At 44.7% G+C, this 66,017-nt stretch overlaps 2 protein-coding genes and 1 pseudogene across 2 annotated transcripts; all 3 read right to left on the reverse strand.

Moving 5' to 3' along the window:
- Nucleotides 1-3,205: 3,205 nt before the first annotated feature.
- On the reverse strand, nt 3,206-4,729 carry LOC130840085 (voltage-dependent anion-selective channel protein 1-like; annotated as a pseudogene).
- A 21,415-nt stretch (nt 4,730-26,144) lies between these two features.
- FN3K (fructosamine 3 kinase) lies at nt 26,145-34,955 on the reverse strand. The gene is made up of 6 exons (XM_057715156.1): nt 34,728-34,955; nt 32,396-32,547; nt 31,491-31,582; nt 31,027-31,109; nt 27,486-27,608; nt 26,145-26,589 (listed from the first exon to the last, which is right to left on the reverse strand). Exons 1-6 carry the CDS (start codon nt 34,866-34,868, stop codon nt 26,251-26,253), a joined length of 930 nt encoding a protein of 309 aa, XP_057571139.1. The 5' UTR covers nt 34,869-34,955; the 3' UTR covers nt 26,145-26,250.
- Nucleotides 34,956-42,118: 7,163 nt separating this feature from the next.
- FN3KRP (fructosamine 3 kinase related protein) lies at nt 42,119-50,160 on the reverse strand. The gene is made up of 6 exons (XM_057716690.1): nt 50,004-50,160; nt 46,097-46,248; nt 45,643-45,734; nt 44,575-44,657; nt 43,815-43,937; nt 42,119-43,594 (listed from the first exon to the last, which is right to left on the reverse strand). The coding sequence occupies exons 1-6, from the start codon at nt 50,142-50,144 to the stop codon at nt 43,256-43,258; spliced, it is 930 nt and encodes a 309-aa protein (XP_057572673.1). The 5' UTR covers nt 50,145-50,160; the 3' UTR covers nt 42,119-43,255.
- Between the last annotated feature and the right edge of the window lie 15,857 nt (nt 50,161-66,017).

Below are 66,017 nucleotides of genomic sequence, written 5' to 3' on the forward strand. Positions count from 1 at the left end.
CCAAAGTCTAAAGCTAAAAATCAGTTCCTGTATAGAGAGGTGAGTTCTGAATCTCACACCTTTAGAATTTGTTTTCCTACATGACAGTGGATCAAAGCAAGTATTAAAACAGGCACATATATAACCAGTAGAATAATTTTTCTTCGTGTACTTTGTGTTCGTTAGGGGATGAGTAGGATAAAATTCAATGACCAATAATTGCTACTGTGCAAAGCGGCATAAATCCGTTAAGAAGAATCTCACAGTTATGAAACTTTGCATATGGTTAGGTACTAGTTGATATTGAGGAATTATTGTTAATTTTCATAGTTGTTATAACGGCATTGTTACACAAAAAGTTAGAGATGTGTACTGAAGCATTTTAGGTGAAATGACATGACTTCTGAGATTGGCTTTCTGATGATCACTTTCACAATTTTGTAACTGTTGAACTGTTAAATCAACATGGGAGCTGATTATAGTATTTTCTGTATTTTTGAATATATTTGAAAATTCTATAATAAAAATTTAAAATGGTCAGAAAAAAAGAAAAAGAAGAATCTCAAATGTGTGCTTGCCCTCCAACACTCCACTTGAGCAGTACATAACCAGAAGGGTCCAAATCATTAATATGTGTTCTAAACCAGTATGATAATTTCCTAGTCATCTCTCATGCAAGTTTTATTTTTATAAGAAAGGCTTTATTTTTTTTAGTTAATTAATTAATGTATTTTATTGGCTGTGTTGGGTCTTTTTTGCTGTGCATGGGCTTTCTTTAGTTGTGATGAGTGGGGGCCACTCTTCATTGTGGCGCGCGGGCTCCTCGTTGCCGTGGCTCCTCTTGTTGCGGAGCACAGGCTCTAGGTGCATGGGCTTCAGTAGTTACAGCACATGGGCTCAAGAGTTACGGCTCACGGGCTCTAAAGCGCAGGCTCAATAGTTGTGGTGCACAGGCTTAGTTGCTCCGCGGCATGTTGGATCTTCCTGGAGCAGGGATCGAACTCGTGTCCCCTGCATTGGCAGGCGGATTCTCAACCACTACGCCACCTAGTAAGCCCTCTCATGCGGTTTTCTATTTTCCAAAGGAGGCATGGCAGAAAGCATAGTCATTTTGAAATGATCAGCAGCATCCTGGCCAATTTCAATGGCACAAAGAGTAATACTAGTTCATACTCAATACAGAGGTACAAACTTGGCCGTCTCCCTACCTCTTACTCACTTAAAATCACTACCATTCCCCCCACCCCCCCACCCCCCACCGAACCATCCTAATTGTACCTTATGCCCAATAAGGCATAATACCCTTCTTCACTTTATTACTTTTTTATGATTCATTACCTTTTGTATATATAATAGTGTTATACTCAAAGACTTCATGAAGCCCTAGAGTACAGGGAAGCAAGTCTATACATTCAGCTCATTGCTCTAGAATTTTAAGGTTAAAGAGAAATACATATCTATTTTTATAAATGTGTAGTTTTAATAGAAGAAAAAAATCACCAATGTATGTGATCAGAAATTCCAAGATAGGTGTGATGGCCAAAGGAACTAGAGAAAGATACCTTAGAAAAAGGTAGAAAGATAAGAAAGGTGGTCCCCATAAACTCATATCTGACAAATGTGGTTGGACCAGAGCTGAGAAGTTGATACAGAGCTAAGTCAGCATCATTGGAACATTTCACCATGCTTTTAAGATAGAACGACAACCTACAAATTTAAGAGCTACATTCAAGACTCCATTTTTCCAAGGGACAAAGATCCCCCACCTTAACTAAAATGGAGTTGATATTTAATATCTGGGGTTTATATACGTATAGTTCAGTCCAATAAAGTGATGGTGCTAGTGCACTTTGGTTGATCTCTTATTTCCCAACTTATCCTCTTTTTTGTTTGCTTTTTATATGAATCTTTGGCATTGTTACCTTGTTTTGTCTTTTCTTGTAGCTAACGGGAAGGTTGAGCTTAACAAATTGATGGACGCAGTGACAGCTGTTACAGGTTAGTAAACAATTCCTGTGAATCTAAGGTCCCAATTCTTATAGTAAATTATATTTTAATGCTCTATTCCAACTGCCTTTTTAGTCTGCCACTTTACCATTTTACTAGAGAAAAATCTCTATTCAATTGCCTAGACTATGGATCGGCAAACCACGACCCTTGGGCCAAGTCTACTTCTGTTTTTGTAAACAGCTTTATTGGAACATGACTATGCCCATTAGTCTATGTATTGTTTATGGAAGCGTTTACACTACACTGAGAGGGCCACGTAGTTGTGACAGAGATCATATGCCCTGCAAAGCCTAAAATACTTACTACATTTTACTAGCTTTCACAGGAAAGTTTGCTGACTTCTAGCCTAGCGTTTAATTTAGATAGAGTGACCTCATATCCTGGTTTTCTTTACCGTTATGGTTTACCAGAGGTAGATTAATTTTAACTAATTATTTTTAATACCATCTTTTACTCTGAGTAGTCCTTATTTACATGATAAATTACATGGACATTCTAACTTTAGATTATCTACATTATATACTTCAGTGCAATGCCTTGATAGAAAATTCCTTATTCTCTGAGGTTTACTGCAAACAATACTTCAGTATGCCTAATCTGAGTATCATGAAGAGAAATTACCTTGCTACAGTTGTAGCCCCCAATTATAATACCAGGCAAGCTAGCCCAGAATTCATAGAACTGAAAGGCTCATGGACCCGGTTACAATGTTTGAATCACACCATTTATAAATTATTTTAAAACACACAGCAAGGGGACTTTGCCTGGCAGTCCAGTGGTTAAGACTCCACACTTCTACTGCATGGGGCATGCGTTTGATCCCTGGTCAGGGAACTAAGATCCCACATGCTGCACGGTATGGCCTAAATAAATAAACAAACATTAATCTAAAAGTAAATAAATAAAATACACAGCAGGAAGCACAGGGGAAAATATGGAATAAATTAACAAAGTGAGGGTAGGGTGTATAGATGGACCACACTACCTGAATTTGGGGTACATAATGTGCATAGTAAGTTTTTTTTTTTTTTTAAGGTTTCAGTATTTTATTCAAGTTTTCTTTTAAGTGATGTTAATTACAGCATTTGAAGGGGAGGATCCAATTCCACACAAAATGGAAGACTCTAAAATGTATCCATTAAACTGCTAAAAAATAAACCAAGTGGCGAGAATACACCAGAAGTTCAGTTTAGATTCTGAGTGTTGTCACCATGTGATTACAGTCACAGAGACTCTTCCCAGGTTGCAGCTGGAGCTCTTAGAAGCTATTTCATACTCTGGTGCAAGGGTAAAAAGCCACATGAGAGGGAATTAAGTTCTGAATTATTGGCTTCATCACATCCACCTTCTCCAGCCCAAAATGGCACAAAAGAAATAGCTACCACGCCCTGCAGACTACTTTTGGTGTAAAAGAGGTGATGGATTGGGATGAAAAAAGTCCCTGCCTAAAAAAAGTCCCTTTCAGATGAGTTTGTACACACCTTCAAACAAAGAGCCTCTCCTCAGTTAGGGTAGGAAACCAAGGTTCAATTCTCAAGAAGTCACAATTTCATTCATTTCCTCAATATGAATTTACAAATTACAAAGTGCCAGCAAATTATCAGCTTCCACTTGCAGCCATTTCTAGTAACAAAGAAACCTGACATCTCTAGAGGGGCCAGCAAACTCCCCCTCAAGTCTAGAGCTGAAAGAACCTCTTTTGAAATCGGGTTTCTTCTGTACCTCTGAAAAGCTGAATCATCTTTAAGCTATCTCTGAAAAGCTGAATCATCTTTAACCTGGAAGTCTAACATAATATTTAGCAATACTTGCATCCCAGACATACAACATTAAAAGGTACCCTAAGTTCTGAAGGTAGCTATGCTGCAAAATAGTTTAAAATTAAATGACTGTACAGTATTCATTTATGCTTGAAACTCCAGTCCTAGACCAAGCTTGTGACCACCAGCATTGATATTCTTGCCATCCAGCAGAGCTGACAGTGTCAGTTTAATACCTGGCTTTCGGGTCTGAGTATATCCTAACCCTATCAGGCTGGAGTTGTTCGCTTTAGCCGAGAAGCAGGCGTCAGGGTCGATCTGGTACTTGGCTGCTATTCTGAAGCGAGTGTTACTATTTCCTGCTGTCCAGGCCAGATTAACAGCAGTCTCCAACTTCTTGTTCACCTTCTCATAAATGGAGCCGCCAAACTCTGTCCCATCATTTACATTAGTGTGAAGCTGGAACTCATCGGTCTTGTAGCCAACAGCAAAGTTGCTCTGGGTCACTTGAGACTTTGCGGTCTCAAAGGTCATCTGGTAGCCAGCCAGCCAGCCCTCATAACCCAGCACCAGAGCACCCCGGATGGAAGGCCCGGCAATGTCGAAATCCACGTCACAGCCCAGGTTGATATGTTCCCACTTGTACCCTGTCTTGATTTTAGCATTTTTTTTCCCAGTGTTTGGTGAGAAGGATGAATCGAGGGTCAGCTCTGGGCCACGTGCAAGCCGATCTTCCACAGTAATCTCCGTGCCTAGTGTGTTGTCAGTGTTCCTTTTCTCTGTAAACGTCAGACCGTATTCGGTCCATCTGTACTTGGTTTCCAGACTGCCCGTCACTTTGGTGGTCTCGGTGTTGGCTGAACCTGAGCTTGTAAATTCCAGTCCATTCTCAGGTTTTGTTTTCAAATCAAGTTTTATTAAGGCAAATCCATAGCCCTGGCAGATTTGCCGAGATCCGCATACGTGGGAGGCACAGACATCTTCTGCTCAGAAGCGGCGGCAGTGGGCTCTGCAGCTGCTACGGCAGGGGCCAGAGTAAGTTTTGTGTCTCTCTCTGCTGCATGAGTTACCCCTGCTGCTGCTGTAATTACACAATCAGAGTTGAGGTTCAAGCATGGGCCCACAGACAGAAAGAGCTCTAACCAATGACGCAAACTTGTTCTTTCAGAGAGACACAGGGACACGCACATCTAACTAATGTTGTACCTTGCCAGTATGGCTGATGAAGAGCCATTGGTTTTGTGTTTTGGGGGCAGAGAACACATGAGGCCTAAATGGGTGTCACCAATGTGTGGCCAAATTAAAGTCATTTGAGTAATGAGTCTCATGCATATTTACTATATCCTAAATATGTAGCGCCTTTTTTAGTGGCTCAAGCAACTTGTGTGTGTGTGTGTGAGTTATGAGTTAAGTTTTATTTGGGACAAAATGAGGACTGTAGCCCGCGAGACAGAATCCCCGATAGCTCTGAGAAACTGTTCCAAAGAGGCAGGGGGGGAGATTAGTTTATATGTGATCTTGGTGAAGGAGGAGTACATTCAGTCAAACACATATTTTTGTAGGGGGTTTCTGCTAGTCACGAGGAGCAGACGTCACCATGTAGGAATTTAGTGCTTTTCTAGAAATGAGGCGATGCAAGGGTTGGGCTCATAAAATCAGCTCCTGAAAACACCTATCTGAAGACCTGTTCCATGCACCCATTTTCCAAAAGCACAGAGCGCTTCATTCCTGGTCTCCACCCTGAGTTCCCTTCAGGGGATGTTGAAAGTCAGCAGCTGCAGCAGCACAGTGTAATTTGATCCTTGTAGAGGCAGATGGCAAGAGCCCAGGGCAAGTGCCAGTTTATGGTTGACAGGGCGCCTTCATGGTCATAAATTTGACCCTGCTTTGGGAGGCGTTTCGTGACCATTTCATCCCACGGTTCTAGGAAGGCTCATTCCTAGGTCTGGCAAAGATTTTTCTGATAGGCCACTCAATGTGTTATTACTAGCCCAGTAATAACACATTTGTCTTTTCAACAGAAGTCAGAGTTCTCTGGACCACCTGTATTCCTAATCTGTTATGGTCCAGGGAAAAATTCCCTCTTGTTGTATCTCCCCATGTCTAGAAAAACACTATTAGAATCATTGATCACGTATAGAACTATATATCTGATCAACTGCTTCAAGTCACCTAGTCATCATTATTTTTGTCGGTGGTTCAGTCACACATTTGGTAATACAAGAAACAATAATCTTGTGAAACAGGCAAAATACAAATAATACAGCTTATAGCATTAATAGAGTTCTAAGCAAATATTTAAGCCAAGAGCTTCCCACGCCAAACCAGTTTTTGAAGAGGTTGTCAAGACTTGGGAGTGGGTGGCTCAAGCAATTTTCATGTGTCATAAGTATTTAGAACTTCTTACATATTTAGTATAACAGGTATAGTTAGTGAACAGGTTCTTCATGTATATTTAATGCCTCATGAATATTAGGTATTGCTCAGTCCTTTCATCCCTTTCTATCCAACATATACATCCTGTACTTAAAAAGTACGCATCTATACTGAAAACATCTTAAGAGATTTAACCTATGTTTTACAAACTACAAACTTGAAACTAATGTACTTAACTTCTATAATAGAATTCAGTGTTCTCAAAAGCAAATGCGCATTACACTGGATTAATATATTAAGTGATAAAGTAAAACTAAAATTACAATACTCATGATTAACGGACTAACAGAAATACTGAATTTGGGTCAGCTGTCTATAACTCGGGATCCCCCAAGCCATGTATATCTTGTTCAAATTCCTTTATGTTATGTTAATAATTACAGATACTGAACTTTTTTGGGTTAAGGGAACAATTTTGTTTTCGTAACGGCTGATAATACAAAATTTTCATGCTACTTTGTTCATAGCTGTTGAATCTGCTGCTGAATAGACAAATGATTTTGTTTGTTTTACATTATGGAGATGTTAGTTCATATTAAAAATTCTTATCTACTTACATATCTTTTTCATTTGAAGGAGGAGAAGTTAATGTCAGTGATATCAAATAATCTGGGAAAAATGGGGAGAGAGCTTACAGATAAAGAATGCTTGGAGCTAGAGAAATATCTGCCAGTTGATGGTGAGCATTTAAATAACAATGTAGCCTATAAGGACCTTAGAGTTGTATTTTTTAAAATGAGAATTTCCATAACTGTTTGCATTTGATATCAAAAAAAGAGGGGGGATTGGAAGGAATCATGCAATTTTACCTTACGAGGTAATCCCAACTGTATTTTATTTATAGAATCACGTATCCCTTCAGTCACTAACCCAATATTAGGAAAAGGAAGTGCCTGTTCTTGCTGTTGATTTTTATGAGAAGATATCCTAAGACTACGCAGGGATATTTGGGAAAGTAAAGTGGTTAGGAAAATCCTAGAAGGGAAAAATTGAGAAGTTAAGGAGAGGCAAAAAGAATTAAGATACATGTGTTTCAGCATAGGAGAGTACCAGCAGTAACTCCCTCAGGTGCCAGGGAGCCATATTCAGAATTTTCTCTACTCGTTATTGGGGGTTTTGTTTGTTTGTTTTTGGTTATTTGTAATTAAGTTAGGCTTTTTCTGGTGTAAATTATGATGTCTTTCTTTCCAAAATTAAGACTTTGGTGATGCCTTAATTTCACATTGGAGTGGTCTGATTTGTGTCTTTCTTACAACTGATGGAAAGGTGTACCTGAATAGGTTGATGGATGGTGTGAAAACCCTTAAAGGTGAGTGATAAGTATAATGAAAAAGCAGATGAGTTGAAATATATGTGTTTTGCATTCTCTAAATTTAGAATCTTGTCACCATATATTTCTGTGTATAAAACCATATTAATGTTTTCTTCAAAGATTGTCTCTGTATATACTATACCAAATAATCACTTGTTTTTTCCACCTTGAGATTTAAGTGGAAATTCACATGAAACCAGGACCATTGAATGGCTTTACCGTTAGCAAAATGGTAAGCTGAAAAAATATCTCATATCTTTTTTGTAAGGTGAAAAGGAAAATTACCTATATAGTTCCAGATTCTGAGTCCATGGAGGAAAAGTTTTCTTTGAAAATTCCTAATCGTGGGACCATATTCACATGAGTTCTAGTTCACATTTATACTTCTTACAAGACCCATGAACCCACAAGCCAAAAAAATTAACAAAAAGTACCAAGATTATAATAACCCTCGTGTTCGAGGAACTTACTCCCTTATAATAGTTAAGAAGAGTTTTAAAAATTAGCTTGAAATTAAAAAATTACAACAGATGTGAAAAAAATCCATCTTTAGTGAATGTCAGTACACGTCATAAATAATAAAATAAAACTTCAAATGATATAAAGACTTCATATGATACAAATATTATATATACTCTATAAAATAAGTATGCTTTAAATGATTAAATGCATAAAACAAGAATGGAAATAATTTTAAAATAGAAAGATTGATTTGAAAAGGGCCCCAAAAGAATTAGAAATGAAAAGTCTAGCCAGAGAACTTTTAAGTGAAATAGATTCATTAAATTGCATATTATACATGGTTGAAGAGAAAAGTGTGTAACTGGAATAAAACTCTGAAAAAATTACTGAGACTGCAGTATAGAGACAAAGATAAAAACTAAGAAAAAGGGGAATTAGAAGAAATGAGGATTACAGTGAGCGATCTGCACATTTTTTCCAATAGTAGTACAAAGAGCTAATAGAATGAAGGAAAATAACAATTTGAAGACATAATATTTCATGATTATTAGAAGACATGATCCTGAAATATAGGAAACTTAACGAATCCTAAAAAAGTTATATGGTCTAATATGTGGTATATACTGGAAAATGTTCCATATGTACTTGAAAAGAATGTGTATCTTTTCTTGTTGGGTAAAGTGTTCTATAAATGTCTGTTAGGTCAAATCAGTTAATAGTGTTGTTCAAGTCACATTCTTGCTGGTTTCCAGCTAGTTTTTTTCTATCAGCTACTGAGATTGAGGTATTGGAGTTCAACTATTACTATGAATTGTCTCCTTTCAATTCTTTCAGTTTTAGTTTTGTTTACTATGGAGCTCTGTTGTTAGATGGCAAGTGTTTATAATTCTCTCTTCCTGCTAAATTTACCCTTGTATTATCATAAAATGTCTCTTCTTATCTCTAGCAACAATTTTTGTCTTAAAATGGATTTTGCCTGATATTAGTATAGCCACTCCAGCTCTCTTCTGGTTACTGTTTGCATGCACATTTTTTTGTCATTTTACTTTTAAACTATTTGTGTTTTTAAATCTAAAGCATGTCTCTTAAAGACAGGGTGTGGTTGGATCATATTTTTAAATTAATTCTATCAATACAATATTTGTCTTTTTATTCAAACGTTAGGCCATTTGCATTTAATATAACATTTTTTACATTTGCTTTTGTTGTCCATTCTTTCAACCAGCCACATTTGCCTTCTTTACTTCCTAGAACATGTCAACCACATTTCTACTTCAGAGCATTTGCTCTCATTGCCTACTTTTCCAGGAACTCACTTCCCTCAGATATACGTATTGATTTCTCCTTTGTAAAATTCAGGTGTCTCTTTAAATATCACTTCCTCAATGGTGAACACGCATCTAAAACGCAGCCCCCACCCCCCACTCAGAACAGAGTCACACTTCTCTTTAACTTGAATATATTTTCTTTGCCCTCTCTTTTATACATGTTTACTTATGTGTATTTTCAATGTCTTTTGCCTGGAATGTAAGCTCCACAAGATAGGCACTTTATTCTGTTCTTTGTTGAATTCTCAATGCTTGTGACGTACTTGATTCTTACAAAATATTTATTGAAAAAATAAGGAAACCACAAAAAAAGACTTACAAATTGTACTACATTAAAAAATTAAAATTTCTGCATTACAAAATACACAGTATGCAAAGTAAAAAAAAATCAAGCCACAAAGTCACAGAAGATTTACAATGCGTAAAACCAACCAGCAAGTAATTTCTAGAATACATGAAACATTCCCACAGATCAGTATGAACAATCCAAACAAAAAGTATTGAAGTAGGGAAATAGAAAGGCAATTGACAAAAGAAGTTTATGGGAGGCCAATCACTTATGAAAGGCACTTCACCTCACTGGTAATCATGGAAATCTAAGTTGAAACAACTAAAATACCACTTCACACATCAGATTCAAAAAATTGTAAAAGTCAAACAATACCAAAGTTGAAAGGATATGACCCAGTGGGAACTTTCAGGCACTGCTGGAAGGAATATAAATTGATTTACTGCTTTCAGAAGTAATTAGGGAAAAGCATAAGAATTCAAAGCTGTGCATGTTACACTCTGGTAATTCTTCTCCTGAGGATATAACTGACTCTCATCCTTGTTGACAAGAAGACATACAAGAGTGTACATTACAACACTGTAATGGCAAAAAAATTGGAAACAACGTAATTGTTCATCTACAGGAGAACAGAACAGAAGAAGAAACAGTAGTTTGAATGAATGAAGCAGAACTGCATGTTTCAACATGAACAAATCTAAAAAGTAAAAAAACAAAAAGAATTGAAAGAAAAATGCAAGTAGTGAAAGGGAACTCACATTACATGATTTTTGTATAAACAAAGTTCTGTAAAACCATTTAACACATGCATGTAAAACATGCATGAGATTTATAAACATTTTATATGTCAGTAGGTCTCCCTCGGGAAGCTGGGAGAAGAATGGGACGATGAGGGATTCAGAGGACATTTTTGTTAGATCCAATGTGTTTAAGAAGCTGGGTGAGATACACAGGCATCAGTGATGTCATCATAAAAATTTATATCCCTGTAGTACATAATTTAACAAAAATGTGAGAGGAATTATTAGAAATCATTCAGTAAATTAGAGAAGAGAGAAAGGGGGAAAAAAAACTCTTTTGCTACTCAACTCTGACTCCACTCTCAATACTTCACTTTTGGTCACCAAAGGTATATGTGTTTTTCCCAACTAAGCAGTTCTCCAGTTCTCTGTAGACACCAACCAGGTGTCCTGCAATTGAGTTCAATTCTGACACAATGTAACCTTTGAGTCCAAAGATTAAGGGCTCAGACCCACAAGACTGCTCCCCCTATTCCAGATGCCAGTTGCAAATCTAGGGGGTCACTTGTGCTTCTTATCGGCTAGCTGTAAATCAGAGGGTCCAACAGCCCTCTCCTTGGGTTCTATAATTTGCTAGAATGCCTCATAGAACTCAGGATAGCAGTTTATGTGCTAAATTTCCAGAATATTATGAAAGGATACAACTGCGGAATAGCCAGATGAAAGCGATGCACAGGGCAAGGTATATGAAATGGGGCACAGAGCTTCTATGCCCTCTCTGCCCTCCAGGCACCTCCATGTGTTCTCCAACCTGGAAGCTCTCCAAACTCCTCCAGCTGGATTTTTTATGGAGGCTTCGTTGTGTGGCATTATTGATGAAGTCCTTGGCTGCTGGTGATTAACTCAACCTCCAATGCCTCTTCTCTCCTCAGAGATTTGAGAATAGGGCTGAAGTTCCAATCATATGGTTTGTTCCCCTGGCAACCAGCCCCCCTTTACCGTGGTTATCTGGGGGCTTTCCAGAAATGACCTAATTAACATAAACTCAGGTGTGGTTGGAAGGGGCTTTCTAAGAATAATAAAAGACATTCCTTTCACCTTTATTGATCTGAAACTATTTTAGGAACTGAGGACAAAAGACCAAATATTATAACAGAAGATGCTCCCATCACTTTTATCACTTAGGAAATTACAAGAGTTTTAGGAGTCGTGTGCCAGGAGCAGGGATGAAGACCAAACATATATTTCTTATCATAAATCATAATGTCACAAGAGACCATCTGGTTAGTTCAGGAAACAAGAATAGCATCTTCCTGTTGGCAGCAGTATGTGACTTTTGTTTTCTCCATTCCTGTAAATGGTCTAGAAGTTATGCCATAATATTTAAAAGCTAATTATATAAACTATTCCCTCCAAAAAAGCTCAAGGCAAGAAATTCTAATTCCACTTTTCATTACTGACACTCTGTACAACTAAACGTACTTCATTGTGAGCCAGTATCTATAACACACAGTAATTCATTGCTTTTGTCACATTCTGAGTTGATTCAGTTTTGCTTATATTCCTCTCTTTTTCCCAAGGAGGGATCGTTGATGTCCATAAACTGGACACGGTTTTGCAAAACATGGGAATGAAACTTACAAAATCGGAAAGTAAAGACTTGATAAAGAACCTGCCTGTTGATGGTGAGCATTTACATTTTTTGCACTGTTGAAGATAACCCGAGATGTGAGTGCCTGTAAAATCAGTTCTGAGAAAAAGTTTACTTGCCATTAAGAAGACATTTATAAAAGCTTAGAAACAAACTCAAAAAGAAAATAAGATATTCTCTTTCATCATTTTATTAACATATGTCAGCAACTCCTTTAATTTTGGATCTACAGGAATCATGAAAGTGTAGACAGGACTGTTATTAGGATTATAAAAAGTGAGGGAAAAGAAAAGCAATTGGGGGCAAAGTTGCATGAAAACAGTCTGGAAATAGGTTAATGCATAAAATAGAGAAAAGAGTAAATCAAAGGTGGGAGAGTATTGACGTGAGGGACGTATTTCTTAGCTGTATGATAATGCTCACTCCATTTCTCAGAGTCATGGGTCATCAAACATGCAGGTCATTATGTATGAAATGCTTCCCTATTTCCCTATTAGCATAAAATCTCACATTCCTAAACCAGACGCCATGATCCAAGAACTGTATTCTTAGGTTTACCCCTTTATGATCTAGAAATAAACTCTGAAATACAGTTAAAACTGAATTAGGGCTGAAGTGCTTTGGATCAATGAAAATATTATTCTAAGTGAAAGAAGCCAATCACAAAACACCACATATTGTATAATTCAGTCTACGTGAGATGTCCAGATTTGGCAAACCTATAGAGACAGAGAATAGACAATATTCCCTGGGACTGGGGATGGTGGAGGGGGATGGTGACTAGGTTAATGGTTTGGGGTGATAAAAATGTTTTAGTGTTAAATTGTTGGGATGGTAGCTCAGGTCTCTGTGTATATGCTAAGAAACATGCGACTGTACATTTTAAGCTTCACCATAGTATGTGAAAAATATTCACAACCGTTCAATAAATCTGCTAAAGAGTTAATAATGGCCTACTTGAGTTTTTAGATAGAGGAGAAAAAAAATTCGTCTCAGCCTAAATTGAGTAACACTGTGGACAGTTCATACTTCCTTCTGGCCACTTTCTGTTATTCACAAGTGATCAGTAAAAACCATTAAATTATTGGGAATGTTTTTAAACTATGATCTCTGATATTGTTCTTTAGTTTCTCAATAACATGAAATTTCTGTCTAAATGTTTTTCACCCACAATTATGCAAAAATAAATAATATTTATTCAAGAGAACTTTTTTTTTTACCTAAGAAAGAAATACATCGGAGCTTGTATAATATCCCCAATTTCTGAGTTAATTCTACCTCTGTAACATGCTTTCATTTTAATGTATATTTTAAATTGATTTTTACAAATACAGCTGTTGAGCTTCTCCTTTACAAAATATGCTAGTTTACTTTATGCAGAACAAAGGATTAAGAAACTGGGCAAAGTCCAGAACTTCTAAGTATCAACTCCTTTTATAGGATATAATTTCTAAAATTCAAGGTGAAACTTTAATATGTAGTACATGCAAGTTGTAAATCATGTTCCTTGTGCTTGATGAAAACAGGAGAGAGTTTTCTAAGAAATAGGTGCCATGAAACCAACCACCTGCTGGGAAAAGAGAATTCTGTATCTCAGGCTTGACTGTTGGAGATTTAATTTCCTATTGCACAATGAATCAAAGCTCTAGTCATAATATTCTAGAACTTCTGCCTCATGATAGCAATAAATATGTAGGATAAAACTGTAGCAAGAATAAATCATTTTATTTCTTTTTTATTTTGAATTTTATATCTATGTTTGACTTACATGTCTCCTTAAAAGTTGATCAGAAGGTTGAAATGAAAAAGTTAATGGATTTATTGAAAGCTATTATTGAGTAGCAACTTACTATAAAACTATATTAAATTATTAAATGTCTTTTCAATTTACCCAAATTGGCACATTTTGTCTCATGTTACTTTTTTGTCAAGTATTTCCTCTTATAGTGTTTTTTTTGTTTTTTGTTTTTGTTTTTTTTGTTTGTTTGTTTGTTTTTAAGGTAGGCTTTGCTGGCTTCTCAGAAAATTCTTTTAAAAAAATTTATTTATTTATTTATTTATTTTTAGTTGTGTTGGGTCTTCATTGCTGCATATGGGCTTTCTCTAGTTGTGGCGACTGGGGGCTACTCTTCATTGCAGTGCACAGGGTTCTCATTGCGGTGGCTTCTTGTTGCAGAACATGGGACCTAGAGCACGTGGGCTTCAGTAATTGAGGCATGTGGGCTCAGTAGTTGTGGCACACAGGCTCTAAAGCACAGTCTCAGTAGTTGTGGCACATGGGCTTAGTTGCTCTGTGACATCTTCCTGGACCAGGGCTCGAACCCGTGTCCCCTGCATTGGCAGGAGGATTTTTAACCACTGTGCCACCAGGGAAGACCCTCCTCTTATACTCTTATTTGATCTTACCTCTTATCTAGCTTTAACAATACAATTAAAATTCTGTATTTTGGTAAGCAATTTGGAGGAAATATTTTTAATAAATCAGTAATACGATTTGCTTGAAAAAATTCAAATACCCCATTACTTGATAGGCATAGCAAATAGCAAGCTAGAGCTTTAATAAGAAGGGAATCAGCATTAATCCTCAACATATACAAGCAGCTCATGCAGCTCAATATCAAAAAAAAACAAACAACCCAATCCAGAAATGGGCAGAAGATCTGAATAGACATTTCTCCAAAGAAGACATACAGATGGCCAAGAGGCACATGAAAAATGCTCAACATCACTAATTATTAGAGAAATGCAGGTCAAAGCCACAATGAGGTATCACCTCACACCGGTCAGAATGGCCATCATCAAGAAAAATCTAAAAACAACAAAAAATGCTGGAGAGGGTGTGGAGAAAAGGGAACCCTCCTGCACTGTTGGTGGGATTGTAAATTGATACAGCTGCTGTGGAGAACAGTATGGAGGTTCCTTGAAAAACTAAAAATGGAATTACCATATGACCCAGCAATCCCACTACTGGGCATATACTCTGAGAAAACCATAATTCAAAACGATACATGTACCACAATGTTCATTCCACAGAACATGGAAGCAACCTAAATGTCTATCAACAGATGAATGGATAAAGAAGATGTGACACATATATACAATGGAATATTATTCATCCTCAAAAGGGAACAGAATTGAGTTATTTGTAGTGAGGTGGATGGACCTAGAGTTTGTTATACAAAGTGAAGTAAGTCAGAAAGAGAAAAACAAATATTGTATGCTAACTCATATATATGGAGTTAAAAAAACAGTCCTGATGAACCTAGTATCAGGGCGAGAATAAAGACACAGACATAGAGAAAGGACTTGAGAATGCTGGGAGGGAAGGGGAAGCTGGGATGAAGTGAGAGAGTAGCACTGACATATATACACTACCAAATGTAAAATAGAAGGCTAGTGGGAAGCTGCTGTATAGCACAGGGAGATCTACTCAATGCTGGGTGATGAGCTAGAGCGGTGGGATAGGAAGAATGGGAGGGAGGCTCAAGAGGGAGAGGATATGAGGATATATGTATACATACAGCTGATTCACTTTGTTGTACAGCAGAAAGTGGCACAACATTGTAAAGCAATTATGCCCTAATAAAGATCTGAAGAAAAAAAACCCCGTAATTCAAGAAAAAGTGGGGGGGGGGGGGGAAGGAGGGGAAAAGGAAAAAGAAAAGAAAGGAATCAAAATATTAGTGCCATTGTGAAGAGAATAATCACACAATTTAGAATCTCCCTTGCAATACTAATTTCCCATGCCAGAATTATAAATTTGCATTTTTCCAATTTTCTGGATAATCTTACAAGAAAACTTACTGCTCTGCTGCACAGATGCACACAAATCCATCACTAAGAGAGTATTTCTTTTATGACATTAAGGGACTGTCTTCTGTTACTTGTTCCCCTGTAATTCTGTGTAGTTGTACGTGTTTCACTATCCCATTTACTACTTCAAGTTGAAGACGATACCGCACAGGTAACAGTTTTTTCAGTACTTGGAATAATTAGATGCTCCCCCAAACTTTCAAACACTAATGGTCCTGTCTTTTGAAAGGGAAAAAAATTGATGCCAATGATCTGCTAAAAGTTCTGGGATGCATGGGAATCAAGCTCACTGAAAGAGAACTTGTGAGGCTGCAGCAAGCAATACCAACAGATGGGGAGCTGTATAAATGCCATTAGAGCCTTTGCAGGGAGCTGGGTTTTGAGGGTTCATGTAAGCAATTCTAAAATGCTCTCTTTGTATTTCTTCTAAAAAGTGCTGAAAATGATTAGGAAAAGATAAATTCTTTGACTTAATGTGGGTGTCACCAAACTCTTCAACCATAAACTGCCTTCAGAGCTGATGCGATTGTAATGATGTTACCCATTCTGGCTACGGAGATGATATGAAGGAAAAAGGAAGGAAGCCAAGGGGAGTGAGAGACTAGTGAGAGGAAGAGGAATGAGAAGGAAAGGGAACACAAAGGAGTCGTGCCTATTTTCTGCATAGTGGAGTCTTCCTAGCAGTTTTTGCAGGTGCTAAACACTGTATACATTTTTGTCACCAAGACGCTTTTCTTTTTCCTAAAATAATTTTTATTTGATGGGAAGATAGGACAGATTTCTCAGGGAAAGAATAAAAAAATCTCTTACTGGAATTATCCAGTTGTTCAATACTGCCAGACACTGCCAGACAGTGTGGCTGTCTGTGTTCTTTTCTTCAGATATAAATTGTGCCTTTTTTTATATAGCTGCTCGAATGGTGTATCAGAACAGATTGTTGGATGGTGTGAAGTCTCTAAAAGGCATTTAAGAGCATGATTAGCAGAAAAGTCTGCTAAATATCCACACACACACACATCTGTACCACTAGGTTTTCAATCATGTCTACAGTACTGTATTTAGATTCCTTAATTCATTACACAGTACTTTGATATAATCACCCATGTTCATTCTATCTTGAATATTTCTAGTAGCACCCCCAAAGAATCATTTGAAATCTAATTTATACAGCCAATAATGTGGAGAACATTAGACAATTTTTCTGAGAATTTACCCAGCAACAATCTATAATACAAAGGATTTTGGAGTGATTTTTGATATAATCTTATTGCATGAATCAAGCTATTTTCTATAATATATTCTTTCCCAAAGGCCAGTTAACTTTTTTAATGTGGAAAAGAAGCATGGTATCATGGACGAGGTACCATGCTTTTTTACGTCTTCCTCCTCCTATCAGTCTTTAGAACAAGAGACGAAAAGGGAATAAGAAGGGAAAGAGGAAAGGTTACAGATTTTGCTGCTTAATATTTGATGAGATACATACATTACTAATAAGAAAAAATATCAAATTGTACGCTTTAAATATACGCAGTTTATTGTATGTCCAAAAATAGTGCTCTAAATTATTTACCACTTTCATTACATTTCCTTAAATATTTGAGTAAAATCAACCCTCTAGGAAGATGTACCACAAATCCCATGGCTTCCCAACTTACTGGCCTCTCAGCCTCAGTTTTAGGACTATCACTATAGGAGTTTAGGTAATGAGAGGAGGATACAACTTAATGTTTTCTGATCAAATGAATCTTCCAAGAGACAACATACTGCTGAGGATTATTGAGGAGGGTGGGTGAGGAGGCAACAGAGAGAGTGAACGGGCCCGCGTAAATGTACGCCATTGAAGAGCCAAGACGTTCTAAACTTAATAGTGAAGAAGGATTCATATTCTTTTCATTATGTCCCATGAAATTAAGTTAAATGCCACAAAATGAAAAATAAAATTTTGATGAGCAAAGTCTCTTGCAAGTGACCGTTGGCCTCTTGACATTCCAGACCCTTGGAAGAATGGCCGTCAGCAACATTCCTTGCAGGGCTTTGTGGTGAAGGTGCTGTCCATGACCCTCTTCCCTCTTAGAGAAATCGAACCCACTTTTATAACCTTTAGTACACTTTGTAGATGTTGCAGTAGCAGTACATTGGTGATCTAAAGCTCAAACTAGCACTCTCAGCTGATGCCGCCTTGACTTTGTTTTGGCAACAGATTTGTACACTATACTCCCATGGTTCCCATGAGGACAGTTCTACCATTTTGGTATTCCTTTGACCCCTCTTTTAACAGATGGTTATTACATAATACTACAAATAATAACTTTAAACACACAGTCATAACCCTTTCCCCCCAAGTAGTGCTGCAACCTCAGAACATTTTTATCTAAGTTGTTTTTGGCATCATTTTAGGTGATCTGCTGAGCTAACCTTATGTGCCCATTAACTAATACAAATAAGTTGAACATTTAGATAAGTGTTATTTTTATCATACTAAAATGCACATAAGATAAAAATTTATATATATATATATTAATCTTTTGAAATCGTTATTTTTTTTTCATGATTCTTTCGTGTTTGCTTCCTAAGGAGGAATGGTTAAAGTCAATAACCTAGACAATGTTCTGGAAAACCTGGGGATTGAACTCACAGAAAAGGAACAAGAAGATCTGATAGAAAATCTTCCACTTGATGGTAAGCATTGTAGATGACCATGGGTCTTAGGAAGGAATACACACTTATGGGCTTGTGTAAGAGAATATATATTAACTAGTGATATTTGGTATACCAAAAAAGAAAAAAATGCATTTTGCCAAAGATACCAATAAGCCAGTCCTAATTTAAGAACAGAGTGTGTATTATTTAGCATAAACTAAATTTTTATTTAAAACAAACCTCAAAATCTGTCATGTTTAATTATTTCTCCCATAAAAGTCTGAGGTGGGAGTCTTTTTGGTTGTTGGGCAGTGGCTTTTCTCCATTCAGTGATGTAGGGGGTCCACGTTCCTTCCATCTTGAATTCCCTTCCAGGGAGTTTTGTATCCAGTTAATGGAATGGGGAAGAGAGCATGAGGGAGAGAGATGTGATACACAATCATTTCTACAACCATTTCTTTGATGAGAACTAGTCACACAGCTACATCTAAATGCAAATGGGAGGTGGAGTGGTGGAAGTGTAGTATCTAGCTGGGCATGTGCTTCCATCTACAGTTCTGAATTATGGAAGGAAATAGGAGTATTGGTAGGTAGCTAGCTGAGGGGTGTTTTGCCCCAGAAGCTATCTCTTAATTTTCATAAATGAAATTTATGACATTATGAAATTTGTTTCTAAAATCCATAGTTATTAACTTCTTCCTATCTGTATTCTTAGTATTGCTCAAAAAATAGTCAAGACCACTCAAATTAGGAAATGCTTATAGAGCAGAATGAAAACTTTGGAGTAGGCAATGTCCTCCCTAAAAAGTCATTCCTCAACCACTGCTATTCTTAAATGACCTTCACTCATTTCATTTTTACACATTTTGCCGGAGGAATATTTTCATCCATTATGTCTGTGCTGAAGACTTCCAGATCTCTAGTTTAGGATTCTCCCCTGAAGATAGATCAATATATCTAAAACTGCTACTATATATTCTTACCTTCAACATTCTAAAACTTGTAATTTCCTTCCATGTATTGGTCTGTCTCTCTCAGTAGGTCAAATTCAAACAAGTGGCATGTGGAAAGCTAGAATGTTTTGTACTAATCCTTCACTCTTCACTCTCCTTCTCTGTTTATATTCCATTAATTTTCAAATCAGCTTATCTCTATCAACAGGATACCTTTCAAATCCTTCTCTTCGAAGATATTAGAATGCCATAAAGTATAAATATCACAATACTGTTCAGCCACTTAAATGTCTTTAGTGCCTAGCCATTGACCACCAAAAAAATCCAACTTCTATAGTCCAAGTACGGGATCTAAAGGGTCCTTCGGTATCAGGTCTTGGTTTCCAGCCTTTCTTATTACTCCCTGCCCCTCACTTGTGCTATGTAGTCACGCTGAAGGGGCTGAACTCCTGTATTGGATATGAACAGCTTTCTGTGGGTAACAGGAATGTCACCTAATTTACTGAGTAGAAAATTCTCTCTCTTTCTTTGGTAACAAATGTCAGTTGATGTATCTATCTCCCCGTGACAGACTGAGCTACTTGAATGCAGAGACTGTGCTCTCTTTTTAGCATCCATTATATTTCTTTCCAATGTCTAGTATAGTGCCTAATACTTAGCAGAGTCAGTGAAAGTTTCTTCCACAAATGAATAATGCACTTTGTCACCTAATACTTAAGCCATAGCATTCTATTGTGTATCCTCTTCCATCTCACTTCATACCTTTCAAACTTATTCACGTGTAACCTGAAAATTGTCAGCAGGAACCATACCTGGTTCTTTATTGTATTCCCATTAGCTAGCACAGTACCTTTCATTTATTAAAATAAGTGCTAAAATATTTGATGAGTGGATGGTAAGTAGACTGGCCAAATAGAGAGAAAAAGAAATTAAATAGTCTGTCCATTCATCTCACAAGCCCCAAATGTCGATTATATGATGTTATTAAAAATTAGTATCTAATGGCAAATTCTCCTATGTTACCTACTATTGTTCCTAAAGCCATGTATCCATATCCACTTTCTATATTCTCTCTTTACACAAAAACACTATGCTGAATGGGCAGCAATACAGGTGAGGTATACAGTTATTCCAGATGCATGAACATCTTAGATATTTTGAGTCACAAGTGGCTGTAAATAAATAAATCATCATGAAAAATAAATCACTTGAAAAATAAATCATCGTGAATACCAGCATTTGGTATATTGGCTGTTCCCTAAAGAAAAATGATATAAATGCCTTGAAAATATACTGCCATTCTTACTACCTTCCCTATACAACTGACTCTTTGCATGGCTGTATACAAATAGTTAACATTACAAGGAAAATGGAAAAACCTTATTTAAAGAAACAAAAACAGAATAAGACCAGGTAATAAATGGAAGAAAAGATAAGTAATTAAATATCATATAAATGGAAGAAAATCTCTGGAAAAAGTATACATAGTATAAATATATATACTTATATACATTTATTATAGATGTATTAATATAAAGGATGTGAAACAATTTACAAATAATATTAAAATGCGTGTGATTTCATTTGTGTTTTTAAAAGGTACAAATTTCTGGCTAGGGTCTATTTTTTTCTTTTCTTTCTTTTCTCTTTCTTTTCTTTTCTTTTTCTTTTCTTCTTCTTTTTTTTTTTTTTTTTTTTTTTTTTTTTGCTTTCCCTCTTCCCAGTCCTTAGTCTAAAAAAAAGAGAAGAGTTTAAGGAGAATGAAGAAAACACTTAGAAGCCCTGCCACTTGATACTTATCGAGAGGAGACTCTTGCTACTGGAAGAATGCTTCCTGGCCCTCCTAGACCCTTCGGAAGGGTGGCAGTAGGGTTATTTTTTAATTTAATGTAAGTTGTCAAGGTACTGCCCACTTTATAACAACTTGCTATGTGTTTATATCAACTAAATCAAGTGTCACTTTAAGACTGGGGTAATGACAGCCAGAAATTTGTATTGTCAGTCTCTCTGTAGTTATGTTTCCCCATCTATCTACTTTTTCCAGTTTCTAGGCCTGTTTTACAATTTGAATGATAAATTTTCTTCTCCATGCACGCCCAGTCCCAGATCTTGCTTCAACTTCAGAACATGTTTAGCTAAAGTCTTCTCTGATACCATCCCAGGTAGTTTATAGAGATAATAATATATTCTTTTTTACTGATACAGAGAGTTTTCCATTTTAAAATATTCACCAAAAAATTTATGTTCATAAACTATTTTCATGGCATAAGTGAATCCGGTGTAGGGTAATTTCAAAGTTCCAGTGGAAACCAGTGTAAGTTTTCAGGCAACTGAGAATTTTCTCAAAATCCTTCTCTACTATATGTTTGATTAGTTGTATTTAGCTTTAGATGCAGAATTCCTCCATAGGTTATTTCTTGACCATAGTTTCACCAAGGCAAAGTTTAAGGTTCTTTAATAGAATGTTAAAATAATGTTTGGTACTCATTTTAAAAAGCAGTATTCATGGTACTGAAACATTGATTATATCAGTATTTTCCCTTAATCCTATCTGTTTTCATTTTAGTAGTAAAACATTTTAATACAGTAGTAACACAGAGCATTTATATATTTCTACTATTTAATGTATTTCCTGTATTTTAATAATTTTTCTCACTCCATATCTTTTTCCTAAGGAGGGGAAGTTAAAAGAAGTAAGATAGTGGCATATATATACAATGGAATATTACTCAGCTATAAAAAGGGATGAGATGGAGCTATATGTAATGAGGTGGATAGAACTACAATCTGTCATACATAGTGAAGTAAGTCAGAAAGAGAAGGACAAATATTGTATGCTAACTCACATATACGGAATCTAAAAATGGTGACAAGAACAAGGATGCAGATACAGAGAATGGACTGGAGAACTCGAGGTATGGGAGGGGGTGGGGGGTGAAGGGGAAGCTGAGACAAAGCGACAGAGTAGCACAGACATATATATACTACCAACTGTAAAATAGCCAGTGGGAAGTTGTTGTATAACAAAGGGAGCCCAACTCGAGGATGGAAGATGCCTTAGAAGACTGGGGCGGGGAGGGTGGGTGGGACTCGAGGCGGGGGGAGTCAAGGAAGGGAGTGAATACGGGGATATGTGTATAAAAACAGATGATTGAACCTGGTATACCCCCAAAAAAATAAAAAAATAAATAATAAATAAAAGTATCAATAAAAAAAAAAAAAAAGAAGTAAGATAAATACTGTTCTAGAAAACATGGGAATCAAGCTCACCGAAAAGGAGCTTAAAAGTCTACCAGATAATGTACCAGTTACTGATGAGCACTGTAGTTACTACTGCACCTTTCTGCAGAGAACTTATTATGTAGGAGACTTAATATGGATTATTTGAGGCTAAAAGGAAATTTGAGTGTGTTAGAGTAGATCTGATTCCTAAAGTAAAGAAATTCTGCCTCACTTTAAAAAATTTAAAGTGGTCAGCATGTTTCCTTGTTGATATCAAGTGTTCCAGAGAAGCCAGGATATTTGTCTATGGAATGGTCAAAATATAGGATAAAAATTGTATAGATTAAGTTTAAAAGTGACCACATCCTCCCCAGTTCTTCATTCCTTAGCTAATCCCATTGTGAACCATTTTCTCTTTTTATTTTACATGCTATCTCTAAGTGATTTTATGAACTCCCACATTCAACTATCAATGCTTAAGACTTCCAAATTGTATATTCTGTCTAGTCTTTTTCCCTGATCTTCAAACTATTTTATCATAAATCTTGTGAGACCTTTATATTTAGTCACCCAAAACAGTTGTCCAAATATAATTTTCTTAGTCTTTCATGTTCTACATCTTCTTAAACTCATCCTTTTTCCCACTTCATCGCCCCCACCAAAGTCCCACATCCCATTAATTACCTTATGTTGCCTGTGTAAGCTCCTAAATATTTCTTAAATCCACTCCAAACATTTAGCCCTGTATCACTACCCTTATTTCTATTTCTTTTCGTCTCTGTTTGAACTGCTAGATAACTGTCTCTGCCTATAGTCTTACTTCTAAAGCCACTCTACACATAGTGGACAGAGTGATCCACTTATATGTAAATCGGATCGTAACTTCCTCGGAATTCTTTCTCCCTCACTAGCCTTCCCCTCTTCTACTTTTTTGGACCTTCTCTCAAAAAGTTGATCTACCTCAAGGCTCAGAAAGTTCCCTAAGTGATCTTTATCTACTTTCTTAGCTCTGAATTCTATTTGTATGAGAATAAATAACTAATATATGTTCCTATCCTAAAACTCTCCTAGTAGCTCTAGTTGGTTTATCTATTACCTATTTGCAGTCTCCACTTGAATAGCTCAAATCATCTATGACTTGATTTGCCTAACTCTGAGCTCTTGATTTTTCTGCTAAAACTTATTTCTTTCCAGTCTCATTACAATCTCATTACAACTATAGTTTTTGCCTTGTGATGTCTTTGTTTAGCTTTGCTATCGAGGTAGCCTCACTTCTGCCTCTTTTCTGAAAAAATTTGTGTAGGATTGATGTTATTTCTTTATTTAAATTTTTTTTATTTAAGTATAGTTGATTTACAGTATTATATTAATTTCAGGTGTACAGCATAGCAAATCAGCATTTTTACAGATTGTAATCCACTAAAAGTTATTATAGGATAATGGCTATAATTCCCTGTGCTATACGATATATGTTTGCTGCTTGATCCCGTATCCCTAATTTGTCCCGACCCCCTTCCCTCACCCTTTGGCAACCACTAGTTGGCTTTGTATAATTGTGAATCTGTTTCTGTTTTGCTATATACATTCGTTTTATTTTTTAGATTCTGCATATACGTGATACCATATTTTATTTGTCTTTATCTGTCTGACTTATTTCACTAAACTTAATACCTTCCAAGTCCATCCATGTTGCTGCCGATGGCAAAATTTCATTCTTTTTTATGGCTGAGTAGTATTCCGTTGTATATCTATATCTATCTATCTATATATATCTTCTTTATCCATTCATCTGTTGATGGACATTTAGGTTGCTTCCATGTCCTGGCTATTGTAAATAGTGCTGCAATGAACATTGTGGTACATGTTTCTTTTTGGGGTTTTTTTGTTTGTTTTTTAGCGCTTTATTGGAATATAATTGCTTTACACTCTTGTGCCAGTTTTTGAGGTACACCAAAGTGAATCAGCTGTATTTATACATATATCCCATATCCCCTCCCTCCCATGACTTCCTCCCACCCTCCCTGTCCTGGCCCTCTAAGGCATCCCCATCATCGAGTTGATCTTCCTCTGTTATGCAGCAACTTCCCACTAGCTATGTATTTTACAGTTGGTAGTGTATCTATGTCTATGCTACTCTCTCACTTTGTCCTAGCCTCCCCTTGGCCACCCCCCCCAACCCCGTGTCCTCCATTCCATTCTCTGCATCTGCATCTTTATTCTTGCCCTGTCACTGGGTTCATCAGTACCATTTTTTTTAAGATTCCATATATATGAGTTAGCATACAGTATTTGTTTTTCTCTTTCTGGCTTACTTCGCTCTGTATGACAGTCTCTAGGTCTATCCACCTCATATATATAGTTCAATTTCATTGCTTTTTATGGCTGAGTAATATTCCATTGTATATATATATACCACATCTTCTTTATCCATTCATCTGTTGATGGGCATTTAGGTTGCTTCCATGTCCTGGCTATAAATAGTGCTGCAATGAACATTATGGTACATGTTTCTTTTGGGATTATGGTTTTCTCTAAGGTATATGCCCAGGAGTGGGGTTTCTGGGTCATGTGGTAGTTCCATTTTTAGTTTTTCAAGCCTGTCTACAAAGCCGTCTGCAGGAGCGCAGAGCTGCAGAGGGAGCGGCTCCAGCCCGCTAGACAGGCGCTTTCCAGAGAAGAGATGGCTAGGCACTCGTAACGCCCCGACGTAATTGGTGATTTGGAAGGAGTGATAACGGCCCGACTCCGATCTTCAGAGATGCACATATGGGTGGCCTCGGTGCCCCACAGACCCTCCCCTCCACGGTGACAGCCCCACACGCCGACCCCCTGACACCCTGATCACCCCAGGCACCCGCCAGAGCACACCCACTTCCCAAGGCTCCCGCCCACCCCCCCACCCCCACACACACACCCCTCTTTCTTTCTTTCTTTTTAATATTTACTTATTTAGTCTGTGCTGGGTCTTAGTTGCCGCAGGCGGGATCTTCCTTGTGGCATGCGAACTCCTAGTTTCGGCATGCATGTGGGATCTAGTTCCCTGACCAGGGATGGATCCCGGGCCCCCTTCATTGGGAGCGCAGAGTCTTACCCACTGGACCACCAAGGAAGTCCCACACACATCCCTCTTGTCGAGCAAGAAACACCAGCTGCAAAATGGAGCGTGGGAGAGGGGCTGGGCAGTGACTGCAGCACATGGTGGGGGGTGGGCGGGCGGTCTTTCTTCCACCTGTCCACTTCAGTAAGGGTGGACTTGGAGCCCTGCTCCGCTCCAGAAATACTTCTCAAAAGGTGGGTCCATCTCATGGTCCCCAACTCTGCCTAAGCCAGAAACAGGAGCCTCAAATCCATAGGGGGCCGTGACACCAATTTCCACCTAAGCAAACCCCAGATCTGTACAACTGTCATGAAAGTATCCAAACTCCAAGTTCCCCCCCAGATCAGAATAGGTAATGAGCCTGCCAGGGACCTTTTGGGTGGTCTGGGCCCCTATAAATTAACCCAGCTGCACGGAGGACTGAGACGCAGGTGAAGCTAAGACACACACAGTTCCATCCCTGAAACCACCGTGGGCTTTATTCGTCCCTGAAGCTGCCTCTGGTGCTGCAACCCTGGTCCTTTGGCAAGCGGCTGGGCAGGGGACACAGGCAGGCTGCTACTTGAGAAGCTTCCTCATGGTACCCAGGGATGGGCTCCTGTACTGCTTCCCAAAGTGGTTCCAGTGGTTCAGGTAGTTAAAGAGCTGATAGAGCAGCAGCCGCCTGTCAAACCCTGGAGCCTTGGGGACCTTCCGATGGTAGGCGGTGAAGAAGGGCCTGGGAAACCCTCCGAACATCAAGGCAATTGCCAGTTCAAACTCAGAATGGCCATAGAAGGAGGCTGGGTCGTAAATAATGGGCCCGGTGTCATCCTCAGCCACATTTCCCGACCAGAGATCCCCATGAAGAAGGGCGGGGACAATCTCTAGGCCACAAAACAAATCCGGGATCTTCACCTAAGAAAATAATTATTGTACACAGAGTTATCGCAGGCCTGGGAGCCACAGTCTCCTCGTCCAGTACTTGGAAATAAGGCAAAGACAACTTTGTGTTTGCTCAAGGTCCAACCACCACGTGTACTAAGCCCAGAGATAAGGATCCTCTGACTCCAGGGGAACGTAATTTTGTCTTAGTATTTACTACTAATTTAAGTCCAGAAGCTCTACAACATTAATGATTTACATACAGTAGAGTAAAGAATCCCGGAGGTTAATGGTTTTGTTGTCATTCAGAATATGAACCGTATAACCTGAGTGGAGTTTTTTTGCATGTAACTTAGCAGAGTTTCTCCACTATTCTTTTATTTCACAGCACATATATATCTGCACCTCTTTTGTAGCCTGATTACTTCAATACTGAGTTAAATAAAATTTCTTCAATGCATGCTCATAATGGACTGATGTCCGAGTTCAGTTTTTAACATTTTGAGAGTTATGTTTTGAAACCAGTCACTCTGGGACACCTGCTGCCCATACCTGCTCTAAGAGGTAGGACATCTGTGCCTTGGTGAGAAGGAAGAACAGCATAAGAGTGGGCAAGAAAGTAACAGTAGAAAACAAACAAAAGAAAGTAACAGTAAATGCCACCACTTATAAGCCAAGCACCTGCATGTCACACAAGCAAAGTTTGAGGTTAAGTACCTGGTGACCCAGCAGGTAAGAGGTGCACTCAGGGGTCAAGTGTGCCTTCAGGTCCCACCCCCTTGTCAGTTTACCCATCAAACCAATAGTCAGGACACTCATGTGTTCACGACTCTACCAGCTCTGCTCTGGGCTCAGTGGTCCCCACTCTGGCTCTGTGGTGGGCTCATAAAGGGATAGCCCGTCTCCCAGAGGATACTTGCTGTGCCCACCTGTAGGTGTGACCAGAGTTCCCGTGCCTCTCTGTCAGCATAGTCCTTCTCAATGAGGTCCAGCTGCGCTTGGAGCCGATGCCGGGTGAAGAAGGTTGGCCAGTCATCCTGCCACTCGTTCACCTGAGCAACAAGGGAAAGGAAGCGCTAGTGCTGCAGCTGGTGGTCACAGGACAGAGTTATGTGTGGCATCTGCCTAAACCCTAAAGCAACCACTAAAAGAGCACAGCAGTTGTTATTGTTGTCCAACCAGGGAGATACGATGGAATCATTAAAAATGCTTAGTTAATTCAAAAGAACATAAAGCGTAAAAGGGGAACAAAGAACAGATAAAAAAAAAAATGACAACAGTTCCAACCTAAACATATCAATAAGTACATTAAATGTGAATGGTCTAAACACCCTAGTTAAATGACAGAAATCAGGTTGGAAAAATAAAGCAAGACCCAATTATAAGCTGTGTACAAGAAATGCACTTTATATATAAAAACAGAAACAGATTAAAAGGATAGAAAAGATAAATCATGCTAACACTAGTCAAAAGAAAGCTGGAGTGGCTAGATTAATAACAAAGTACATTTCAGAGCAAAGAATATCACCAAGTATAAAAAAAGTCATTTCACTATGGAAAGGAAGTCAGCCGATGAGGAAGATATAATAATCCTAAACATTTATGCCCGTAATATATGGCAAATAAGCACATGAATAGATGCTCCACATCCTTAGTCATCAAGGAAAATAGAACCTTACTGAGATACCACTTCACAATCACTAGAATGGCTACAATTTTAGAAAAAGGAAAAGAACAAGTGTGTGAGGATGCAGAGGACCTGGAACTCTCATACACTGACGGTGTGAAAGTAAAATGGGGTAACCACTTCAGGAAATATTTTGGCAGTTTCTTAAAAAGTTAAATATGAACCTACATATGACCTCATTGGCTCCTAGGTATTTACCCAAAATAAATGCAAGCATTTGTCCACACACACTCTTGTACACAAAGGTTCATAGCTTTATTTGTGAAAGCAAAACCCAGAAACAACTCAGATGTCCACCAACAGGTGCATGGATAAACAGACCGTGGTTTATCACACAATGGAATGCACTTGTGACACATGCAACAACGTGGATGAATATCAAAATGACTGTGCTGCGTGAAAGAAGCAAGACAAAAAGGAACCCACAGCATATGATTCCATTTATATCAAATCACACAAAATGCAAACCTATCTATGGTGATAGAAAACAAATCAGCGGTGGACAGGGAAGGGCAGGAGGAAGACATTACAAAAGGGCAGGAGGACACTTTTGGGGTGATGGATATACTCATTGACCTGACTGTGGTTAGCGGTTCACAGGCATGTACATATGTCAAAACTTACCAAATTGTACGTTTTAAATAGGTGCAGTTTATTTTATGTCAATTGTACCTTAATAGAGTTGTTTTAAAAAAAAAATATGCAAAGCTGATTTTATGCAAAGGGTTACTTTGTGAAATTCCTTAAGGGAGGAACTTTCCAGATAGCATGCATCTGTAGTCAGTGTCCTCAGCATGGAGACTCCCTGTGCTGAGGGTTGTGGTCACTGAATCCCTAGGTTGACCCCCTTGGTGCTAGGTGCACCTCAAGAGAAGGTGGGAGACCGCCTCCCCAAACAGCCTGAGGCATATAGGATGGCACCCCCTCGAGCCCCATCTGCCTGCCCAGACCCTTGGTATCCCAGCCTCGGTCTTCCTGCTAGGTGACCAGGTCATAAGAGACATAGACTGTGTGTTTGGAGCTGGTGACCAGCACTCGCTAGCCCTCCACTTGGACAGATGGACTGTGATCCCCTCACCCACAAAAAGACATGACCTTCCCCTGAGCTACCAAAAGCAGGGCCACCTGGGTGCACAGCTGGTGGGAGGACCCAGCTTTCACCTAGACAGAGGGCCAGCATACATGGCGGTCAGGGCCTACGCTCTGAAGCCAGACAGGGCCAAACCCTGGCCCCTCCACTTACCAGCTACATGACTCAGGCGCCACTTGGCTTCTCTGCACATCACTTCCCTCATCTATAAAATGAGTCAATGATAACCCGCCTCCTGGGGTTGCTATGGCAACTGGGGAGTTGAGTTGGATATGACTGCGAACAAACTGTGTCAGTCCTCTGTGGTCCCGATGGGGCTCAGCTCACTAGGTGCCACCATTCAGGGATGCCCCCATCAATGGCTGTAGCCCCTAAGGGCCCACTCAGTCCTCCCAAGGAGCAGAGAGTCTCCTGAAATTTGGGCTGGTCCATCCAGGCTATGTCCATCAGACGCTACATCCGGTACCGTCTTGTCACAGCACAAGGAGGTGGACCAGGTGTCCTCCCAGGTTTCCTGCCCCTTCCTCGCCAGGCTGCAGCTAAACTAACTTGGCTCATTGATCCTGGACTCTGAAGGAGCACTCGGGGGCTGCCTGTGTCCCTAACAGGCCAGCCCCATCCTCACCTGCTTCACACATCAGGGTTTTATGTACAAGTTCATTCCTCAGTTGGTGAAAAGCCACTGTGTGAGGTCAACCAAGTCTTTGTAGACTCGTAGCTCTTAAACTCAACATCTGAAGCAGGAAAACAAGCCACATTCAGCCACACTGGCCTGTGACCACACTATTGTGCTGGTCACTAGCTTCAGACAGGCGTGAAACCCCCAGGGGAGCTGGATTCAGCAGAGATTCATGGGGTTTTAACAAGCCTGATAAACCACCAGGTATAGTTCAAGGGACCCCAGGTGTGACGGCTGCCCCTTGACTGAGATCCCTAAACCTGCCTCCGGCTTAATAAGGATCCTGCCCCTAGTGACCTCTGCCTGGAAGAACAGCCCTCTGCCCACACCAGGGGGACACAATAGGCTATCTATTGTATAATACCAATTATTACGAAATGTCCAAAATAGGCAAATCCTAGAGACAGAAAGAGATTCATGGTTGCTGGTGACTGAGGGTGGGGGAATGGGGAGGGACTACTAACGGGTATGTGGTTTCTCTTTGGGGTGATGAAAATGTTTTGGAGTTAGATAGTGGTGATGGCTGCATAACATTGTGACTATACTAAAAATCACTGAACCGTACACTTTAAAATAGTGACATTTATGTCATTGAATTACATCTCAATAGTACTAATAGTTTTCTTTTTCAATAATACTAATAATTTTTAAAGGCCCCCAGAGAGGGACTAAGTGACCAGGACTTAGTCCATGACCTCTAATGCTGCCCTACCCCCACCCACTTCTGTCCCCGACACTTAGCACATGCCCTTCTGTGATATGGCCTTTGCACCTGCTGTTTCCTCTGCTTAGAATGCTCTTCCACCTGCCCCACAGCTCCCACCTCCTCGGAGCTCTGCTCAGTGAACCTCAGCATCTACTCTCCCCAGCCCACACATCACAGCTCACATAAATCAGGTAGAAACCAGACTTCCTGGTGCCCAGGGGACTAGCACTCCGTCACATACAAGAGGTGGGGTGACCAGCACTGGGGCATCAGAAATTAAGCAGGAGCATCCTCACCCAGGCACTCACCTGTGGGATGAAGCCGCAGCACGTCACCGTGTGGAAGCCGAACTTGGTCACGTACTGGGGCCCAGCACCCTCAGCCCTCTGGCCTGTCAACAGAAAGTGCTGCTTGTCTTTCTCTTAAAATGTCAGCCCTCAGCAGAACATCAGGTTGGGCCTGCATTGCACTGCTGGAACATGGGTGACCAAGGATGTACTACACATGGTAGCAATTGGTCTACATGGACCAGCCAGGACACACCTATCTCAAGCACACTGGACAGCAGGGCTGGGTATAAAAGGAAGGGGTCATGAGCTGATTCTACTAGCTTATCATCAAACTTCTTAATTAACAATCTCATTTTTCACACTGCAGTCTACAGGCAGGTGATATGCAACCCAACCCATTACTGAAATTTCCCCCCACTCCAAGAACCCACCCAGGGTAGATGCACCTGGGTCAAGGGTGCACAACAGCACTCTGAACGTACCCACTCTGTTCTCCTCCTTCCTCAACTTCTCCCTGAGCTTCTGGTTGTAAAGGTGTAAATCTGCCATCTGGTCTCCAAGTTTCGATGCCTGACTGAGGAAAAAAGAAATGCAGCCAATTAAAATAAGAAACAACTACCAGCTAGCGTGTTCCCTTTTGAGAAATGTTTTAAATACCTTAAAATTACTCTCTGTTCTTTAAAAACTGAAAGATGAACTGCAGGCAATAACCTCCAAAAAACAAAGCAGTGTAAAATCACAAAAAGGGGTGGGCTTCTATTGAAGCCCATCAAGGTACTGGGAATTAAGGGACAAATGGCGAAAAAGTATTGCTAAGTAAAAATATATATATGTATAGCTCCAACTTTTGTAAAAACAAATGTAAATCACATATAAGAAAAAGACTGGGACAATGATAACACACCAAAATGTAGTGATGGCTGCTCTCTGCTGCTGGGACGACAGGTGCCTTTAGTCTTCTTTATATGTTTGCATCTTCCACCATTTTTTAAACAATGAATATACATAACTTTAATAATTAGAAAAAAACTAAGGACTTCAGATAATTACCAGATCAGACTTCACTGCCCAAACTGAGCTGGCACTGGTGCCCTCTGAGCACAAAGCAAGGATGGTTCAAACATGCTTATTTGGTGCAGCTTTGTGGAGCCAAACTAACCTCAAACTGACCCTGCATGGAAAACAAGAGCTCCTGTCTCCATCAGGGGTGGCATGTGTGGTTCTTGGCCTGGTCTCTGTTCCCTGCACCAAGTTACGTGGGCAGCTCAGGCTGCTGCCCCTCTCTCTCTCGTCTCCCTCTCTGTCTTCCTCTCTCTGTGTCTCTCTCTCTGTCTCTCTGTCTTTCACACGCACACACTCTCCTTCCCTCTCTCTCTCTCTCTCTCACCTGCTCAGGCCCCTCATCTTCAGATGCTCCATCACAAAGGCAGCCCCACCTCCAGGCAGGTCAATCACCTTGATGGGCTGAGGTACCCGCACCAGGCCAGTACTCCGAAGAGCCTCCAGGCTTGCCATCTCCCCCTCAAACATCTGCCGGGCCTGCGTCCAGAACACGGCCATGAGCTCCAATGCCAACAGGGGTTCTGCAGCCAGGCTGGAGCTCACAGCCCTGGACAGAAGGCACCACATGGGACTGCAAGCACCCAGGACCCCCGGTTGCTGAAAACTGGCTGGGGAGCAAGGCATCAGCCCCCCAGAGAGCGGGATGTAATGTGGCCCCTTTTGGATAGGAAGGGGCTGCAAAGACGAGGCTGCACCGGGAGCTTGGGGTGGACAGGATGCTGATGCCTGCAGCAAGCGCTTGCTCTGAGAGGTGAGGAAGCACAGGCCATGGGAGAGGCAGTTTCTGGGGATGGTGGGGAAACCTTCGGGTGCTAGGAGTGCCATGGGGGTACTGTGGGGTGGTGGGAGTGCCATGGGGTGTTGTGGTAGACCATGGGGGTGCTGGGGGTATAGTGGGGTGCTGCGGGATGCCACAGGGTGCCATGGGGGTGCTGGTGGGGTGCCTTGGAATGCGGCTTAGTGGAGGGTCTGGGGCTGGGTCCCCTTCCAGGTTACCTGGCCCCATGATGCCTTGAGCACTTACAGCAAATAAGGGACAGCACAGGACAGCATGGGGTAGCATGCCAAAGGGACTGGGCCACACACTTGGAGCAGGGGAAGGCAGGGGCTGGGGGGGTCCACCAGGTCTTGCCTCGGGTCCAGGGCCAGTCCCCAGAGGCAAGCACCCAGCAGGGTCTGGAGGCTGGGAAGGAGCCATGCACCCCACGGAAGAAGAAGACAGCCACCCCCCAGAGCAGCAGAACAGCTTTCACTGGGACCCAGGGGTCTTCCTACTTCTAAAACATTTTGCACAAATATCCCAGTTTTAAATTAGGGGAACTCTCACCTCAGGTACACTATATCTGGGTTAAAAATGTGTTTGTTCATATGGTTTGTGAATACCTCTGTCTATAGAATTAACCCTCATGAACAAGACCAAAGCATCTTTTTCCACACAGGAAAAGAATTCCATCCTTTAATTCAAGTACACGAGGGGAGAACGTGCAAGGCATCCTCCAAACTGCCAATCCACACCTAGAATCATGCAGCAGGGTGTCCAGTGACCCCCCAGCCATGCTCCCAGGGTGAGCCCCTAAATATACAGGGGCAGAGAACACCTGGGCTTCAAGTTGCCTACTTCCTGAGGGCCTCACCTGTCACCTGTTCTCGTGTATCTCGTGTATGGATTGATCACCTACTGTGTGCCAGCACTGAAGATTTCAAGCGTGAAAATGGAACCAGCTGCAAAGTTTCCAGGGCCAGTGTAAACCCTGAACCCAATACTGCTTCCTAGTGGGTGGGGTTTATCATTTTGAGGGATTTGGGTACTGAAACCAGATTCTTTAACAGTTCCTGGTGCCAACAGAGCAAGGATACTGGACCAATGCCAACACACTGTCCATCCTAGACATTGGCAGTGCTGCAAGGGGAACTGAAAGGGTCACTCTAGGATTTCCTCCAGCCCACAGATAGCACTCCCACCCCCGGCCAGCTGCCCCTCGAAGGGGCCTGGCTCAGCGCCAGGGGCCTCCTTGGAGTCGCCCGCCAGGGCAGAGGGAGTGCCATCCTCAGCACCTGAGGTGCACACACTATGGCTGACTTTCTCCATCTGTAAAGTGTTACTATTTTCCATATATATTTAACAGCAATATTTTAAGGAGGCAATGGAAACATACATCGGCTGTGAGTAGAAGGAGCAGAAGCCTGGCCTTCGGGATCAGGATCGGGCAAGGGTCCTTCCTGCCTCTTTCCATCTGCAGAGTAGGAGGACCCAGGGGCTGTGGGGAACAGAGCCCAGAGCTGGGCCCCAGGCGAGTGGCAGAAGCAGCCCAGGACCCCCAGCCTCACCTGCCCCATGCTTGAATGCTTGAGAAGTTGAAACAGACACCAAAAAACTCCTCTGCACCAGGCAAAAGGAAGTAAATAAATCCCACAGCAGACAAAACCTCGGAATCCCTGCTCGCCCGCCGGTGCCAGCTCTGCAAGGCCACAAGCTGACCCCGGGGCTATGACGCCAGGCCTGCCCCAGGACCGGACCACGGTGCCCCCTCCCCCTGCCCTCCTGAGTCTCCTCGCCACTCTTTTTCCAGCCCTCCCCCACCCGCAATCCCTTCTCCTTTCCAGCTCAGGCCGCAGGGAGGGGTGGGGTGGGATGGGATGGGATGGGGGGCACCCACCAGTGGCCTGCGGTGGACCTTGACGAACACGGGGCCGGCATCCGTGTCATAGGCGCGCCCCTCACTGATGCAGCCGGCCCCGGGGCTCCCGAAGGCGCGCAGGGTCGCGGTGCGCAGCTCCGCGCGCAGCAGCTGCTCCATGGGGCCGGGGGACACGGGGGACCAGGAACCGCGCAGACAGCGGACCCGGGCGCGAGATCGCCGCTGCCGAGGCAGCTGTCCGCGGGGGAGGCGCTCGGTCTGCGCGGCCTATGAGCTCCCAGCGCCCGGGTGTCTACACCCAGCCTCCAGGTAGGCCTCCCGGTCGGCCTCCAGCTGTAGGGTGAAGGAGGAGGTGCAGTCAAGCGGGGTAAGCGCTCGCCGCCCCCTCACCCGGCGGGCCAAGCCTGGCGGACCCAGCCCTAAGGGAGGAGGGCGGAGCTCTCTGATAGGGGGACAGAGGGGGCGGTGCCTTCCCGTGTGTCCACAGTCAGTGTGCCTGGACCCGCCAGGGATTGGCCCAAGGCCCTGTAGGGCTTGACCTCTCTGCACGGAGGTTCCCTGAACCGGCTCTGGGCCTCGACCCAAACCCCTCCCATCCAACAATACCTAGGAGAGTCCAGGGGAGATCGCTGTCCCTGGGATGCAGTTCACAGACCTGGCTAGGTCTCACACCATCCACAGAAGGCTGAGGGTCTGGACCATGTCCTGCCAGGCCCAGGCACTGCCTGGTGACGTCAGCTGCTTGGCAATGGGCTTGCTCAGCAGGGTGCCTGGTGCCCACTGGACACGGAGTCTGCTCTTGGGGTTCTGATACCAGGCAGCTGACCCCACCCTGAGTGGGGCTGCTGATTACAGAGCCTGACTATCCCAGCGAGGGAGCTTCAAAACACATGTGTGGGCTTTCCTGGTAGCACGGTGGTTGAAAATTCGCCTGCCTGTGCAGGAAATACAGGTTCGAGCCCTGGTCCAGGAAGATCCCATGTGCCAAGGAGCAACTAAGCCGGTGTGCCACAACTACTGAAACTGCGCTCTAGAGCCCACAAGCCACAACTGAGCCCACGCTCCGCAACTACCGAAGCCCACGTGTCTACAGCCTGTGCTCCACAACAAGAGAAGCCACCGCTCTCCACAACTACAGAAAGCCCACGCACAGCAACGAAGACCCAACACAGCCAATAAATAAAATTAAATGTATTTATTTATTTAAAAAACAAAAAAAACACACACATGTGCCATGTGCACAGAGGCATACACACACACATACACGTGCCCTTGCACACACATGCCCGATAGTAGGCGGGCAGGAGACTGTATGGCATCTGCAGGAAGGACTGACCCCCTGAGTCTTCCCCACCCCAGCTCTTCCCCTTGGTCTGGCAAAGCCCAACCTCCTACTGCATCTTGAGAAGGGATCCTGACAGTAAGCACTTTTGCAGACATCTTTACTCTCGATGCACAGTCCTGCAAGGTGTGCAATTCCAGACTATTCTCGCATACAAGATGGCTCAGCAGCCTCACTTCCCAGCTCCTGGGCTGTTGAAAAGCTGAAAGCCACTTAGATAGCAGGATCTTAGTTCCCAGACCAGGGATCAAACCTGTACCCCCTGCAGTGGAAGTGCAGCGTCTTAACCACTGGACCATGAGGGAAGTCCCTCTGCCACCTCTTTTGAATTTGGAGACGGTTGTGATGGGGTGGCTGTTCCACGCCCACCGCAGTCACCCACCACTCTGATCTCTGATCACTGTTTCTGAACAATTTCCAGGGTCTCCGCATAATTCTACCCAAGAGGAAACCCCAGCCGGAAGGCAAGTTCTCACACAAGGAGCTTTTGGAAGCAATTTCACTGGAAGACCATGAAGAGGACAGAGGAAGTTGCCCCCCATCCCTCGCCCTGGGGAGACAGGCTCTAGATATGCTAAGCCGTGCTTACAGGCAGGGCTCCCGCCAGGGAGTTACCTCATCTCCGACAACCCTGCGGGTGTTGTTACCTGGACCCACTTTATTTTTATTTTATTTTTTAAAATTTGTTTTTATAACAAAGGGAGTCCAACTCGAGGATGGAAGATGCCTTAGAGGACTGGGGCGGGGAGGGTGGGGGGGACTCGAGGTGGGGGGAGTCAAGGAAGGGAGGGAATACGGGGATATGTGTATAAAAACAGATGATTGAACCTGGTGTACCCCCCAAAAAATAAAAAAATAAAAATAAAAAAAAAATAAAGTCCATTGACTTTCAAGGAAAAAAAAAAAAACAGATGATTGAACTTGGTGTACCCCCCAAAACAAAAATAAAAAAAAATAAAAAATAAATTTGTTTTAAGTATAGTTGATTTACAATGTTATGTTAATTTCTTCTGTATAGCAAGCTGATTCAGTTATAAATTTATATAAATTTTTTTCATATATTCTTTTCCATTATGATTTATTACAGGATATTGAATATAGTTCTTGTGCTATACAGTAGGACCTTGTTGTTTATCTATTTTATATATAGTTGTTTGCATCTGCTAATCCCAAACTCCTAATTTATAACTCCCCTACCCGCTCTCCCCTTTAGTAACTGTTTTCTTTATGTCTGTTTCTGTTTCGTGATGTTTGTGTCATGTTTTAGAGTCCACATGTAAGTGATGTCATATGGTATTTGTCTTTGTCTGATTTACTTCACTTAAATATGATAATCTCTAGGTCCATCCATGTTGCTGCAAAGGGCATTATTTCATTCTTTTTTATGCAGAGTAATATTCCATTGTATATATGTACTACATCTTCTTTATCCATTCATGTCGATAGACAGGTTGCTTCCATGTCTTTGCTATTGTAAACAGTGCTGCAATAAACATTGGGGTGCATGTATCTTTCCTTTTTTTTTTTTATTGGCTCTGTTGGGTCTTTGTTGTTGTGTGCAGGATTTCTCTAGTTGCGGTGATCAGGGGCTACTCTTCACTGTGGTGTGCAGGCTTCTCAGTACGGTGGCTTCTCTTGTTGCGGAGCACAGGCTCTAGGCACGCAGGCTTCAGTAGTTGCAGCACGTGGGCTCATTAGTTGTGGCTCATGGGCTCTAGAGTGCAGGCTCTGTAGTTGTGCCGCACGGGCTTAGTTGCTCCTTGGCATGTGGGATCTTCCTGGACCAGGGCTCGAACCCATGTCCCCTGCATTGGCAGGCGGATTCTCAACCACTGTGCTACCAGGGAAGCCCAGGTGCATGTATCTTTTCGAATAGAGTTTTCACCTTTTCTAGATATATGCCCAAGCATGGGATTGCTAGATCATATGGTAACTCTATTTTTAGTTTTCAAGGAACTGCCGTACTGTTCCCCATAGTGGCTGTACCAATTTGCATTCCCACCAACAGTGTAGGAGGATTCCTTCTTCTCCACACCCTCTCCAGCATTTGTTACTTGTAGGCTTTTAATGATGGCCATTCTGACTGGTGTGAAGTGGTACCTCATTGTATTTTGATTTTTATTTCTTTAATAACTAGCCACAGTGAGCATCTTTTCATGTGCCTATTGGCCATCTATATGTCTTCTTTGGAGAAATATCTATTTAGGTCTTCTGCTGGGCCCACTTTAGAGATGAAGGATTCAAAGCTCGGGTAACTCACTTAAGACTCCCTTCTTGTACTGGTCCCCCAGCCCAGAGCAAAGCACAATTTCCATTATACCAGAGGTGGAGGGTCTCCAGGGTTCTAAGACCATCCACTAGGATGGTTTCCTGACCCCTCCACTAGGATATCATAGACACACAGTGCTGTGTGATGCAGGGTAAATGTTTGCTAGATTCATGTCTGTTTGAAGCAGAGTGGTACCTTCTTCCAGGAGTTGGGTGCACTGCTCTCTGAAGCAAACTGAACTTTCCAAATGTGACTTTTCCTCCCTGATTTTGGCTATAATTTCCCACTTTCCCTCTGAATCCCAAACAGAACCCACCCCATAACATCATCCCATAACCCAGTCCCAACAGTTTACAAGTGTCTTTCTGACACTGCCCTGCAGACATGAGGCTCAAGACAGCACAGTAGACGGGGGGCCTCCACGACTGCTGACCCATCACAGGACTTTGCACAGCAACATGGGACCCTGTCAGAACCCTGGCTTTTTACAGTCGGGGCACCCGCCTGGGTCAGACCCTCTTCCACGGGAGTTCCCTCTCTGTCGTTTCAGCCGGTGTTCTGAGCTACAAACCTAGAATAAGCCTGAGAGCGATCTCAATATCCAAGCCCTGAAGATACACACTTCTCTTCCAAGAGAGCCTTCCACATGAAAATTTAATGATGATGATGATATCCCATAAACTGGGGAGGGGATCTCTCAGCACCCCCACACCTAGGACGCCATCAAGGGGAAAAACTGGGCGCACAGGCCCCTCAACATGAACAAATGGCCTTAAACATTTTTAGAGGGTAGCCGCGCTAGAGACGGTTTGGGCAAGGAAGACAGTGATCGTGAAGGTGGTAAAGGTCACTGGCGTCCTCTGTTTAAGGTAGAGAAGCCCATGTTTCAGGTCCACTTTCATCCAAAGGATACAAAGTAAGCACCTTTGGGTGGAAAGCTAAACTTCAGTTATCTAAAGACTTTCTTCTGGAAGGTTGATGCCCTGACAGTAGTGGATAACCAGATATTTTGATACAACATTCCCATTTTCAGTAAGAAATAAGTGCAACTGTCTCAGAGCTAAGACCTGAGGCACCTGGATGTGTCCCTGGGGCAGCACGCACCTCCCTGGGCCTCCTAGGATGCTTGACTACCTCGAAGGGCACAGGCTTCTCCACTTGTCTCAGTGACCAAGGAGACCAGGAGCTGTGTCCAGAGCTCGCCCCTTACAGTCTAGCCAAATCTCCCCATTACCTCAGAAGTCAGCAGGCCGCCCTGCAGGGACACCAGCCGCATACCTGCCCCCTTGAAATCATGCCCCAAATCAAAACCTCCCCCACCCCATCCACCTGTGTCAGCTTATCCTCAGATGCACAGAGGGGCCTTCAGGGGACAGAACCCTCCACACACAGAAACTCTGGGGGGTTCAGTGGCCTTTGGACCTGAGGTTTATACAATTTTTGGCAACCTTTATATAGGAATATATATACGTATGAATACAAAATTAGATACAAAAGTAGATTTTTTAAAATATTTATTTTTATTTATTTTTTTAGCTGCGCCGCGTCTTTGTTGCGGCACTGGGGATCTTCATTGCACCAGGCGGATCCTCCGCTGCCGTGCAGAGGCTTCTCTCTAGTTGTGGTGAGTGGGCTCCAGGGCGTGTGGGCTCTGTTGCAGCATGTGGGCTGTCTACTTGTGGCCCACGTGCTCAGTAGTTGTGGCGCACAGGCTTAGTTGCCCCAAGGCATGTGGGATCTTAGTTCCCTGACCAGGGATCGAAACCAAGTGCCCTGCATTGGAAGGCGGATTCTTAACAAGGGAAGTCCCCAAAGTAGATATTTTAGAATAAGCAATCACAGCAAACTGCAGTTTAAAAAGCCGACAGAGGGAACTTCCCTGGCGGTCCAGTGGTTAAGACTCTGCACTTCCACTGCATGGGGCACGGGTTTGATCCCTGGTGGAGGAAACTAAGATCCTGCATGCTGCGCAGCATGGACAAAATAAATAAATAAATAAAAAAGCTGACAGATACTGCGCCATCACAAAAGCTGGGACACACCACAATATTGTCGCTTGAGTGCCAGCCAGACCTCTGCGTTGACTGCACTCGCTGGCAGCCTCCCTAAGCCGCAGCGCTCTGGGAAAGCTCCAGACTTGGCTTTTGTCCCTGGTAATGCTGAGCTGACACCGACGGGGGCCACCATAGGGCAGAAGCAGCCGCTCCCTGAACCTGTCACAGCCCCCAAGACGACTCTCTTGGGAGGGGTCCACCATCCTCCTTGTCGGGAGGCCCCAGTGTCCTGTCACTTCTCCAGTGACCAGCAAGCAGGGGAGGCTGCCTGCCTCTCTTGGAACACAGTGGGGGCCTGCAGGCAACTCCACTGGAGCAGAAGGCATCCCTCCCCCTCTCTACTGACTCACACAATGCCGGCTGGGGCTTCCACCCACTTGATGGTTCACGTGAACCCTGGGATGTGAAATGGAGCCCCCTCCCTTAAGATCCTCTAACTAAACAAACACACATTCCGCCGGCGTCTGCCTGCTGACCCTCTGCTTCTCCTTGACTGACCACAGAGGAGGACGAGCACCAGGCTGCACCTCCGGAAAGGTCTCTCATCGCAGACTATTCTGAGGAAGACCTTAGGCCCAGCCACTGCCAGAACCAAAACCATCCTGGAAACCGGGTCTGTGTAACGACAGGTGTGAACACAGCAGCACACATGCAGCTGTGATAAATCTGGCAGGGGGCGGGGGCGGGGGGTGTGAACCTCCCTTGCAGACAGTCGTCAGGTTCCTCAAGGTCAGAGTAAAGATGCTAAAATCCTGGCAAACAATGGTCTAGAAATTACTAGGTTTGACACTCTGACAACCATTAGCTCTTAGAAGTCACAGTCCAGACAACCAACATTCAAGTGAGCAGGACACACGGGGACCACAGGGTGGCAGGGACTCACTGCTGGACCCCCAGGCATAGAGCCCTCCATCCACCTGGTGGGATTTCTCAGCCCAGGGTCAGGGCCCCAGAAGCGGGAGGGGGGCCAGGGATGCCTGCTGAGGGGTTGGAGGAAACAGGTTTCTCCCCAACATGCCTCCTGGCCCAGGCTGGGCCTGATCCAGGCACCAGATTTCACTTCGAAGTTTCACCACAGGTGCCCTGCTGGACCAACCTCAGCCCCCAACCGAGCACAGTGAGAAATCTCCTCCAACCGAAATATATCCTTCCTGCATCACCTTCGGTCAATCAGACACATTTTGTGCATGGAGAAATTTTATTTATTTTTCTATGCCACTGCCACCACTGAGGTGAAGAAACATCAAGAAGTGAGAGAAACTGAAAAAGGGTAATAATTAAAGTGGTAAGAAAAAAGTCACAGTCCCCTCTCCCTTTCCACAAAAGAACAAACTCTGAAGGCATCAGTTCTGCTTCTGAATTCCACTGAGGGGCCCTGAGCTGTAAACAGAAACAAAAAGCAGACGAGCGGCAAACACACAACCTGTTGGACCCACCTCATGAGACACTGTCCCCTCTAACAACCAGCATCCTCTAAGCCCGGAGCCAGAACTAGTAGGGCTACCAAATGGCTTCTTCCCTGAAATGCAATTTGATAGTTATTTTCAACCTCTCTCTACCATTAACCAAACCTCACAGGGTGACAAGAACAGCAGTTAAACTGTACCTGAGTCATGTAGCAGCAGGTCCTCAGGCCACACCTGTCCTTATCTGGAAGCTCTCAGCTATTCTCTTACTGATCAAAGCCAAGAAAAAGTGTTCTTTCAAGAAACAGTTGTACCTATTTATTTTCACAATATATTACAAAGGTTTCCTGGCAAACAGCTCCAATTAATGTTGAATTACGATTTTTTAAAAAATATTTATTTTTTGGCTGCATCGGGTCTTCGTTGCTACACACGGGCTTTCTCTAGCTGTGGCAAGCAGGGGGCTACTCCTCATTGTGATGCGCAGGCTTCTCTCTGCATTAGTTCTCTTGCTGTGGAGCACACGCTCTAGGCGCACGGGCTTCAGTAGTTGTGGCACACGGGCTTAGTTGCTCCGCAGCATGTGGGCTCTTCCCGGACCAGGGAATGAACCCGTGTCCCCTGCTCTGGCAGGCGGATTCTTAACCACTGCACCACTGGGGAAGTCCCTTGAATTAGGATTGAAACAAGGGAAATATAGTCTCACACATCACTGAAACTACTGAAAGTTTATTCAAATTTTTATGCAAAGGGATTTGTTAGCATCAATGCCATTCATGAACATTTCTCACCACTGCAGGACGGAAGGAAACCACTTGTTTAGAGCTGGTTTCTACATGCTGATGAATGACAACTCACAAGCTTTAGAAATCAGCAGTCTACTGGCTGCTAACAGATGCAGCTCCCTTGACTCCTAACCAACCAGGGACACTGAGGCAAGCAGTATGGTCACTCCCAGAGCTGCAGCAGGTCCAGCAGCAACACAGAAAGGCAAGGGAATGTGCTGGGTTTGGGACTGGTCATCAGGGGGTGCTCCTAGGATGACGCCTTCACGTCCAGACCCCAGTATGACTCACCAGGAAGCGCTGGACACCAGTCATCCCCAGAGAGGAGACGGGCAGCAGGTGGGAAGGCGCCCTCGGTAGTGGCGCCTCGCACTCCGCACTCCGGCCGCCTCCTTCCTCTACCTTCGGGGCAGCTGGAGGTTGGACACAGCCCACCCTCCATTGGTCCCTTGGTTCACATACAATTTCTAGCGCAGTTTTATCCAGCTATTGAAGTCTAACTTTAGGGTGATAAAACCTTTCTTCTGAGATGTCACATACTTTACAAGGCTTGGACAGTTGGTCTGAAGCTACTCCAGGGAGTGAAGAAATGGGAAGAATCCTCAAGGAAGAGGCTGAGGAGCAACGAGAGGCTGGCCACAGGCGTTTGGTTAGGAGCTGGTGACCCAAACGGGGGCCTCCCTCCAGAGCTCATTTGATGAGATTCCGCATGATGCTGAGGGAGGACCCTCTGTACCCGGATCCGAAGTGATTCCAGTGGTTCAAGTAGTGGAAGAGCTGATACAGCTTAAGGCGCTTTTCGAAGCCTGGGACCTTGGGGATTTTGCTGTGGTAGGTGGAGTAGAAGGAGCCACTGAAGCCCCCAAACATGCCAGCTATCGCCAGCTCATACTCTGAGTGGCCATAGAAGGAAGCTGGGTCAAAAATGATGGGCCCAGAGGAATCCTCTGCTACGTTTCCTGCCCAGAGGTCTCCATGGAGCAGGGCTGGGATGATGTCCAGATCACGGAACAGGTCAGGGATCTTTAACTGCGGGGGAAATGCAGCTTCAGCAAAGTGACCGATGCACACAGGAGGGACGCAGAGGCTTTTCTAAGTGTGGCCCCCAGTGCCTGAGCAGGGCCTAATCAATGCACAGGTGCACAGATACACCCACTTCCCATCCAGGTACAGGCGGCTGCACTGGCCACAGCGCCTTTCCATCAGGCCTGCAGGGCATGATGGGTACAGGCCAGGGGACAACACTCACCTGCAGAGCAGCCCAGAGCTCACGGGCCTCCCTGTCCCCAGAGCCCTGCTCCACCAAGTCCATCTGAGGCTGAATGCGCTGCCGGGTGTAGAACGTGACCCAGTCCCTCTGCCAGTCGTTCACCTGTGTGGGTGACAGCAGGGCTCAGAGGAAAGCACCAGAGCCACAGTGGAGAGGGCTGGTCCCCAGAGGCGCCACTGTAGTGACTGGTATAAAGGGGTGGAGCTGACTGGGCAGCCTGGGGTCTGGAGGATGTGCTGGGACTAGCAGGTTCCTGGATAACCTCCCACAACATCTCAAGATCTGAACAATGTGGACTGTGCCCCGTGGGTTGCTCAGTGCTCCCCTCTCAAGAAGCCACCTGCTTTTGCACCAAGGGCGCAGCCGCCGTCTTACCCACTCGGCCCTGAAATCCCCAGGGCAGCCAACCACAAGATCATAAAACTCGAAGTTACAGTCCCTTTTCATTATGCTACTTTTGACAGTTTCCTACTTAAGATAAAACACTATTAAACTTTCTAATTTTCACCCACCTTGAAATCCAGCATCCTAACTCACTGGTCCTTCTCTGCTCCTCTGAGCTTACCTAGCATGTGAGGCAGATACTCCTCATACCAATCACTTAAAATTAGCAAAAAAAAAAAAAGGAGGAAAGACCTTTCACCAAATTTCACCAAAAGAGAGAGGGTGTGCTTTCCGCAGCTGTTTCTGAATGGCTGGCCTGACTGGGAAATGCAGGCAAAACGCAGGTGTCACTCACCTGTGGGAGGTACCCGCAGCACGTCACCACGTCAAACCCAAACTGGTCCACAAAGGGCCGCTCCACCTGCCCACCTCCTTTCCCTTGCGAACAAAAGGAAATGAGAGCGATGACAGTCCCCTTGCTCCCTCAGGGCCCACTTTGGGAGCTCAGCGAAGCTCTGAGGCCTGACCTCAGCGTGCCCTTCTCCACCTCATGTCCTCATCCAGAGACAAACAAGGGACCTGGGCTCCAACCACCCTCAGGACCCAGTACCAAAGCCTGTCCCATCAGAGTCAACAATCCAGGACACCCACTCCTTACCAAGAGAGGCACCAGAGGATGCTCAGAGGCGTGACAACACTGTGTCCAAAGGAGGGAAAACCCACCCCATGACCCACCAGGAAAGGATGGCTTTCAGTGGCCAGTTCAGCATTTGCCACTTGTGGAAGATAAACTGCTCTACTTGTAAATGATTTCATCTTCTGCAGCTCCCTAAACTCAAAGCAAATCCTGAAGGACTGAACTACGTGTGGGTGGGGGGGACGAGGCTGTGTGTCTAACACTGCAGGTTCTTGGTCGTCTGTTCCTGGCGGGTCTGCTCCTCTGCCTAGCACAGTAACCACACGGGCCACACCTGGATTATTAAATGGTACAGAATGAAAACCCTGGAAGACGCCCTCAGTGCTATCACCACAGTAAGCCCTAAAAAGGTTAGACCTGAGGGTTATCATTCTGAGCCTCATGTGTGATTGTTCCTAGAAGAAAAGGCACAGTATGGTAAGCCAGAGAAACTCTCATAGGCTTTCTTCCAGGGAAGGAGAGGTCAAAGGAACCATGATATGATGGGGTTTCAAGTTCAGGAAATATTTCCTGTCTTTCAAGTGCATTTTTGAGACAATACACTAATTGTATTCACTGTGTTCACTGCACCCCAAACATGCAGCCTTGGGGTTTACATTCCTTTCCTGTGGCAGCAACACAGGTCTGACCATACACAGCGGCAGCACAACTCCGCCCACGCACCCACACTGGCCAGATGTCTTCCTCTGGGGAGTGAGGAGGGGTCCCCGCAGCCCACAGCCATACCCACTGTGCCAGCCTCCTTCTGGAGAGTCTCTCCAAGCCTCTTGTTGTCTAGGTGCAGATCTGCCAGCTGGGATCCAAGCTTTGCAGCATGACTGTGAAACCAAAAGGCAGCCACTAAGCTCATGGCACACATGGGGACCCACCTGCATCTGAAAGGTCTCAAGCCACACGAAACAGGTGAGACAGTGAGGATAGAGTCTGTTCTGCTGCAGCAAGGGGGAGATGCAGGGCCTCATCTGAGCCTGCAGCCAGGTCCTCTGGCAGCATCTCACCTTGAACTTCCTCTCCTGTTTGCCTCTGGCTCACAGAGTACATGCTGCTCATTCTGCAGAATCCAGGATGTGTGGGGTCATGGGTTCCTTCTATCACATCCCGCAAAATTATACCCCCAAATACAAGCTTCCCACTCAGAGGAAGAACAAAGCCACCCAGAGGTGAAGGTGCCAGAATGTACCTGCTCAGATACCGCATGTCCAAGTGCTCCATCACCAGCATGCTGCCGCCTCCTGGGGCATCGAGGACCTTGATGGGTTTGGGCACCTTCACTGTGCCTGTCTTTAGGATGGCAGTTAAACTTGCCATCTCGCCTTCAAACATCCTTCTGGCCTGTCAGTGAAATAATGGGGAAGGGGAAAAGGAGGCAGAGCAAAGTTCTGTGTAGACATGTTTTCTCCAGCAATATAACCAAGGCTCCCTGACTGCAGAGTCAATAGAATGGACAGCTTTTCCACTTTTCAGTAGAGCAGACTATAAGTTCTGAAGCTGTGTGGGAGTTAGAGGGGTTGTACCTTCTAGTTTTATACACGGTTATGCTGTCGTTGATCCCAGTGTCTCCACAGGGAGGAACGTGTGTCTGGTGCAGAGCGGGACCGTGTACATGCTCAAGCTCACACAGTACCTCAACCACAATCCCGTCCCACTGGGCCCTCAGGCACAGGTGGCCCCCACCTGCACGTGCCAGGAAGCGGGCATCACTTCTCACCTGAATGGACCACCAAGTCCTATGGCATCTCCTACCCAGCCCTGGAAACCACCTCATCTCTACCACCTTTCCCATTTCTAGTCCAAAAGTCCTGCTTTTGGAAGGCAAATCCCACCCTGGAACACGCCCTAAGCTGTCACCCGCACTTCCCACATGACAGCCCCACAGGGTCTGGCCCTGCCCATTCTCCCCCCCTCATCTGGGCCCCTACCCAGGCTCCACCCCCACACTTACAGGTGTGCACACCCCCCCCTTGTGCTCCAGGATTACAGCCCTCTCTCAGCTCCTCAGAGATCCCCGGCTTCCTCCAGCCTGGAAGCCTCCACACACCATGTCACCTCTGCCTGGAACATCATCCCTCCCCCTTCTTCTGCCAAGTCGGCCCCTTCCCTGTCATGCTTCAGATTTCAACTTAATACCAGTTTTGATTTCTCAGAGAAATCTTCCCTAACTTAACAGGCTAGGTAATTCCTCCCCTTTAAAGTATTTTTTTTTTAAGTAAAATTTCTATAGACATATATGAAGAAAACTGCACAACTCAGAAGCATCCAACTCTAATTCTCCCAAAGTCAGCACATCCACGTGACGGCTGCCCAGCACGCCTCTCCTCCCAGCCGCTGCCGCCCCACCCGCACATTTGTCTGTCTGCTTTGTCATCTACACAGAGGCAGACGATCAGGCCTCTTCACGCCACACTGCATTTGTTCTGCTGGTGCATCAACAGTCAGAGTTCTTTCTCTCTGCTGTGTAGAGCGTGCTGTGTGAATGTTCTAAAACACGCTCGTCCAGTCTACTGATGAAGGACGCTGGGCTTCGAGTTTGGGGTCACTCCAAACAGGGCTGCCATGGACATTCTTCCACTTCTACTTCTCATAGTTACTCACTCTGTGACCTTGGTTGCCTCATGAGTAAAATGGGGTTAATAACAGTACCAATTTCATAGGCTTACTGCCATGATTAACTGAGTTAGCAGCTAACAGTTACACAGTCCATCCTAAACACTTCACAAACATTATTATACTACCTTGGAGAGGCAGAGTTGCTGAGGAGGAAAATAAGAACTGTGCCCTAAGGAGAATTTTTCAGAGCATCCTCTGAGGATGAAGGAACACAGCTGGGCCCTGGCTGTACTTTGTACTAGAGCAGTAGTTGTGTAGCATAAAGTAAGGGATAGAATTTGGGGGGGGGGGGGGGGCTGTGTCACGTGGCATGCAGAACTTCCCTGCCCAGGGATCAAACCCACGCCCCCTGTTGGAAGCGCGGAGTCTTAACCACTGGACCACCAGCGGAGCCCACATTTTCTAAATTAAAAAAAAAATGTAGGGAGAGGTGAAGAGGATCTGTGAACCCAGCTAGAGACAAAGCTCCCCCACAGAAATGTCTACTGCCACATGGTCCTAAGTGTCTAACCCTAAAAACACGGCTCCTCCAGGGTGAGACCAGCACAGAGCAAGCACCGGCTGGGGTGCAGGGCTACAAAACATCCAGAACTTGAGTGAGGCGCATGAGAGGAAGCCAATTACTCAGGCACGCAAAGGACAGATAAGCATAATCTAGAGGAAAAACTTAGACCAGGTCATTCCAGCAGAGTGAGAAGGGGAACAGAAGAGCAGCCACGCAGTCTTCTCTCAGAAGTCCCAAAGAAGACATTTTCACCTCCTAAAAAGCAAAGCATAAAGAGAGTCCTATATTCCACACAATCAGCAAATGTTTCTGCTATGGCCAGTACATCTGCATAACTTGCACAGTATATTCCCAAGCAAACTAGAGACTTGTTTGAAACTATCTACCAAAGAATTAGAAGGAACTTATGTGAAGATTAGCAAAAAGACATTGGACTCTGATGACAACAAAAAGCAAGAACTGGAAGAACTAGCAGCCGAAGAACAATGTTTTAAAAAGCACTGCTGAGGAACTTCCCTGGTGGTTCAGTGGTTAAGACTCAGCCCTTCCAATGCAGTGGGCAAGGGTTTGATCCCTGGTTGGGGAACTAAGATCCCACATGCCATGTGGTGTGGCCAAAAATTAAAAATAATAATAAAATAAAAATAAGAAGCACTGCTGAGTGGTTCCATTTTAATCATCAGAAAGTATTTCCTTCCCTGTAAACCACACCCACACCAAGTTTTGAATTATTACAAATACTAACGAAAGTGGAAATACAGATATGAACAGGACAGAGCCACATAGAGAAAAACAACCCAGAGAAGGCCTGTGGGTGGAAAGTAGGAAAGGACACCTCTACTCTGTTAGTGCTGCCTGGGGGAAACCAATGTAAAAGAGCAACTTCAAGGACCATTAGTTGCCAAATTCCCATAGAAGAGATATACAGGAGGACACACATCCAACCTCTGTAGAACAGAGTTGAAGGTTGGTCTTGAGAGAACAGCATCCATCCAGAAAGAGATCAGCCCACACCATGGAAGGTGAGATTCTGCAAGTATGATTTCCAAGGGGAGGATAAAAGCGCCAAGGGTATGTAAAACACAGGACTTGGTACTGGAGTCAGCACCTTTAGCCCTACTTGAAACAAGGCATGGACCAGTCCTCCTTGCCTGCTGGAACCATCCTGGGCCTCCCAGCTAACACTACTGGCATGACCCACCCAAAAGGGGCAAAGAAGTGACGTCGACACCCCGGAGTAAGTCAACTTCAGCAGGGTGGCTCACCTATTTCATACAGGAACCCTTGAGAAAATGTTCAGATACAAACAGAATGGAGGGGTGGCCCCCGAAAATTCAAAAGTGGAAACCTAATCCCCAACGCGATGGTGTTAGGAGGCTGGGCCTTGGGAAGCAACCAGGCCGAAGAGGTGGAGCCCTCATGAGGGCATTAGAGCCCCTATAAGAGGCCCCTGTAAGAGACCCCCGAGAGCTCTCCTGCCCCTGCCATATCAGAACACAAGGAGAAGTGGCCTCCCCACCAGGGAAAAAAGCCTCATCACGATCTTGGATATCCGGCCTCCAGACCCCGAAAAATAACATGTTCGTGTTTAAAGCCGCCCGACCCTTTCTGTACCGTTACAGAAAGGGTTCTGACCTCTGCAAATTCAAATAAACCCCAGGACAAGAGGCTTCTACTACCTGTCCTTGTTGAAAACTCGCCAATGGACTTTCTCAAGACAGCGGCCACCTGAACCTCGGGAAAACCACCCACAGCGTCCACGCGGCCGCGGGGCACGCGCCAGAGGGGCCTGGAGCCGCGCCGGCCTCCCTGGCGTTCGAGAGGCCGCAGGGCTGAGCCGCGGTCCCCCCCAAAACGCCAAGTCGGCCTAACGAAGAGACGGGGCCCCGAGCGCGTCCGCGGCCCCGAGCTCGGAGGGCCCCGCCCGCCCGCGGACCCGGACCCCGGCCCCGCCCCCGCCCGCAGCGACCCTGACCTCCGCCTTGGGGTTCACTTTCACAAACACGCGTCCTCTGTCCGTGTCGTAGCTCTGGCCCTGGCTAATGCACCCACCCCCCGAGTGACCCGCGGCCTTGACGGAGCCGCAGCCCAGCTCCCGCTTCAGCAGCGGCTCCATGTTCCCCGCGCACCGCCTGCGGACCCGCCTCAGGCCGCACGCAGACGCAGCGACGCCGTGGAGATACACGGGGATTGGGTTTGGGGCGGGAGGGCGGGACTCGGCCGTGGGAGCGCGGGGGGATTGGGGGAGGGACCAGAGGGGCGGGACCTGGCCTCGGGAGCGCGGGGGGATTGGGGGACGGACCAGAGGGGGCGGGACATGGCCCCGGGAGCGGGCGGGGATTGAGGGGAGGGGGAGGCCCTGAGGTGGGGGCGGGGCCGCGTTGTGCTCCCCTCGTCCCCAAGACCCTAGTGGGTCTTTTAGCCACAGGCTCGCCCTGGCCTTTCCTCTGAGCTTATCTGTCACCTGCCCTTGACCTTCTGTGGCCCGGCCGGGTCTGGGGCACACCCCCTGCTCTGGCCCTTCATCCGCTCTGCGGCTCCAGGTTTGAGCGTCACCCCTCATAGGCGCTTTTCCCACCTTAAGGCTCCTGCAACGCCCTCCAGGGTGCTATCTTTTCCATTAGTTTGTTTACACGTGATTATCCAATTAGCATCAATCTCCGCAACTAGTCATCCGTGATTTGAGAACAGAATAAAGTCCGCTTTGCTCTGTGGACTGAAAAAAAAAAAGCACAACCTAAAAGTTGAGAATTAGGATTTATTGGGGTCATTAAGTCCTCATTACTGAGGACTTAAGCTGGAGACATAGCCCCTGGGATGGCTCTGAGGGACTGTTCAGAAGAGGTAAGGCAAGAGCAAGGATGTATTGGAGTTTTTGCAAAACAGAAAAACAAAAACAAAAAAACCCAGATAGTCAAACACCAGATTGCTGCTAATTAAAGAGAAGCAGACATCTCAGGTAAATGACTTTAGTGCTTTTCTATGTATGGGAAGATGCGACAGTCTGGGCTTAGTGAAATTGTTCCTTTGATACGCACCCCAACTATCTAGGGCCAGTATCCTGTGTTTTCCATCCTGAATTCCCTCAGGGTGCACAGTTGGGCATGCCTGCCGTGGCTGTGGGCTTGATGGCCTCAATGTCTTTTGTTTACTGATATGGCAGATGTCATCCTTTGTCTACAGCACCATGTGTTAGCATTCTCCAGAGAAATCAAACTGACAGGGTGTGTGTATAGAGAGAGAGATTTATTTTAAGGAAATGGTTGTGAAAACTAATAAAGGGAAACCTGTTGAAAATGGAGTGGGAAGGCCAGAAGGGAGAGCTCTCACACTGTCCACCCAGACACAGCCTGAAGGTAAAGACGTGTCACCAAGTGCCACCACCCTGTGGCCACTTGGGATCAATAACAGGGAAAACTATTGATTATAGACCCCAACAAGAAGAATCATCAGACTTCCCTGGTGGCGCAGTGGTTAAGAATCTGCCTGCCAATGCAGGGGACACAGGTTTGATCCCTGGTCCAGCACCATGGAGCAACTAAGCCCATGCACCACAACTTTACTGAGCCCACGTGCCACAGGCGCCTAGAGCCTGTGCCCTGCAACAAGAGAAGCCAAGGCAATGAGAAGCCCAAGCACCACAACAAAGAGTAGCCCTGGATCCCCTCAACTAGAGAAAGCCTGCGTGCAGCAACAAAGACCCAATACAGCCAATAAATAAATAAATGTATTTTTTTTAAAAAAGAAGAATCATTAACAGGAAAGAATCCTCAATTACAGGCCTCACGGGGGAAAGGTGTTCTTTGTGTCTCTCACAAGAAATCAGTTACCCAGGCTATTAGCCAATGAGAACCAATCATCACTTTTAACTTTCACTTTCCTCCAATGGACTTTTGTTCAAAACAACCCTTCCAGCTTTCTCCTTTTTCTCTGTAAAATAATGTTCCTTTCCTTTGTTTGTTGGATTTTTCTGTGGCTTTTGCTGTACCAGCTTGTTCCGAATTGCAATTCTTTGCTGTTCCTGAATAAACCCATTTTGCTGGTAAAACAACAGGCTGTTTTATTTTTTTAGGTTAACAGGGCTCACACAATCATGAAGGGGCAAGAACAAAATCTGCAGGGTAGGGAAGCAGGCTGGAGGCCCAGGGCAGAGTTCTGTTGGCAGAACTCCCTCTCCCTTGGGTGAGGTCAGTGTTTGTTGTCTGTAGGCCTTCAGCTGAGTGGATGAGGTCCACCCACCCTGGGGGGGAAATCGGCTTCACTCAAAGTCCACTGATTTAAATGTTAATCTCATCCAAAAAACACCCTCACAGACACATCCAGAATAATGTTGGACACCAAATATCTGGGCACTGAGCCCCAGCCAAACTGACACAGCACACTGACCATCACACCCCCCATTGTTTCCCAGTGCTTACTTAGCCTGATGCACAATGCCAGCCACGCTGTGGACATTCACTAAGAATGTGTTAAAACAATGAAAGAATGAATAATAAGTGAGACTTTGAAGGCTGAAGATTTAGGGTAGCTTGCGGATAGTTTAGGCCAAACCTCCTGCTGAAAATCACTAGAAATGCTGATTAGAACAGTTTAAATACATCTAAAAAGCATTGGAGAGGACTTCCCTGGTGGCATAGCGGTGCAGGGGGCATGGGTTTGATCCCTGGTCCAGGGAGATCCCACATGGCGTGGAGTAGCTAGGCCCATGTGCCACAACTGCTGAGCCTGCACGCTTAGAGCCCATGCTCTGCAAGAAGAGAAGCCACCACAATGAGAAGACCTGCACTGCAACAAAGAGTAGCCCCCGCTCGCTGCAACTAGAGAAAGCCCTCATGCAGCAATGAACACCCAATACAGCCAATTAATTAATTAATTAAAAATATTTATTTAAAACAAAAGCATTGGAGAGCAGACAAGATAGCAAGGAAGGATCAGCCACAACTCTCTCCACACACACACACACACACACACACACACACACACACACACACACACACACACACACACACACACACAGTGGGGGGGAAATGTGGCTGCCTGCAAACCAGGAGGAGAGCGCTACCCTGAACCAATGCTGCTGGCAACCTGACCTCCAGCCTCCAGAATTATGAGAAAATACATTTCCGTTGTTTAAGCGCCCAGTCTGTGGAATTTTGTTTTGGCAGCCCAAGTGGACCAATACACCAATACACAAGCATACTAGGGAACAAGGTGCCCTGAGTGTCAACACAACAGACAGTGGATAAACTCAGGTGCTGGAATTTTCAGACCCCTTTAACGGCATATAACTGTGCCTACTATGACCAAGGAGATAAGAGCCAAGCTTGAAAACATCTGCAGGGAAGAAGAAACAACAAAAAGTGACTTAAGTAGATTCTGTAAAGAATCTGAAGGAATAAAATTTATGTTTTAAGGCAGGACAAGAAAAACAAATTGTTTTGATGTGGACCATTTTTAAAGCCTTTATTGAATTTGTTACAATATTGCTTCTGTTTTTTGTTTTTAGCGTTTTTTTTCTTCTTTTTTTCTTTTTTTTGGCTGCCTCGGGTCTCAGTTGTGGCACGCGGGATCTTTCGTTGCGGTGCACGGGCTTCTCTCTAGTGGCGTGTGGGCTCCAGAGCATGTGGGCTCTGTAGGTAGCTCACAGGTTTAGTTTCCCTGCTGCACTTGGGATCTTAGTTTCCCGACCAGGGATCAAACCCACACCCCTTGCATCAGAAGAGGAAGTCTTAACCACTGGACCACCAGGGACAAGAAAAATTTAAGCATAACGTACTTCCTGCCCATATTGAGCCCTCCATAACACGCATCTGCATTATACATTAACCAGACCTCCTCCAAGATGGGAATGCCTGCTTGACCATACATATCAATTTTTTTCTACTTCGGACGCCAGCAGTGTAACTCCTTAGAAGACTGATTTTTCCTTTCCTAATTCTGTAAGAGATCATAGTGACCTACTGCCTGCCCGTACATGCAGATCTGGCCTATGTATCCTTGGTGAAATTTATGTAAAATTTCAGTGTGTCATTATGATGTATGATCCTTTGTCTCAGAAATGTATGACTGTGCCTTCAACTTCTAACAGGTGGAACAGTCCTCAGAAATTTCTGAAAGACTGTCTCCTAGATTATAATCCTCAGGTTGGCTCTATTAGAATTCTCTATTTCCTCTTTAGATCGACTACTGATTAATTTTTTGGGTAACAAACCAAAAAGAGCTTTTAGAAATCAAAAACATAATATTAAAAACTTTAAAGCCTAGGGACTTCCCTGGTGGTCCAGTAGCTGAGATTCTGTGCTCTGATTGCAGGGGGCCAGGGTTTGATCCCTGGTTGGGGAGCTAGATCCCGCATGCCGCAAATAAGAGTTCACATGCTGTAACTAAAGATCCCAAATGCCACAACTGAAGATCCCACATGCTTCAATGAAGACCCCAAGTGCAGCAACTAACACCGGGCGCAGCCAAATAAATAAGCAAATACATATTTTAAAAATAATAACAATAGAATAAAATAAAGTTTTAAAGCCTAATGAACAGGTTCAACAGATTAGACACAGGAAAGAATTACTTAACCGGAGGATGTCAGAGAACTGATGCAAAATGTGACACAAACCGACTAAAGGGAAATTACAGGTGAGATTAAGAAAAATGGAAAATAATGAGTTCTAGTAGACATTTCACTGGAGTTCCAGAAAAGAAGAAGGGCAGAGGCACGATTAAAGAGAAAATGGTTGAGAATTTTCTAGAACTGATGAAATACACCAACCCCCAGATCCAAGGTCCACCCAACATCCCAAGCTGAATAAATTAAAAGTTCACATCTGGACTAATAACAATGAAACTGCAGAACACCAAAGAAGCAGGAAATTTCTTAAAAAGGTTACTTTGAAAAGATTGACATCTGGTTTCCCAACACCAATACTGGAAGTCAAAAGATATTGGGATGATAGACTGTACTTGCCCAAGGAAAATGTTTCTAAGAATAAAAATAAAATGACATTTTTCAGACTGAGAACTTTTTGTCTTGATTTCTAGGGATGCTATATTCTACCAGCAGACCCTCCCAGAGGAAAGCCTAAAGGATGTTTTCAGCCAAGAAGAAGGTGATCACAGGTTGTGAAGCTGTAGTGCAAGAAGGGGCAGAGAGCAAAGCAGGTGCTACCTGCGTTAGAAAATCTAGCAAAATTGTACAAAACAACAATAGGCCTTATATGATTAAAAAAGAGAGAATTTTTTTAAATAATGGGAACTATATTCAATATCTTATAATAACCTATAGTGGAAAATAATCTGAAAAAGAATATATGTATAGGGACTTCCTTGGTGGTGCAGTGGTTAAGAATCCACTTGCGAACGCAGCGGACATGGGTTGGAGCCCTGAGCAGGGAGGATCCCACATGCCACGGAGCAACTAAGCCCATGCACCACAACTTCTGAGCCTGCATTCTGGAGCCCGTGAGCCACAAATATTGAGCCCGCGTACCACAACTACTGAAGCCCACATGCCTAGAGCCTGTGTTCCACAACGAGAAGCCACCACAATGAGAAGCCTGCACACCGCAACGAAGAGTAGCCCCTGCTCTCTGCAACTAGAGAAAGCCTGTGTGCAGCAACGAAGATGAAACACAGCCAATAAATAAATAAATAAATGTATTTATTTAAAAAAAGAATATATGTATAGATCACTGAGTAACTTTGCTGTACACCAGAAACTAACACAACATTGTAAATCAACTATACTTCAAAAAAAAATTATCTTTGTACTTTAAAGGGGTAAATTGTTCTGTCTTTGTGTTGTCCCAGAGAAGGGTAGAAGTAATTATTATCTTTAGTCTTTGATAAATTAAACATGCATATTGTAATTTCTATGGTATTCACTAAAAAACAGAGCGTTTCTAACTTTCCTATTAGTAGAAGGAAAAAAAACCAACCAATTCCAGACTGCTGGGGTCTCTTCTTTGTAGAAGGACTCTAGTCCTATCAGATCAGGGCCCCATCCTATGGACTCATTTAACCTTAATTACCTAGCTGAAGGCCCTATCTCCAAATACAGTGACATTTTGGATTAGAGCTTCAACATACAGATGGGCTGGGTAGTGGCGGGGGGAGGGGCACAACTCAGTCCATAACAGCATGGTAGTTCACAAAAGTCAGGATGGTGGTTGGAACAGGTGTTGTTGGTACCCCACCCATGTTCCTTCAGCATTCACTGATCGCCAGCAGGCCAGCCGAGGGATTCCAGATTCTCAGCTCCTTGCACTCAGAGTTCTCTCTGCCCCTGTTGCTGGCCCAAGGCAGGGTCCCCAGGAGCAGCTATCTCTGAGGCTGCCCGGCTGCTGAAGTTCCCCAGAGGGATCCACTCCAGTCACCCAAGCACTCTTTTCTGACCTCCTGCCTCATTTCCCCATCCTCACAAAAGCTTCCCAGGGTCACCCTCATGTAAGCTGCTTGCACTTATACCTTGTCTGCTTCTGAGGGAGTCCAGCCCCAAGACAGTGGTTGCTGTCACGCAGAAGGGACAGTGTTGTACTGGGGAGGTACGTGCAGTTTCTGGCACACCAGCCATGCTGTATTTCTTGACCTGGGGGGTGATTTACAACTCAAGTGTTCACTTTATAATTATTAAGTGGTACACGTGTATGTGTGTGTGTGTGTTTTCATGCAATTTTCCATATGTATATTGTATTCCACAATTTTAAAAAGCAAAAATGAGCAGATGAAAATCTACACATGTTAGCAGATGAACTCATTAACACTTCAGAGGACAGTGAGCAGAATTTTTAAATTTTGTAAAGGTCATGGGGCACCCGAATCACAACAGCTGTCCAAGGTGGCACAGTAGCATGCAGGGTCAAGGCCTGTTATACCCTGTCTTTACCTGTGCTCTCAGCCACTTTAACTTCATGCCATGAACAGGAAAGTTTTCATCAGAACTATGCTACCGCTAATTAAGGTTTTGCTGAGAAATTACTCTCAAGAGCGAATTTCCTCAAGCCAATTTAATTTCTGATCTCATTGAAATAGCTTATAGATTATTGTTTCAATTTTCATTTGAATGAAATTATTTTCTTCATATCAATGTAACTCTTCAGTCTTTTTTTTTTTTTTTTTTTTTGTCCACATAGAATTTTGCTGCCTATGCACCTACTGTTATGAATGCTCTTCCGGGGCCTTTATTTCTACCAAGTCTAATTTTCCTGAGTCAAACATAAAGATCTAAATTTCATCATGTGCTTTTTGAGCCAATGTTATTTTTAAAATCCATGTTGATATTTGAAACAGAAATATTAATTACTTATTAGATAAAAAAATCATTGGTATGTGTTTATTTATCCATGAGAAAATGTCCCACGATTGCTCTGTGGTGGAGGACGGGATCACGGCCTTGCTAATTCAACGCTTCCATACATTTCCAGATACTCTTGCCTTTGATTCAAATGTCCTGCTTTGTGACATCCTGTCCTTGCAATCTCTCAGTGTTCCTTTCCTCCAGCTTCTTCCTCTTCTACAAATGGCATTCTCTTCCCTGTGTGCTGAGGTCATCCTCCTGAGGAGGGCTCCAGCCCCCCTCTCTGGGATCCTGTCTGCTCCTCTGTCTGTGGCCTGCCTTGCGCTTGTGTACATGGGCACGGGAGTACCCCAACTCAATTGTCCTGTCTTGATTGCAAGCCCCAAGCTCACTCCTCACAGCCCAGGCACCTGCCGTGGAGCTGGGGGCACTGGGGTTGCTATGGCAGAGGTGGCTAGCGTGGCAGGGGTGACTAGTGGCAGCATATTTCCACTTCATCTCTCCCTGCGATGCACATGATGCACTATTGACACAGAATGAGTTGGGTGAGCTGCTGCAATATCAAAAGTTAAAACCGTGTTGGACCATAGTGTGTGGGAGAGTGAAGGGTGCCCAATGGAGGCTCCATCAACGCCCCACAGGGACTCAGCTGATGACCTAACTGGGCACTTGCTGTGTGTACCAGCCGCTTCCCTCAAACACTTGTGAAACGAGCGACTCAAGGACGGCTCACAAGCAGGGAAGGGGAATTCCCTGGCTGTCCAATGGTTAGAACTTCAGGCTTTCATTGCTGAGGGCCTGAGTCCAGTCCCTGGTGGAGGAGCTAAGATCCTGCAAGCTGCGAGCTGCAGGCAGAAGGAGAAGGAGAAGAGAAACTGAAGCCCAGGAGGGTGATTGCTCACCCAAGGTCACACAGCTGGGAAACTGGAGTCAGGATTCCACCTCAGGCAAGTCTTCAACTCAATCCCACCTCTAAGTGTACAAACCCACTCCCCAGCTGGGTCTCCGAATTAGAGACACTACCAGAGGCCAGACACCACCGATCCTTCTGCCCCACCCACTTCCCAGGAAGGTGGTCAGTTCTCAGAGGGGCCGTGAGAGTGCATTAGCAGGAGCCCTTCCTGTCCTCCAGGTTGCACCTGTTCTGCGGCGTCCTGGCGCCCACCTCAAGACTTCCTACAGCTGGTGAGGCGCGGGGCCCCTCCTCCGAGGGCCTCGTGATTTGCCCGTCTCAGCGCAGTCCTAACTGCAAGGGCAGAGTGGGTGAGAGCACCCGCGGCTGACTCCTTGGCTGACTCCTCCCCAGCGGGAGAATGAGCGTCCCTGCTCTCCCACCGACGCAGCCCCTCCTTCATTCCCCTACTCTGGTGTCCAGCTCCCTTCCTGCAGCCCCCCTACCCCACCCCATCCGTGTTGCCTTGTCTGTCTCCAGACAAAGGTCTCCATCAGGTACCTGCAGAGACCCTCTGCAGGTCTCTGGGGCTCAGCCACGGACCTCCCCGGGCAGGGGTGAAGGCTGTTGTCCAGGGAATGTGGACGCACGGGAGCTCCCCCATCTCCCGAGGCGGGGCTTACTTGCAATGGGAGAACCAGCATTTCTCTGGTTGGTATAACCCCGGACTTACTGGGACGGAGAACCTGGCTTACATTTCAAGAGCTTCCACCTTGGCCCTCAATTTATTTCTTATCCGAAGCCTCTCTCCTGGACAACGGAGGAGGGGTTTCCGGGTCCTCCAAACACGAAGTTTGAATGTAGGAGCTGGGGGCAGCTCTGGGCCAGAGAGCCAGGAATGGCCGCCTGGGCTGGGGCAGAGGAGAGCCCCAGGTGTCCCCTCCATGCCTCCACTGGGTGGGCCTGATGCGAGCAGCCCTGAGAATGAGGACGACGGGCTATTGTCCTGTGGGAGCCGCGAAGGGCAGTGCAGAGGCAGCAGCCTGGCCCGGAGGCGGCCAGAGAGGAACCTTCAGGGGACCAAAGCACACACGGGCCTGAAGGTCTGGCAGCCGGCGGAGGGGCGGAGCCCCGCTAGGGCGGGGCGAGGCAGGAGTCTGGGCGGAGCATTGAGTGGGTGGGGTATGATGGGGAGTGGGCGTGGTAGGTCAGTGGGCGGGGCTTTGAACATGACAGATGCTTGGGCGGAGCGAAGCTCTGACATGAAACCTACATTAAATGGATTTTGTCTCTGCGGCTCTGGAACTTCCTGGGGGCATCCATGAGGTTACAGTTTTCCCTAAAATAAGTTTTCTTTCCATGGCGTAAGAACAACTGGTACCTTGGCTGTGAATTCTTGGTGAGTCATCAGCAAATACACACCCAATGTGAATCTGTGCTCAGCTGTTAGTTTCTATTCACTTCTTGACAGCAGGGGAGAGAAATAAGAAGAGTTAATTGGTGTGTGCAAGTGCCTAGCTTTGGGAGAAATACGGTCAGTCCCTTTTTAGTTCCTCAGTTTATTTTTATTTGAGCATCAGAGAAAGAAACTTGAGAAGTGCTTTTCCATAGTCAAATGGCATAAAATGGCTTAAAAAGATTCCTTGCATACCACCCAGCAATGGCAAACATTCCTTCTCTCCTCCACCTTCCATAGTAGGGGACACCCCTAGTGGTCTTCTAGGCCAGAGGCCACTGCACAATGCCGACTGTGCAGTGCAAACTTCATGATGAGCTCTGTGCTTCAGGAATGATACCAGTGTCTGGCAGTTTCTCAAGCACTCATGGTACTTACTACATGACCCAGCAATTCCACTCCTACCTATGTACCCCAAAGAAATAAAAACACACGTCCAGGGACTTCCCTGGTGGCACAGTGGTTAAGAATCCTCCTGCCAATGCAGGCGACATGGGTTCGAACCCTGGTCCAGGAAGATTCCACGTGCCACAGTGCAACTAAGCCCTTGTGCCACAACTACTGAGCCTGTGCTCTAGAGCCTGTGAGCCACAACTAGTGAGCCCACGTGCCACAACTACTGAAGCCTGTAAGCCTAGAGCCCATGCTCTGCAACAAGAGAAGCCACCGTAGTGAGAAGCCCACGCACCACAACTGAGAGTAGCTCCTGCTCGTCTCAACTAGAGAAAGCCTGCATGCAGCAACCAAGATCCAACACAGCCAATAAATAAATAAGAATAAAGAATAAATAAATAAATAACTAATGCTGTTTTTAAAATACAAAACAAAACAAAACACACATCCACACTTCCCTTGTGGCACAGTGATTAAGAGGACACGGCTTCGAGCCCTGGTCTGGGAGGATCCCACATGCCGTGGAGCAACTAAGCCTGTTAGCCGCAACTACTGAGCCCATGTGCCACAACTACTGAAGCCCGAGTGCCTAGAAGCCCATGTTCCACAGGAGAAGCCACCACAACGAGAAGCCTGTGCACCTCAACGAAGTGTAGTCACTGCTTGCTTCAACTTCAGAAAGCCAGTGTGCAGCCAATAAATAAATAAATTTATTTAAAAAACAAAAGAAAACACGTCCACACAGAAACTTGTACAAAAATGTTCACAGCAGCAACAGCCAGAAGGTGGAAACAACCCAAATGTCCATCAGCTGAGGAATGGATGAACAAAATGTGGTCCATTCATACAATGGAATGTTATTCATCTTTAAAGAGGAAGGAAATTCTGAAACATGCTACAACATGGAAGAACATTGAAGATGCCCTCGGTGAAATAATTAACCCACAAAAGGATAAATACTGTATGATTCCATATGCAATCCCTAGAGTAGTCAAATTCATAGAGGCAGAAACTAGATTGGTGGGTGCCAGGGGCTGGGGGGAGCAGAATGGGAAAGTGTTGCTGTTTTAGAAGATGACAAAATTCTGGAGATGGATGGTGGTGATGGTTGCATACAGTGTGAATGTGCTTAATGCCACTGAACTGTACACTTTAAAATGGGTAAAATGGTAAATTGCATGTTGTGTATATTTTAGAACACTTTGAAAAGGAAAACAGGACTTCCCTGGTGGAGCAGTGGTAAAGAATCCACCTGCCAACGCAGGAGACACAAGTTCAATCCCTGCTCTGGGAAGATCCCACATGCCTCGGAGCAACTAAGCCCGTGCACCACAGCTACTTAGCCTGTGCTCTGGAGCCCAAGAGCCACAACTGTTGAGCCCATGTGCCACAACTGCTGAAGCCCATGTGCCTGGAGCCCGTGCTCCACAACAAGAGTAGCCATCACAGTGAGAAGCCCACACACTGCAATGAAGAGTAGCCTCCACTCGCCACAACTAGAGAAAACCCGCATGCAGCAACAAAGACCCAAAGCAGCCAAAAATATGTTAATTAATTAATTAATTAAAATAAATAAATAAAAAAGGAAAACCAAACCAAACCAGGTCTATGCTACTGCACTGACCAGCTCCAGCAATAGAAGCCACAGGCAGGACCTCTAGCCTCGAAGATTTCTCTGAGCCCTTGTTTTTTCTTGGTATCACCAGGAATAATGCCCCCACTTCTCAGGGTTGCCGTGAGGTTAAAGTAGGCCAATCACAGACACCCTAAGACTCCCTCACTGTCCACCAGCCACAGGCCTGGACACTCTGGAACCTCACTCCCAAGTCCTCATGACCTCCACCCTGTGGCCCCTGCTCTCTGCCCCATGCAGAGCCATGGGCAGACCTTCCTCCTCTCTCTCTTGGAGACACTGCTCAGCATCAGGGAATGCACAGCACAGTCCCACCACAAAGAAGATCTGAACCCAAGGGTCAAGAGTGCCAAGGTTCAGACACCCTGCTCTACACCCCAAGACCATTCAAGGGAAGGCCAGCTGAGGGAAAGCAGGCACACACCTCCCAGTCCAGGCTGTCTGGTGGGCAGAGCTCCCCACTCTGAAACTCGTTTCTGTGCTGGGTGGGCCCAGGGCCGCTCACCACCATGAGCCCTGTTGTGGACTGAATGCTCGTGTCCCCCCAGATCCATATGTTGAAGCCCTAATCCCACAGTGTGAAGGTATTTGGAGGTGGGGCCTTTGGGAGGTAATGAGGGTTAGATAAGGTCATGAGGGTGGGGCCTCATGATGGGATTAGTGCCCTTCCAAGACAGACACCACAGAGTTTGCCCCTCTCTCCACTGTATGAGGACACAGCCTGAAGGCAGCCGTCTAAGAGCCAGGAAGAAGGTTCTCACCAGGAATCGAATCAGCCAGCACCTCTATTATGGACTTCTAGCTCCTGAATGGCAAGAAATAAATCTCTGTTGTTTAAGCCCCCCAGCCTGTGGTGTTTGGTCATGGCGGCTTGGGCTGGTGAAGACAGACCCTTCTTCATTCAAGTGGCCTTGGCAGGGGATCTCATGGTCCTATGTGTTTGTGCACTAGCACAAGTCATACATTTACCCACAATTGGCTGATAGCACCATGGCTTTCCACTCTAACGACTGTCTTGTCACCTGTTCCTTGTGCCGGGGGAGTGCCGGTGGGGTGTTTGGGGGATCTGCCCTTGGGTGGGGGTTGGGTTTCCTGGGAGATGTTTATGTGGCTCTCAGTCATTTCTGCGTCAATTGAGTTGCCACCAGCCTTGGCTGGCTTGAAAATGTGCCCACCCCATGTTAACCTGCCAGGGCAAAGTGAGGCTGCAGGGCCAGGCTGGCCCCTGGTAGGACATGTTAGGGGCTTGGCTCTGGAAGTGTGGAGGGGAAACAAGTCTGTGAGGGCTGTCACCAAGGGGATAATTTGGAATAACTTAGCTTTCTCAGGCTCCTAGAGAGTGGGAAGCCCTCTTCAGTAAGGAACACTTGCTGACCAACACCCAGTTACCACCATGGAGTGTCTCTCATGGGAACCATGTGCCTTGGGCCTCATTAGAATGCCTGGGTGTGGGGGTGCATCTGTAGCAGTCCTACAGACAAGTGTTTACACATCCCAACCCATGAGGTCTCCTCTGCGGACCTGACAGCCTATGTTTGGACGGAGTCTGGTGGTTTCAGGAGAAAAAAAAAAAAAAAAAAAGAGCATGACAAAAATCTCTCTTCTTCCTGGAGAAAACATCATGAGACCCTCACACAAAGAGACAATTGCAGGTTATGCAGACAAAAAGTAAAAATAGACTAGGCAGACACAGTTGTTGCCCTGTGCATGTAGGTGGCAGCATCCAGGACCCTCTGCCTGGGGACAGCAGTGGGGAGTACCAGGGTGGGCAAACCCAATGTCCTCCATACCCCCCCAGATCCCCAGTGGGACTGAGCCTGCGTGTCTCAATAGTCATGAAATGCATGTAGCTCTAGATGTCGCCAACGTGCAGCATGGAGATGGGTGTGACCCCCAAAAGGACATGGCTGCTGTCAGTGTTCTGACCTCACTCGAGTCCCCCGTCCCTGTGGTCTTGAGCTCTGCTCTACCTCGTCATCCTCCAACAGGGTCTGACCACAGCCACTGGCTGATAAATTAAAAACAGCCTGTACACATCACAGTTCTCCTCAAAACAAATGAGTCTGACTGTATATTGGTACTTTTTATCCACTTGGGAAGAAAAATGGGATGGTACGGAAAAGAAAGCAGGCATTTGCACAAATGAATTTATAGAGATGGAAGATCTTTTTTTTTTCTTGGCCGTGCCATGAGTCTTGTGGGATCTTAGTTTCCTGACCAAGGATCAAACCTTTGCCCTTGGCAGTGAGAACAGGGAGTCCTAAGCACTGGACCACCAGGGAATTCCCAAGATCTTTTTTTTGTAAGGACTTTTATTGAGATATAATTGACATACAATAAACTGCATATATTTAAACTGTACAATTTGATATTTTTTCTTATTAGTAATGCATATATGGCAATCCCAATTTCCCAATTCATCCCCAAGATCTTTAAAAATGCTTAACTTTTCTAGCAAATATTTCAGTCTTGAGTACCATAAAAAGGCAAGTTTACTTGTAAAACCAGACACACCCAATCAAATACTTCTTTTTTGTTTTTGTTTAAATTTTTTGTGATAATTTGTTTTTTTGTTTTGAGGGTTTTTTAATTTAAAAAAAATTATTTATTTATTGGCTGTGTTGGGTCTTCATTGATGCGTGTGGGCTTTCTCTAGTTGCGGCGAGCGGGGGCTAGTCTTCATTGTGGTGCTAGGGCTTCTCACTGTGATGGCTACTCTTGTTGTGGAGCATGTGCTCCAGGCATGTGGGCTTCAGCAGTTGTGGCACATGGGCTCAACAGTTGTGGCTCTTGGGCTTCAGAGCACAGGCTCAGTAGCTGTGGTGCACGGGCTTAGTTGCTCTGAGGCATGTGGGATCTTCCCAGACCAGGGATCAAACCCATGTCCCCTGCATTGCCAGGCAGATTGTTTACCACTGCACCACCAGGGAAGTCCCTGGGGTTTTCTTTTTTTCTTTCTTTTTTTTTTTTTTTTGCTGTGCGTGGGCTTCTTTAGTTGTGGTAAGTGAGGGCTACTCTTGGTTGTGGTGTGCAGGCTCCTCATTGCCATGGCTTCTCTTGTTGTGGAGCACAGGCTGTAGGCACGTGGGCTTCAGTAGTTGCAGCACATGGGCTCAATAGTTGTGGCTCACAGACTCTAAAGTGCAGGCTCAATAGTTGTGGCGCACGGGCTTAGTTGCTCCGTGGCATGTGGGATCTTCCTGGAGCAGGGATTGAACCTGTGTCCCCTGCATTGGCAGGCGGATTCTTAACCACTGCGCCACCTAGGAAGCCTGGGGTTTCTTTTTTAATATTTATTTTTATTTATTTGCCTGTGCTGGATCTTAGTTGAGGCATGCATGATCTTTAGGTGTGGCATGAGGGATCTAGTTCCCTGACCAGGGATGGAAACCTTGCCCCCTGCACTGGGAGCTCAGTCTTAACCACTGGACCACCACAGAATTCCCCTATCGAATACTTCTAAGGTTTAGGGTCTGCTGAGTTTTTGAAACAATCTCTCTGGCTCTGACATCTCTAAATATATTTTCCTAAATCCCTTTGTGTGTCATGTGGACATTTTAATGCAAAAATTGGAGATGACTCGTTGAAACCTCAGGAAGCACAAATGTGTGGGAGGATTCGCTTAAAAGCACAAAGTTGAGGGTTAAGTTGCACACAAAAGAAGCTGTTTGTTTTCTTCCTCTGGCATTCTGGACCAAATTGATTTTCTCTGAAAAGAAATGTTTTTCAGGCTCTGGGGTTGAGAGGGTTATTTTCTGTAACTCAAGAGGGGAAGATGTGCTGGGTTTGGCATAGGATGAGACTGTTCTCTCTCAATAAACAGCATACTTTTTTCCTTGAGAAGAGCACTTTCCAGGCATTTCTGCAGAGCGCTGGGCTGGCCTGCCTCTTTCAGGAGTTGGGCTACAACACATCCCATGTTGCTCCCCGCTACTCCTTGGGGCCCAGCTAGAGGCTGGGTCTTCTCACGGCAGCCAAGGGTGCATGGTAATTCCCAGCTATGTTCGTCTGGACTCTGTGCTCGGAGTAAAACAGGGGAGATGGGGGGCAGGGGCGGGGGAAGGCTGCAGGTCGCTCCAGCATTCACTGTCTTGGGTCCCAGGTCAGCCTCTCCAGCCTCTACTCTGGATCTCAGAATCCTGACGACCCAGGGGGGTCAGGATAAAGGGATCGCTTCTCTCAGGCTCTCACTAACGTGAGACCAACTCCAACCTTTCTGCAGCCAAGGCACACACTCCCGTCCTCAGAAGCTTGGCCTGGCTCAGGGAGCTTCTCACTGAGAAGAGCACTCATGAGCAAGAGCTGGGCAAAGAGGCGTGGGTC

The sequence above is a fragment of the Hippopotamus amphibius genome, chromosome 17, assembly GCF_030028045.1.
Source record: "Hippopotamus amphibius kiboko isolate mHipAmp2 chromosome 17, mHipAmp2.hap2, whole genome shotgun sequence".
Taxonomy (NCBI): domain Eukaryota; kingdom Metazoa; phylum Chordata; class Mammalia; order Artiodactyla; family Hippopotamidae; genus Hippopotamus; species Hippopotamus amphibius.

Excerpts from the sequence above, each read along its gene's own strand:
- FN3K (XM_057715156.1), bottom strand. The coding sequence starts at position 34,868 with ATGGAGCAGCTGCTGCGCGCGGAGCTGCGCACCGCGACCCTGCGCGCC. Across the intron at positions 31,583-32,395 it reads AAGATGAGGGGCCTGAGCAG|TCAGGCATCGAAACTTGGAG; the intron begins GTGAGAGAGAGA and ends TTTTTTCCTCAG. Across the intron at positions 27,609-31,026 it reads GCTGCGGCTTCATCCCACAG|GTGAACGAGTGGCAGGATGA; the intron begins GTGAGTGCCTGG and ends CTTGTTGCTCAG.
- FN3KRP (XM_057716690.1), bottom strand. The coding sequence starts at position 50,144 with ATGGAGCCGCTGCTGAAGCGGGAGCTGGGCTGCGGCTCCGTCAAGGCC. Across the intron at positions 43,938-44,574 it reads GCTGCGGGTACCTCCCACAG|GTGAACGACTGGCAGAGGGA; the intron begins GTGAGTGACACC and ends TCACCCACACAG. Across the intron at positions 43,595-43,814 it reads AGCTCTGGGCTGCTCTGCAG|TTAAAGATCCCTGACCTGTT; the intron begins GTGAGTGTTGTC and ends TTTCCCCCGCAG.